Genomic DNA, 72,089 nt, shown 5'->3' with positions numbered 1-72,089 from the left:
GGATGTCATGTTAGGTTAGATTTCAATATGAACTGAAATCCCATCTTCATAGCATTAAATATCATTTATAAAGTTACTCAACACAAACTTAAATTCGGAGTTGAAAAAGTAATCATAAAAGAAAACAATATAAATTGTGCTAATTGCCATTTTTATATGCTACTACATACATTTTTTAATTATCACATTCCTAGTATTGTTTTAATAAAATAACTTAGCAGAGCAACACAAAAGGGTAGAAAAATCAAAAGTTCACAAAAATCTCTTATTTCTTTTTCCACAGAAATCTCTTTTTACATGGATATACATGATTATTCTAAGTGCTTTTTCACTTTAATCTTTCTCAAATATCAAAGAAAATAAGAAAAAGAAAAGTAATAAAAAAAACATGGAAAAAGTATAGCACCACACTTCCAAATGGGAGGAGCACACTGCGCGAATTCCCACAAAATAAAAGGGAAAAAAAGCAACAACAAAAAATAACGAATTACTGACTGAAAGTAACCGTTGCCATATGTCACCTTACCGTTGCAAAATCTATTCGTGGGACCGGACTGAGTTGCCCCGGGTCAAGAAACGGGTTGGATGAGCGAGCCAATTCGGCGGCGCCGGTGTTAACGACCACCGTGAGCCACTTCCCTTCAATCTCCCTCTTTTTGGCCATTCCCTTGACCTTAGTCTTTTGAACCAAATCCCAGAATCCATTGTTCCTTTTCCTATTCACGAACAAAAGAACCAACTTCTCCTGAGTCTCCTCCAATCTCCCTAAATATCCCACCAACTCGTTCAACTCACCCACATCAAGATCATCCATTCTCTCCCCAAGTTCTTCCACGCGCAACAAAATCTCAACCTGCACGCTCCTATAATCCTCGCCCACCAGCCGTACCACCTCGTACACCAACTCGTTCCTCTGCAGGTGCAGCGAATCAGGCACGTGGCTTATTTGTTCGACGAAACCCACCAGCGCCTCCACCTTGTACAACAAATCCGCATCCGACGCGTTCGAAAGGATAATCTTTTTGCTTTCTTGGGATTCGCGAGAGGCGTTGAGGTAATACCCCAAGACTCTGGAAACCGTGAGGCTCTGTTCCAGCACGCCGGCGTACCACCGCACCCACGAACTCAGCTCCACCGATTCCACGTCCGACTCGTCGCGAAAGTTCGAGAGGTTAAGAAAGTTGTGGCCGCCGTAGGAAGGGTAACACGAGAGTTGGTCCTTCAACGTGAAGGGTCCCTTCACCACGACGTTGTGTAGCGTGAAGAGGCACTTGAGCGCCACCGTGGCGCTGCGCGTGTTGTGCAGGCGGTCCATGAGCGCGTCGATGCAGGCGCGCGGGTTGCGGTTGGAGCCCTGCCCCACCGTGAGTACGGCGGCGATGGTTTCTTCGGAGGGAGGAGCCGTGAGGGCGTGCGTGGTGGCGCGGAGAACGTGAACCCGGACGGAGGAGGCGTGGCGCTTCGGGGATAGGACCGCGGCGATGACGGAGGCTTTGTCTTTGAGGTTTTGGGTCAAATTTTTGAACCGCTTTTGCTGCGTCATTTGGATTATGAATGTTACGAAATATAGAGAAATAGAATCATATATATATATATATGAAGGGGTATGTTAGTGTTTTGGGTGTGCATTAGCTGAAAGAGAAATAATATTTTCACATACATAAGTTTTTTATATTTATTTTTATAATATGTATTGAATGAATGTAAATATATATTATCTTATCATTACTCTAATTGAATTTGAAATAGTCAGAGCCACTTTCAGTCGCATTGCATACGGTTCAATAATTAAATTTTATTTATTGATTGAAAAAGACAGTGATGTGTTGTCTTTTTTGTAATTAAATATGATGTTGTTGGGCAACGAGGGATGTGTACATGACATCTCTAATTTCATTATTTCTTCCTTTCCTTCTCTTGATATAACGCGGTTAAGGAACCTGCCATCGATTTTTTTCAACTTTATTATCCCCTGTTCATGATTATAAGTATGCAGAGATTTTTGTTCATTTATTTTTTAATTTCATCATTTAACAAAATTACTCACATTGCTGGCTCAGATATATTATTCTTTGCTTTCTTTTGACTTTTATTCATTCAATTATTATCTTGTTATTTCCTTACAATTTCCTCTTTGAGTTGGTTGTTCAGAAACTTTCTTCTAGTAATAAACATTTCCATTCCAATGGCTTTTAGAACAACCTATTTCTTGAAAACAAAGACTTACTTATGTAGTCCAAACATTGCTCTATAAAGCTCCAAATGCTTGTCTAAGTGAAGATGAGGGAGCACCGTGGGTTGCAGCAGAAGAACTATCGCATAGCCAAGAACAAGTTCAGCAAAAAATCAGGGTTAAATTAAATAAGCTATAAACCTACTCTTGAAACTTCACATCCATGGTAGCTGCAGGAACACATTTAAGGGGTGTTGGAAGCAATTGCCTTACATAAGATATTTTGGAATAGTGTATAGAGTCGTTAGCGTGCTTCTGGATTGGGCTGGCCATAGGATTTCTTTTTACACCCTCGTACCTTTCTTCTGCATCCACTTCTCATTTTATCTTTCTAATTGTGTAATAAAAACACTTTTACGTGTAGGTTAAGCTTTAGCCTATCAAATTAAGGCGTTAAAAAGGACCGATGAATTAAAAACTACTACCCAACTCAAGCCTATTTTACCGTCTCTACATCTAGTCTTCGGAATTCTATAATCTATAAATTATTTTACAAGAAAGAGCTTTAAAAAATATGATGGAAAAATAAATGTTATGCTTAGTACATTAGTTAAACAATATGATGCAAAAATCTAAATATGAAAAATAATTTTTAACATTTGACAAAACTAATGTATAAGGTCCTATGAAACACACTTTATTACTGAAATTAAAATCTCTCGCGATTAGTAATTAGATTTGCATTTAATGTGCTTACTTGTGATTAATTAATGTGAAGTGTGAGAAGTTATATAAATGGAATAATGTGAAAAAGAAGGCGTAGTCGTGTACGTAATTTCCTTACCCTCCTTGCCTAAAGAACGCACTTCACATGTTATACATACATACGGCGTGACAATTAGGCTCCCAACAAATTAAGCATCAAACAATTTAAATCATCAACAACCACCACAACCAACTTTCTTCCAACACTTATAAAATGGAAATATGTAAGATAAAATTAAATAATACATGGCTTTATAAAAAAAATTATGTAAGAAATAAAATTTAATATTTGATTGTTTGTAAAATAAACACATGTGAGAAATAAAAACAAAATATTTTCAAAACATGTTTTAATAATCTAATTGATTTTGTAAACTATAAAAGATATATAAAAAATAAATGTCGAATAATACAACGAATTCCCCCAATTTTTTTTCTTTTATTTCTTTGCTAAATTATTATTTTCCTCTGTCTCCTTTACCAATTAAGGGATTAATAATGAAACTCAGTCTTAATCCCAAGATAAGATCTCACATATATTTTCATCTACTTCCCCTAAAAAAAATCATAATATCATTGAAGAACACTATCCACAAAACCTTTCACATATCCTAAGGGAGATGATTTTCAAAAACATACAAAAATGTGAAGAGTTGTACGAGGATGGATGTGGATATTGAAAACTTTTGATAATTACAAAACTGATTATTTTTCATTACATCTTTAAAAATATTATTTCTTTATAACTATGAAAGGAATTAAATTTATTAACAAAACAAAATCCATCAATAATAAAAAATTTATCAATAAAGTAAATTACCAAAAATCTATCAATGAAATTATTATCAACAAAAATTGAAGATAAATAAAAATACGACAGTAATTATTAACAAATTAAATTTATCAGTAATTCTTCATCGTTAATATTTATTGGTAGTTATTGATTAATTTGTTTTACATTTGGAACCAATCCCAAAACAAGAGTAACTGAGCAATCAAAGAAGAAATAATGAAAAGTTTGTATGCTAAAGACATAAAAACACACAGAACATAAATGAATTTCCTTGAAAGTTAACAATCAAAGGCAACATGTCCAGCATAAGTTTCCAAAGCACCAATGATCATGTCAGAGGAACACAACTTCCATACTAAGCCAGTGATAAAACCCAACATTCTGTGAATAAATCTCCTAACAGTTTTTTTAATCGAAACCACTTCGTCAGGCATAGTGTTCTGTTTCAATATGTAATCTAGACAATTTAACCATAACAATTAAGGAATGACCTAATCTCCATTCCAAACCTCCACTACTTTGGCTTTAAAGTTTGATTACAATTTTCAAATTCTACAACGTGATAGCAATAGACTTCTCAAAACATCATGTTAGTCCAAATTTTTTAAACAAATATCCAATACATATTCAAATGATCTGTAACCACATGCAACTAACCTTTTGTAAGGGTAGGACTAAGGACCTTTAGACTCTTCCTGTTAAAGGCTATAGTCCTAAGACATAATAGGATGACGGATATTGGAAACCAGATACTCTAATCCGTATACCTAGTACCGACATCCCATTACTCAAAGCTCTTGGATGATGTACGGAAATGAAGCTTGTTGTTGGGTCTGGTACAGGTAATTGGGCCAATGAGTTTCTTAGGAGGTGTTACTCTCTCCACCACCACACCTTACTTCCTGTACCTTCCAATTCCTCTTTTGCCCTTCAATAATATTTAAACGGATATCAACATCCGTAGACGGACATGGACCTCCGTTAAAGGACAAACGGATCTCAACAGATGTCGATCTCCGTCCACGAATGTTGACATCCGTCGTCCATTTATTTATCATTTTATAAACACACTTTGGATGACTAGGAAATATTTTGTTGGGTGCTAGAGATATGGGTTTAAGGTACAGTACTGGTCCACAAAAGCATCAAGCAGTAATGACAAGTGCGAATCAAACAGTTTTCTATAGGTGCTGCATTGATGCATATCACGATACTCTCTATGCTTATTCCAACTGTCAATTCTACAGAGAATGTAACATCAATGCCACAGTTGATTTCATCTTTGGCAATTTTGCAGTTGTGATCCAAAACCGTAATATTAGGCCAAAGTTACCAATGACAGCGCGATCTTCCTCAGATGGCAGCGCGGTAGTCGGGGAAACAAATGATGCTCCACTTGAAACTGCAGGTCACCGTGAAACCAGTCCATCCAAGCAGAACAGCTAACATCAAGAGTATCATTCACTCTGCTCTCACACCATGGACCATCCCACAACCTACATTTCCTCCTCCGAACTCCGCAAACACAACTTGCGCAACGACGGGTGGATCTCAATCCATGGCAAAATCTATGACGTCTCCTCCTGGCTCCACCGCCATCCCGATGGCGCCCTCCCGCTTCTCACCATTGTCAGCACAAACGCCACTAACGCCTTCCTCGCCTTCCACCCGCCCTCCGCCGCCCTTCTCCCTGCATTCTCCACTGGCCTCCTCCTCTCTGACTACGACATCTTTGTCGCCTCCTCCGACTTCGGAAGCTCCACTCCAAGCTCTCCGAACTCAACCTCTTCGAACACAAGGGCCACACCACCCTCATCTTGCTCTCCCTCATCCTCAGCCTCCTCCCTCTATGCGTCTGCGGTGTCGTCTTCTGCGTCATTCACTGCATCTGTGAAGGTGGGTGACGGAAATGGAAAAGAGAAGAAATGGGAGGTGGTGGGTGTGAGGGTGAGTGAGGAAAATGGAAAAGAAAAGGAGGGGAGGGGAGGGGAGGTGGTGGGTGACAGAAATGGAAAAGAGAAAGAGAAGAGAGAGGGGGGTGTGGTGTGTGCTGGAATGAGGGTATAGAATTAGGATTTTTAATTAAAAATATAAAAAGTTAATTTAAGGATAATTTTGGAAAAAAAGTAAATTGAGGAGGTGCTGGAAGAAGGCAGTGATGATGGAGGGAGCATCTTTCTTTCTTAGGTGATAGGTCCACAAAGGTGTGGCCCATATATTTGAACCCTTGGTTAATTAAGTCAAAATATTATAAATATGACATGATAATTTATTTTAACTTTTTGCATTAATTGAGATTTAACTTCAGAGTTATTAACTGACTTAAATATTGAAGAATCTTTTTAGAAGATTTTTCCTTTGCTAATAGTGTTTGAAGTGTTGGAGGGAGTATACTGAATACTAGAAACTTATATCAAAAGGTGTCAAAGAGGGTGTACAAGAGAAATATTTACAAGATATTTTCGATCTTGATAAAACATATTTCATTGCTAAAATAAAAACACCTTTAAATTTAAGTTAGAGAGAATTATCAAGAAAATTTCAAGCTAAGCAAATTATAATATTTACTAAAGTTTGTATTAATTTGTTATTTAACAACTCGTGTACATCAAAGTCAACTTTATTAACGAGAGAAAATAAAATCATTAGTTAAACTCAATTTGAGTTGTTTGAGAAAATTAATAACAAAAGTGATACAAGTAATATTTTTTTTTCAAATACAAAACTTTACTTGAGAAAGAATAGGACAAAATTATGTTAATTTGTTATGAACAGAGAAGTACGAGAATATTGTGAGACATTTTTCAAGTCATTGTTAAAAATACATTATTCTTGTGTTTATAATAACTTATATATGATTATATATATAGCGATAAACTTTAAAATCAAATTAATGTTGGTCTGTATAAATAAGTTGTGTAAGGTACTTGACATATATAAACAAGAAGAATTTTCCTTTAGAACATATAAAACTCGTGGAAAGTCAAGTATATTTCTTGAGTTTTTATATTTATTTTATAAAATATAACAATATTTAAACTTATTGCATAGCACAATGTTATAGTCAGAATTTATGATAAAAGTGATGACTTGATCAATTCAAAGATTCTGTTTTTATATAATTATTTTTTCCTTCTAATATAATAATATGTATATGGCAAGGTTCATTCTCAATTCTGACTTCCTGTTAATCATAGTATAAAACATTTTCACTAGATAGGGATTTAATTGTTAAAATTTAAGTAACGTAATTGTCATGTTACTTTTTTATTTATTTAATAAACTATTGGTTAAATTAATTATATATATAATAATACCCTTATAACGATTGCTTTGTACACTGAGCTGAATTTATTGGTATAAAGACGAAAACCATCGCTTTATATGCACTTATTTAAAGATTTCATGTTGTTTTGAACATTATTTCATAAAGCAATAGGTGTAGTTTAAAAAAAATTAAAATTAACTTTGCGTTCAAGAATATAAAACATTAAAGTTGAGGACGATTTAAATATTAGCAAAAAAGAAAACAAAGGGTTATAAATGATACGTGTGTGTAATTATTTCTACTTTGTTAACTAAAGAGGAACTTACATGTGAAGCCAACAGTAGACCTTTTGAATGCTATTAATATTTTCCAATTAATTGTAAATAAAGCAATTACAAAATCTACAAGTTATAAAATTATATTAGTAATCAACCACATATCAAAAGAGACACTGAAAATAATTAGGAAAAAACTACCATTCACTCACTTTTTCCTTTTACTTATTTTTTCAACTCTATTTTTTTATATTTAATTTTTATCGCATCAATGATCACGTTTATTACTTTATCCTTTTTTTGTTTTTGTTTTTCAATCCGATAGCTACCTTTTCTTTTTCTATTTGCCACTTCTAAAAAAAAATGGTATACTTTAGAAAATAAAAGCGTACTTGTAATTGTTAATCACAAAATAACGATCAAAACTTGTGATAACATTCTACGTTTATTTAACATAATTTAAAATTAATTATTATTTCAATGGTTATTTTTCATTTAAGAGTGGTTTGAAACAATTGAAAATTTTATATTATTTTGATAATTAACTACCTTTATGATGAATTATAGAAGTAGTTTTTTTCTTCCACACATAATTTTAAGATAATTAATTTTCTTTGAATATAAAAGATCGGTTTTTACATAAAAGAATATGAAACAGGTAAAGAAAAAAAAAACTATGTGTGATATTTTATAAATGTTCGGAATTAAAAGCAACTCTTTAATCACAAATTTAAGTTATTATTCCCAGCCACACAGTAAATATTTTATTTTGTCGGAAAATGTAATTGTCTTTATCATTATGAGTTAAGCTATAGAGAACAATGAAATGGTAAGTTAATAATAAAATGATGAGCTGAAAGTCTTAAAAACAATAAGCAAAACTCACTAAAGTTTATCATCTTTAATAATTATAGTAAAAAAGAGAGTATAAAGTATTCAACATTAATTCTTCCTAATATATTCCAAGTAGTTATATATGCACACAAAAAGATATCCATATTAGAAACGACTGCAATAAAGCAAATGATAATTAATGAAAAGATTTGGATTCACTTAATTTGTTATTTGATAAAACTACATTTAAGTTGATTAAAAAAAATATTAAAAATAAAATATTAAAAATAAAAGTTCAAAATTCGTGGAAAATTCATTATAAACTGCAGAAGATAAGCATCCATAAAAGAAAGTATTTGTTTGAGAAATCTGTATTTGTTTCCCCAGAAAACAAAAAATTCCAAACTCCACGACCATAAAAATGAACAAATACTGTTACATACATGCACACAGTGTATATATGTGTAATGTAAAAGAAACAATTCCATTGGAAAGCAAACACCAATGGTGGTTGGTAAATTCGTAAATGGCAAAAGTAAAGAGTAATGATATCATCATCATCATCATATCATCTTCTACTAATCTTTCTTTAACCTTCATCCACCGAACTAACAAACCAAACATTTAATTCTCAGTATCCTTTCTGGTCTCCGAGAAAAGCCGATCCGAAGAACGTTCGCCGACATCTTCCTTAATGGAGTCCTTTGCCGGAGGGCTCTGAAAAAACCACCGTCTGTCGTGTCCCCGCCCGTGAGGGCTGCTGCTGCCCCCCATGCCTCTTGTCACGTGAGGACTAAGACTGTGACCAACGCTTCTGGTCCTGTAACCCCTCCTCCCACTGTTCTCGCGCGTGAATCCCGGGCTCAAGCCGCAACTCTTGGTGCGACTCAGCGTCGTAGAAGTCATCAGCTGGTTCCGCACTTCCTCGGGCAAACGCAGAGTGAACCTCTCGCAATTCTCTCCCGGTTGAACCAGCGAGTGACCCGTCGAGTGAGATCGCGGAATCAAGCTGGCGATGCTGAAACCCGTTGACCTTGACCGCGGTGAACGGTTGCGATTAATGAAATCATTGGGCTTGGGAGAAACCGTGGGTTCGGGTTGGACCGGGGAGTTTAAAACGGGTTGAACCGGATCCGGGATTGGGATGGAAACAAAGGAGGGGTCGTCGGGTTTGGGGACAAGGTTGGCACGACAGACGGGACAAGTGGAGTGATTGGCGAGCCACGCGTCGATGCACTCTGGGTGGAACACGTGGCTGCACTTGGGTATCAAACGCAGCGTTTCCGCCTCCTCGAACTCGTTCAGGCACACGGCGCATTCCAGCGTGGCGCGTCCTATCTTGAGGCTCTTCACGGTGGAGTAGACGAAGGTGGGGAAGGTCTCGATGATTTCGCGGTCAAGACCACGTGGCCGACGCGTGATCGAGATGGACAGGTCGAACCTCCCTCGCATACTTCGCTCCGCGCACCGGCGCGTGTACACGGAGAGGAACCCGAGGAAGAAGAACACCGCCACCAGAATCACCAGAACGATGGCCATGGACTTGTCGAACTTCAGCTTGGATAAGCGGTCCAGCGGCGGCGGTGGCGTGTGCTCGTTGGGAAGCTGCGCGGTGGCCGGTGGCGGAAAGTGCGTGAGGAGAATAAAATAACAGTAAAAAAGGAAAAGGTCATGGTGGAAGGTGGTGAGTGGCAGAGTGATCATGAGAGTTTGAATTTGAGTGTTTGGTTTGAAGATTTTGGTCCTAATTAATAGTAGCTACCATTCATGGCCGCTGATTCCTCCTCTGATCAGTTTTCTTCTGTTGAGTTTTGAGCCTCCGAGTAATTAATGCTTTGGTGGTTGACGTTGCAGAAAGAAGGTGCCCAAAACGGTACCGTAAGAGTTTGGATTATGGTGGCCAAGAAAAATTAGGAGTCTACGTAGACTTTGCGACTACATAAAGTTTTCAGAACAGGATAAAGCTTTTATTTTAAAATTTCTATTCAACAATTGTTAATTGATTTTTTCAAACATTCTTGATAACGTATATTTTTTTTCTTTATTTAAGAATGTCCTCCTTTCGTCACCTGTCCTATCCTTCCGACCATTCAAAACATCCATGGATGATTTCAGATTTTACCTTTGGGAACAGCAAGAGCAAGTCTGATGGGGTGAAAAAAAAGTATTAATAAAAAACATTTGGATAAAGAAATATAAAATAATAAGTAGATAAAAAATAGGTTAAAATAATAGTAATAGAGACAAAAATATCAAATTTGTGTGTAATTGATGTAGCAGGGAATGGAGCCAAAATACTCTGTATATAATGATTTACTGAGTCTTTATAAATTCATATCATAAGGTAATGGATGTATATTTGGTAAGCTCAAATTCAATTATTTCATAATTTATAGTGTATTTTCTTCTATTTTAATACATTTATTAATTATTCTTAATTTCTTTTTATCTTGTGCTACTTTTAATTTTTTTACGTACTTTAAATTAAAAACAAATAAATATTGCAAATTAAAGTAATAAACATTTAATTATTAATGTTCTGTGGAAACTAATAAAAATGTAAAAAATTCAATGTAGCAATTTAAACAAAGATAAAAGAATTTAAACTTTTAAAATATAAATAAAATTTAATTTAATTAATATTCATTAAAAAATGTATTTAAATAAATGACTTTTAAAATAAAAAGGACATAATAAAAAATAATATAATTACTGAAAACTATAATAAAAATAATTACATTTAAAAATTCTAAAACTCTAATTACATCTAAAAAATTATTTAAAAAAAAATAGGTCCATTTGAATTTAGAACACCACAATAAATAATTAGATACATGCAAAACAAATGAATGAAAGGAAGGATCTAAATTAAGTAAAAGATGCCGGAATAAATACTTGAATCCATTGTCGAATACCAAATGGGAGAGAGCCAATGATTTTAGATCTTCTTCAATAACATTAATTTTATCTAATCACTTTTGTTTCAGCTCCAAATGAAAAAAAAAAGAAACTACACACAGTATTATTAATATATAAAGATTTGTTTCTGTTTTTATTCCTACATTATTTAATAATCGAAATTAAGTGTAATTTAAATATTTATTTCTCTTTTTATTTTCTCAGTTGCTTGTTAAATGTAAAACAAAACAAAATTTTAAAATAAATAATACATTAAATATATATGATCATTTTCATTAAACTTTCCATTAAACTCTAATAATATACTAATATTAAATAATTTTCATTAAACTTTCCAACTTTCAAATTCTACACACTAACTATAGACCACTTTAAATTTACTTTACTCAAACACTTAAGTCACTACAAAAGAAATTTAACATGTTAGAAATTTTTGTTATAACATGTTTTTTTTTATTGTTCTTCGATTTTATTAAAACAAGATATTTATATTTATTTATTAACGCATCTCACTTTATGTTGTTTTGATCAAATATTATGACAAAATTCTATAATTTAGTTTCGAATATTGATATTATAACACAATTTTACATTTATTTAACAAAAAATATAATACAAGAGTAAAATAATAATAAAAGTATAAATTTTTATATTTTTAAAAAAAAATTAAAGAAAGATAATATCAAATAAATGTAAAAAATTTTGATTTTTTAATTTTCACTCAAATTTCAAACACTTTAAGCAGTGAAAAGTTGACACTTTTGTGCTTGTTAGTTAAAAATTAAAATTAAAAGGTATATTTTCTTGAACTAAACCTGCCTCAAATATTTACAACTCTGAGTTGATAAAGTTAGCCCAATAAAAAAATTATAAATTCTCTAACATTTCTAATTAAGATTTGTTTTTTCTTGCAAAAGTATATATAATACGAGTCCAGTTTTGTTTGGTTTAGTGGTATTTGAAACTTGTAGGAAAGTTGATATTAAATAATCATTCAAAACACGTAAAACAAAATGAACGGCAAATCCTATTTATTGAAACGACCAAATTCAACTCTACAAATAAAAATTAGGATCGAAACAGACTTAGGATTTGAAATAAAATTCAATGAGACATCACGGAAATGATGAAAAATAAAACATTGGCAGGTAAAAATATTTTTGGAGTTGTTGAACAAAAACCAATGATTGAGCATTAATTGGTTTTGGTTTAATCTTTTTCGACATCCCTATTTATGTACGAATGTCTCAATTGGGTCATCGTTTTCTAAAGTGTATCAAAATGGTCCTTAATTTTGAAAATTGATATCAATTGAGTCATTTCCGTTAAGTTGGCTGGACGGCATTAAAAAAATTGATGAGTGGATGCTGAGATGACGAACGAACGCTCGTCCACCAGCGAACGAACGCTCGTCCATCAGCGAACGAACGCTCGTCGACCACCGAACGAACGGTCGTCCAGTGTGGAACGAACGGTCGTCCAGCAGTAAGAGGTCGACGAGCGTTCGTTCTCTGGTGGACGAGCGTTCGTTCGTTGGTGGACGAGCGTTCGTTCGTCATCTCAGCATCCACTCATCAATTTTTTTAACGCCGTCCAGCCAACTTAACGAAAAGGACTCAATTGATATCAATTTTCAAAATTAGGGACCATTTTGATACACTTTAAAAAACGAGGACGCAATTGAGACATTTGTACATAAATAGGGATGTCGAAAAGGATTAAACCATTGGTTTTCAACCCATTGAGGAACAAAATAATGAAATTAACAAATTTCTGGGAAAGAAAAACAATCAAACCACTCCAAGAAATCAATTAATAAAATTTATCCCATTTCTATTTAGTTATTTTTAACCTGTTTGTAAGTGTGATTCATATAATTTAAAATTAATTTTTGACTAATATAATTGATAACAAAAGTAAAAACAAAAAACAAAACAATGTCATATATTAAAACCGACAGATTAATGTTAAAAAAGCTGGTAGAAGAAAAAAGAATTCCACTATTTAGTAGGTAAGAGTGTTCATTAAAATAATGTAAAGAACATTATATTTATAAAAGGTTATTCTAACTTAGAAGTAAGGAGGGACGTATATAATAATTAACACTGAACTTATGAAAAGCGTAAATACTGCAAATTAAAAAATGATGAAAGAAAGAGATCTTAAAAAATATATATATATATATAAAGGTCTGAAAAAAGTTGAAAGAAGGGCAAACTGACTTTGTTATTTTGAAAATTTCAATACATTTACGGATGATTTTGTGTGAGGAGGATTTAAAAGTTTTAAAAAAAAGTTATACATGCATCTCATTACAATTAGTGCTTAAATGTTATTAAGGGAAATGTTTATTTGATTAATTCTAGCCATGTTGTAAACTTTCTGATCTTCGTTTTGACATATTATGACCAGAAATAGTTAATAGTTTAAAGAAAATTAATGTTGACAAAAAATAAAGAGTTCGAAATCCACATAAGTTTTGATGGTAAAATTGTTCAAATTATTAAGTTTTTTTTTATTGTTAGATGTTAGTTGTTTATTTTTTAATGAAAAAGTTAAACTCACAATCTTTTTATTTTTTTTAAAATTTTTATATTTGACCAATTTTACAAGTCCTTTACTATAAGATAATATACAAATTATACTCAAATTAATTATTTACATACCAAGATCAACCTATATTTTCTTGTGTCATAAGAAAACTAGTGATAGAAAAAGAACAAAAGGTCGACAAAGAAAAGAATGAAATCAAACTTGAAGAAATTTAGAAGTCCAGTAATTAATAATTCGGAAAATTTAATATATGATATAGATTGCCAACTCTAATATAAGAAATGATTTAACATACTTTGTTAGCTCAAACTAAATATTGATAAGGGTGCATTTATAGTACAGTAGATAAGTTTTAGAAGTTTACGTGTACACATAAACACCTCAAATCTAACATAAATTTGTTTTTGAATTTAACAATCAATCAATGCATAACATATGTAAAGGAAATATAACAAGTAACTTGTTATATTATTATTTTATTAAGATTTCTTTCTTTTTTTTTTAAAGACAAATTATTATTGTAGATGTAAAAATAAGTGTTTCTAAAATATACAGGATGACTTCCTGTTAAATCAATTAAAGTAACAATTTGAATTTTTTTTTTATAAAAAGTCAATGTGTTATCATCATATGTTTGAGTTAATATTTATATATATGATTTGTTAACTTAAGTAACCTCTTAAAGCATACTAAAATTTAGTTGACAAAAATATTCTGATATATATTATGAATTTTAAGTGTTAAGTTAAAGGTGTTAGAAAAATTTATGATTTTTTTTTATTTTTTTTAATTAAAAATAAAAATTATTAAAATACTCTTGTGTTTGAAGTATATCTTTTTTAATATACAAGGATATTTTTGCTAACTAAATTTTGATATATAAATTAGCAAACCCTTTTATATATATATATATATATATATATATAATATCATCCATTTTTAGATTGATATTCTTTATAATTTTGTCTAAATAGGTTGAAAAAGAAATCCATATTTAAACATTTTTTAGATTTCAATTCCCAAATAATATATAATTATTAAATATAATGGATCAGAATTTATTTTTCCTAGAAAAGTAGTAGAAAGATAGAAATTAGCTTTGAAAGAATGGAAAGAAAAATGTTAGGCGTAGTAACTAGAAGTAGTTATCTACTACACTAACTTTTAAAGTTATCCAATTGCTATAAAATGGATGTTTTGATAAGGTGGATACTCCAAAAATTTAGGAGTCACCCAATGATGTTGGAGATTTGAAACAATATGATTTTAAGACGGTTCTGCTATGAGATAAATTTATAAACGAAAAAGGTGATGAAACACTGAAAGAGGTCATAATCTGCTCTTCTTCTTTTTTCCCAAGTTATCCAATCCAAGAAAATGAATAACAATTGAAGCTAGTTTTTCTGTCTTTTTCAGTCGTCATCTTCAACTGATTCAACACTTTTAATTTTATTTCTAACCATTCAAAACTCTATTAACTTTTTAATATCCATAAGTGCCTTCTTCAACCACGTAAGCTCCTTCCAATTATTTCTCTTCTCAATCTTCTCCAACCATGCCACCAAATAAAACTAAAATATTCATCATAGTTTGAATCTTATTTTTTATCTTTGTTTCGATAGAGACATTTTTAGGTTGGTGGTTAACTCTTTAGCTCAAAATTAAAATTTATTTATATAAATTGAAGTTTGGATTTATATATATATATAATATAATGTAAATTGGTCTTGTTTGTATTTGATGTAGAATTTTCAATAATTGAAATCGACCTATTTTATATATTAATTTGTATATATTTTATAAGAATTCATCTTAGATATTGACACAACTACGCTTGGTAATATATTTGCATATATTTCTTCCAACGACTTTTACTAACAGAAATCTGCAAATTTAAAATAAAAGAGATGAGATCGGTGAGCAAATGTAATTCTTTGAGCGAGTTTACGAGTTAATAATGCATAAAATGCTTATTCAATTTAAAAAACTACTTTTAGGTATACCATCTGATGGATCCAATAGCTCCACCCTTTTGCAAAAGTAAAACAGATCTTTTTCGTTATGCACCTCCAAATTTTCCATCTGCACCGCTTAACTTTTAAAATATCCCTTCTACCCTTAACCTTTCTATTTTATTTCAAGCTTGATTTAGAGTTAGATTAGGCTTTTACTACTCGCACCCCTATTGATTAATACCCGCACATCATACTAATAATACATAAGGCCTAGTTTAGCAAGTCAACTCAAGGCCCAGTAAAAGCACAAACAAAATAAAAATGAGGGTGTTGCTCCACCACCACACCTTTCTCCCTCCACCTCTCATTTACTATTTTGTCCCTAAGTAAAATTTTAATTTTGGGGTTATTATTTTTTAATTTTACCCATTCATAACCTATTTCACTAATAACTTATTCTAGTCTCTCGTACATGACTAAAAATAATTTTCTTTCATTTTAACATTATATTTCTTCCTCTCTTTTTTTCGTCGCTGTGAGATACTACAAGTTGCAAAGGAAGGTGGTGGTGGAAAAAATTATCAAGCAGTCTTCCTCTCGTGGTGCAGTGTCGCTCTCGTGGTGCAGTGTCGCTCTCGTGGTGCAGTGTGTGTTGCTTCCTCCAGGTGCGTATTCAAATAAACCTTCAAATAAAACCCTAAAATAAAAAAATGTAACCTTTAAATGGAGGTGACATCCTTCAACGGATGTCAACATCCGTTTAAGGTAAAACGGATGGCGACGTCCGTTTTTCCTTAAACGAATGTTGACATTCGTTGAAGGATGTCACTTCCAATTACGTTTTTTATTTTAGGATTTGTTTTATTAGTTTATTCTTTATTTTGGAAATATTTTAATAATTTAATTTAAATGTTTTGATTTATTATTTTTGAATATATTTTTAATGTATTTTAATAATGTAAGGAAAATGAAGAAGAAAGAAACGGAGGAGGAGAAGTGAAAAGGAGAAGACAAATGGGATTACAGAGTAAAACGGAAGACAAATTGTTAAATGAAAATGAGAGATGGAAAGATTGGGTGCAGGGGTAAAGTAAGAGAACTAGGTTTGAAATAAATTAAAATAGTAAAAGTAAAAATTTGGTTTAATTGCTTCCTTTGTCCCTAGTTTGGTTGAATTGTGTCAAATTCATCCTCATTTTTAAAAAAGTTTCATTGTCATCCTCACGTGGTGTAAAAGTTTCATTGTCGTCCTCACGTGGTGTAAAAGTGTCAATTGAATCCAAACATAGAAAAAATTTGTGTCAAAGTAGTCATTTTTCCTATATATCTGTGTCTTCCTTTCATACAATCAAGTACAGATATTCATTTTACCTTATCCAATTTAAGGCTTTTCATAGCTCCAGAGAAGTGACATATGAAAGGAAGACACAGAGATATAGGAAAAATGACTACTTTGACACAAATTTTTTCTATGTTTGGATTCAATTGACACTTTTATACCACGTGAGGACGACAATGAAACTTTTTTAAAAATGAGGATGAATTTGACACAATTCAACCAAACTGGGGACAAAGGAAGCAATTAAACCTAAAAATTTTTAATCTGAGGATATAATTGAAATTAAAAAAAATTGGGGAGGTGAAGGGAGAAATGTGTGGTGGTGGAGAGACTAACACCCCTAAAAATGAAAGCACAATTATGAGCAAATAATAAACATACTAATGACCGCCTAGAATAAAGTCACGAACATTGTTATTTACACTTCTTAATTTTATTAATACATTTTTTATTTTTTTCCCTGAAACACTCTTTTTTTATTTTTTTTAAATGAATTAAACTTTTAACACATTGTAAAAGTTACTTTCTGAAGGTGTCAAAGTTTTAATACATACTTAAAGTTTTCACACAATTTGGAAATAATTTCTGAAAATCAATATTTAAAAGAAACTCTAAAAAAAGAATAACAAAATTTCAAATTAAACGAATTACTGAGATATATTGATTTTTCTTTTCAAAATATACCCATTTTAAAATGAAATTTTCAATTTTAATTTTTAAGATAGACATTTTATTCAGTAAGTTGAGAATTCGGTTTATAAAAGATTAAATTTAGACTAAACTTTAACTTCCTGATGATCAAATAATATATGATTTTTCAGTTTTATGTTTTTTCTAATTTTTTTCAAAATGGGAAGGAAAATTCATAAAAATAAAAGTAAAAAGTGTAATTTAAAATTTCGATCTTTGAATAATAGCATAAATATTAGAACAAAGTGGTTTAAATTAAATAAATATTGATGTGGGATGTGTAAGTAAATATAAATTATTGTTAGTTTAATTATTTCTACGAAGGAGGAGAGTGAAAAAATAAAAAATATTGAGATTAATTTTACTTTTTATTCAGGAGAAGGAAAAAATTAAAAATAATCAGAGTATAGTACTTTTAATTCTCAAACTAGTACCATATATGCCCACCTTTATTTCATGATAATTAAAAGATAAAAACTAAATTTTCTAATAATTATTAAAATAAAAAATATTATAATTTAAAAAAAAAATCTCCGAAAAATAATTATAACAAATTTAAGAGATAAAATAATCAATAAAATAGATTATATTGATATAAACAAAATTAACAGTAAAATGATAAAAAAACGATTATCAAATAATTATTAAATGCAATCCCCTTTATAGTTATAGATAAATTAAATTTTAAATAATTTTCATTAAATATTTAAGCTCTCCTGATTAAATTAAACTTCTTAAAAAGTTTGGTCTATTTTTTTAAGTAAAGGAAGCTAATTACATTATTTTAAGTTATATATATTTGAAAATATAGAATTGTATGGTGAATCAACTAGATGATTGAATTGTATGTTAAGTATGACTTGTTTGGTTAAACTCATAAATTACATGCCTTTAGTTATATGATTGACTTTGATAAAATGACAATTTTTTTGAAATATTTCATTTGTGAATATGTTGGTTTGAATTTGATTTTATGTGTTTAAGAAAGTTATAATATAAATATTTGATTAAGTGGTACGAATTTTCATATTTAAAACGGTTTTAAACTAATTCACTAAGAAAATGTACTATTTTGATCAATTGAACATATATAAGCTTTATTAAAAAGTACAAAATATAGGTCTGATATTTGGTATAGTGTTGAGCGGTGCCATGGTGATGTTAAGTGAGTATTATTAATCGTCATCTTTTGTGAGAAATCTAGCACTTGGTGTCACCTCTAAGTGCTAATGTGTATGTTTGAATTGTCTTCTTTGGTTTCTTGAGATAGAATGCAATTTATACCTTATGCATGTCTAAGAGTATTATGGTGTTTATTCATGTATGATATTGAGATGGATGAGTATTGTATATGTGTTTAGCATAATTCAATGAATCTTGTGTTTATGGTTGCATTTCATCAGGTATGTAGTGATATCTAGTATCAATATTGAAAGTTATCATATCACTCTAATAACTATTCAATCTTAAGTAAAGAAGAGACGGGTATGTAATGAGAGGAGTAGGATGTTCTATTCTAGGAGTTTTACTTTGACCAAAGATGTTAACGAACTAACCTTGTGTATGGTAGGGTGAAACTCATTGACAATGACTTTGTAGAGCAGTAGAGACCACCACAAGTGCATAACTCGTGAGAATCTCATATCAATACATGTATTTAGATCATTAAGTTTAATGAGTCTTTATTTGTGATATGATTATTGTTATAAATGAGTTATCTGTGGTAACATCTCTATGCATGTCTTATGATTTTCTTTTGCGCATTAGGTTACAATTTTCTACTATGTTGTTTTGTTTGTTTGTTCTCTTTATTTGCAATGATCACTTTAATAATGTGAGGAGATAATGATATCGCAATTGATGCAGATGATGGTGTTGTAATTAGACCTGTCAAATAAGCCCCCATCATAGGGATTGGCCCTAGCCCACATGGGTTGGGGTCAAAAAAGCCCACAGGGCCAAAAAAGCCTTTTATTAAAAAAACCCACAGGGCTAAATACCCTCAAAGCCCTATGGGTTAAGGCTAGCCCATGGGCCTTTCTTTTTACCAAATTTTTAAAAAGAAACACATCACCTTAATCATTGTTCCATTTACTTTTTATGCCTCATTGGATGTGATGTATAAATACTGATTGTTGAGTTAACAGTTTATTACTAAAATAGTATACAACACTTTCTTTTAAATATTTAATAAAAAAATCATATGTTGCTCATTTATCAATTTTGTGATTTAAAAGAATCAGAAAAAAGAAAAAAAAAAGGAGATAAATGTTGATTAAATGAATTGTCAAAAAAATAAGGCCAAACATTTATAAAACTTGTGACTTGAAGGATATATATCTCTATCTATTACTATCTCAATCAAAAATCAAAAATATATATATTTGTTTGAGTTTTTTTTTGAAAAAAAATTAAAAAGATCATTATTATCATAATTATAAAAATGAATATAAATAATTTTTATTAATTTTATAAATAATTTTTTGTTATAAATAATTATTTTAGTTTATCAAAATAGTAGGTTTTAAAAATAATTAAATAAATAATAACGTTTAATTTATAAAATATTACCAACAAAATGAAATTAATAAGATAATTATTTTAATTAAAATATACCTTTAATAAGATAATCTAATTTTAATTTATAAAAAACAAGTATTTTTACTTCTTTATTTTATAGGTATTTATATATATATATATATATATATATATATATATATATATATATATATATAATAAAAGTATTCACATTAGTCAAAGAAAAGACCATTAATATAACAGGTTGTATGAGTAGTTTAGAAATAAGTAAAAATGTAAGAATAAACTGAAAAATATTAATGAAAATTTGATAGATATTAAATGAATTGTTTATAATTAATTAACATATTTATGTACTTGACTGGTTGTTTAAAAGATTAAAATTTAAATTTCCAATATTACATTTTTTATATCAACAAGTTTAATTCACATTAAACCTCATTTTTTATCTTTCTAATGCGGTTATTTGACCAATTTGATTCATAAATATTTAATATAATATACATACATATATATATATATATATATATATATATATATATATATATATATAAAAGGGAGAATAAAATTACAATAAATTATGCATATATAAATTATATTGTTTCTAAAATTTAACTAAAGTTTTGTAGTGGGGCTAAACCCACTTTAACCCTAACCCACTTGAGAGAGAGTTTTGGGGATTGAGGCTTTTTTCTGACCCCTACTTGAGAGACTTCTTAAAATAGGGATTTTTCAATAATGAGTTGGAGCTAGCCGTGGGGGCCGTGGGTTAAATTGACACCTCTAAGTATAATATAAATCTAAGATAATCTCTTATATTTTTAAAAACTTTACTTAGTTTTGATTTTGATAGGATAATATTAGCTCTTAATTATATAAGATTATTATATATATATATATATATATCTTTTGTTATTATAGTTATACATTGAATAAGTTTAATAGAAGTATATATACTTTAAATTATTTGTTTTTAAATATTGATTATGTAATGATCTTGTAATAATTATATATTAAAATGTTACAAAATTAATTTATTTAATTTAAATAAATTTCTTATGATATTTATGAATCGAAATTGTAAGTTATATATATATATATATATATATATATATATATATATATATTATAGTTTTATTTTAAAAAGTGAAAATAAAAACTGAAAAAGAATTTCATCTTTGAGAAGTTAAATTCGAAGTTATTTTTAACAGCAGAGACCACTGTATAAAACTGGTAGCCGAATATAGTAAAAGATAGATCTTAATAACTAAAGGTGAAAAAGGGTCTATTTTAGAAAAAAATGCAAGATATGTCACTTGTGTCGGTAAAGTCACTTAATTGATTGAGAAACAAAATTTGCCCAGCAAGAAGGGCATGAAAGTGACTACATTGTTTATGACTACAATATGCAGACAAAACTAAAACTGATTTTTTTTTTAAATAATGCAGTGAATAAAACAAATTAAATTCATTTCTTATGTATGTAAAATAGTCAAGTAATTCCTCCACTGCTTATTTTCGATAAAACATTTACTTTATTAATCATACTATTTTTCTAAAAAAGTATTTTATAATTGTTTGAATTTAAAGGAAATGTAAAATTTGAATTATCTATATATTATATAATTATTTTAACTTTTAAATTTAAATTATTGACAGTGATGTGGTTTATTTTTAAAAAATATTATCAATAATTATTTAAAACACATGGGTATCAATAATTGAAAGTTTAAAATAAGAAAAAAAATTAATTTTATATGAAAATTAGAAAGCATTTAAATATACTAAAAATATTCCGAAATTTGTATAATACTAAAAGTCATTAGTGAATAATACGTAAAATTTAAAAAACACTTAAGTGGGCAAAAGAGCTGTCTTATCACCGCTTGGCAGAGTGACACACGCAACTTAATTTGTTTGGTTTTTGATTTGTTTTTTGCAAAAAGTTAATTATTATTAACGGCTGGAAAATATTTGAAAATTTTTAATCCAAGTTGTAATGAATGGGTTGCTTTCAATGTCAATGACAGAAGAAAGTCCAAAATGACAGAACAAATTGATGAAAGTGTCGAAGAAAGTTAAAAGGAGGCATAGTTGGTGTTATGATAGATATGATTGGTAGGTCCGATTTGAATTGAAGTTGTTTTAACTCGATTAAAAGTTCATTGCATTTGCTGTGAGAATGTCTTGGAACATCACCGTCGCGTGACATCCAACATGTTCAACTGACGTTTCCATTTTCCCATTTTTAGTTATCTCTTTCACTAACTTACACCCATTATTCTCCATACTTTTCTCCCTTTCTTTCATTTAAATTTACTAAATTTCTTGTGAAAATAAAATTGGTATATGGACTATATGGAATATATTAACCAATTTCACAGTCGGATACCCCCTAAGAGATGAACTGATCGGTTGATACAATGTTTAATGATAAATTAATAGAATAATTATCATTAATAGATGGTTAACAAATATATTAACAAATATTAATAGTCAATTAATATATTTGATTCTTTAGAAACATATCTGATTTTTAAGTATCAAGTCTTTTGTGTAAGTCAATCGCAGATTAATTTGAAGAACTTTCTTGAATAAATTTGGACGATCAAGATATGAAGTAAACTAAAACAAAACGATCTACTCTCAATCCCATATAAGCGAAACAGTGTATATTTTATTTTAACCATTAAAATTGAATAAAAATAGTCTTTTTATTTCCAATTTTTTATTTTACTTTTAAATAATGTTTTAGATTGATATTTGAGTTAAAATGTATCAAACAGTAATAATATTTTAAATGTCAACTTAAATCATGTTTAACAAGTTAACAAAATTTAACACAATAATCAAATAGAATGATTATATTGAGAACTAAACTATATTAACAAATTAATTTAACGTAAAAAATTTAAAAACTAAAAGTATAGTTAATTTTTAATTTTGTGACTAGATATTTAGGTTTAAAATGTTACTTTTGTTTTAAAAAGATGTTTTAAAACTTTAATATCATTTTTAACTTAAAACTTTAAAGTTATAGTTTTTAAAGATAAACATTTTAATGGTGACTACTTTTTCATATAACCGTTTTACAATAAAATTTGCTTTTTTAAAATGATTTTTTTTATAAAAATAAACTTTAAAATTTTAAAAAATTTCATTCACTTTATATCATATTTGTTTGTTGAGCCATCATAACCTCCAATGATTCGTCACAATTATGGACTACGATATTACTATTAAGTTTTTTAGAAAATTCAACATTGATAAATTCTGAACAAATTCATATAAATGAACAAATTCATATATAAGAAAACAAAATACCATTTTCAACTTAAAACTTTAAAACTATAAATTTATGAGTCATTATACTTATATATGGTTCATCATTTTTTATCTTATTTATTTTTAATCAATATAAAACTTTCAACTAACTTGAATTCTTAACATAAAAACTCCATTTTAACATGAATGTTATTCTTAATTAAGCTGTAAAATAAAATTACCATTGAAACCTTATCTTCATTATTCATTTCAAAAGGAAAATAAATATAATTAAAACCATTTGATTACCTATTTTTTAGTCCATTAATAGGAAATGATTTAAAACAATGAAGATTAAATTTTTAACATATATATAAATTAAAATTTTAACTATCTTTTTTTTCTTTTACAAAATTTATCATCTTTCTAAATTATTTTTTCTCATTTTCTCTATACTTTCCATAAATTTTTGAGATAATTTTTCATCTTTCCTTCAATAAAAATCACCATTTAAAAAAATTAATAATTTATCAAAATTTAAATTTGTTATATGTTATTTCAGAGTATATATTTTTTTCTTCTCAAATATCTAGATTTGTCTTTTTTTTCTTTGATTCCATGTGTGAGTTGTTGTGTTTGGATATAAAATATGAGTTAAATAGATTAATTTGTGTTAGTCTAAGTTTTTTGTGATAAGTTTTGTATGTGAATAAATTTGCGAGGAAACAAGTCAAATATTTTTTAACTTGGTTTTCTTTTTTCTTTTATCATTTCTATTGTACTGAATAAAGGTACATGGAATTAATAAATTCACTTCTTTTTTTTATATTTTTTGCTATTATATATTAATGTATACGAATGACTCAATTACCTTTCTTCTGTGTTACATATTATATTGCATATTCTTGTCGATCAGACAATAATAATAATAATAGAAATAATACTTTTAACATATATAAATTTGACATTATTTTTTTTGTAAAATTTATGACACCCTACCATTACTCTAAAATAACGCCTTGGACTATAAAACCAATTTTCAAAAGATGTTTTTCATTTTTAAAACGGCAAGTTAAACTTGTTAAATACAACAAAGCTTTCAGGGTGTGTATATATATGTTTAGGTAGTCTTTTTCAGATTGTCGTCAAAGAGAAAATAAATGAAATTAGTTGTAACATAAATAAAGTTATAGCTAAAAAACGATGTAGTGAAAATTATGAAATTGGCTTGTTATAGCTATGTTTGAAATTAGGTGTGCCCTAGGGAAAGAGGGTGGAAATTGGTTGCTTCTGAAAACTTTTTGTCATAGATAGTTCTCATCCATAATTAGAAGCTCCCAGGCTTCGTGAATCTACTTTTTAACTTTACACTGTTGCATCTCAAAAACTTTCAAACAAAAAAGTAATCAACCAACTGTTCTTTAAATATATTTTCAAAATTAATTAAAATTTATGAAATAATAAACAAAACATTTTAAACAATTTCTTATTAGTTTTAATAAATTTTAACAATTAACAAAAGGATGTATTAATAAATATGTTACGGACCTTTCCTGTTTTAATCTGTATAAACGAATGAAATTAATATAATTATATGTATATATAACAAATAGTTTATCACAAACAATAATTACTTTGAGTATTAGAAAAAGATTGATGTTTACCGTTTAAAGTTTTTTATATTTTTTATGAAAAAAAGTTATTGTACAGATAAATTAACTAATTTATTTTTTATTAATAGATAATATAAATGGTTTAATATTTTGTTTATATGTATTTATTTAGATTCATGAATTCTATAGTTTGTTTATGTATAGTAAAGTATAAATTTTATTATGAGTTTAGTATTATCTTTCATTTCTTTTACTCTTTTATTTTATTTATTTTTTAATAATTTTTATGTAATAATAAATTATTTGTGAGCTTTGAAATGTTAGCATTATGAGAAAGTTCACATGACCTTATTTAAAATGTTTTATTACAAATAAATACAAAGACAAATAAATACAAAAACTTTCTCAATTGTTTGAATTTAACAAAAACAAAAATCTTTTAATTATGATCGTTTCGGTTTAAGGTCAACTTTTTTTTTCCAACACCAAATATAGTTTAAGATTTTTCTTTTACTTCACGTTTATACTGGTCAAACAGAAGAACTATGTACATAAGTACTATGATGTCAAAATAAATAAAAATTCCAAAATATTAAAAATAAATGCGTAATTAATATAATCTATTTATTACAATACTTCCAAAATGGTAATAGTTTTACTTAATTTTTAAGTTAATCATTCTTAATATTAATCTTTACTTTAATCCGGTTACTTTAATCATTCTTGGATTCGAGATTATTATTATTTGATCTTTTGTTGACCAGATATACAATTATATAACTTAATTTTAACATTTAATTTATGATAGAAAAAATAGAAATGTAAGCTAAATGGTTGTTGGTGAAGCAATCCTATCTTGTCTCCGGAGTAGTGGACTGAATTCGTTAGCATTTTCCATCAAACGGATGACAGAACTACTTATTTTGTCAAACCTTTTTGACATCTTAACTTTTATGTCTAATTGTGTCTCATGCATTATTGCTTTTTAAAACTTAAAGGAAAACGATGAAGAAAAATGTTGAAAGCATACTGTTTTGGTTTTTGTTTCCCTGCAGAGGGAGAAGTTGCACGAAGTTAAAGTTGTGGTGGCCATGAACAGAGAAAGACGAGATATTTACGAAATTGACCTTGAAGACGTAGAAGAGAAGTTATGATGATAAGCAAAAGGGAGGTTGTGGTTACGGACACGTGGAAATAATTTCATTATATAAAGAAAAAGTAAAGCACGGTGTAAAGATAAAACATTCATTAACTTAAGTTTTTGGATAAATGGATAAAAAGTGATGTTAATTCTTTATATCGTTGGATTTACATGCCATTATATCGTTGAACTTAGATTCATTGATGTTTGTACGAATGAAATGAACCCATGATCAATCGGAGACTGTGCATGGCATGACATTGAGCATAGGTTAGGGTAGCATAGAGAAAGGTGATAAGAGAATCTGTGCAGCAAAGACCAGCATGTAAAACAATTCGCTGGTTCCCAGAATTTTAGGTTGGTTTCTTAAAGTAGTCAACAACCCTGAAACACAACAGGGCTTTTAGCTCATTAATCAATACCATTTTTCTCACCGAATCACTCTGCTTAACATACTATATTACACAAATTGGACTAAATTATTTCTTCCTTCTTCTGCCTCTGTGACGCGGCTGGAGTTTCTCCTACCGTGTTTCGTGCTCCAACCACATGCAAATATCACACATCTTCACTTTTTAATTCAACACTAATCTGGATTATCTCCTTGTTTCCATTTGCCACTCAGACTTTTAGATGCTGCGTCTCTTCCAAAAATGACAAAATCATTGTACTTCTCATCAAATCGCACCAAGTCTCTGACCTTTTTTCATCTTTTTACAACTTATTACATTAATCTTTGTATATCTGTGGGGCTATATATGTGTTTTACAGTTACTCTATACATATCTATATTCTTCTCTCTCTATATATATATATACACACAATCTTTAATATATAAAACTATTACAGGTTACTGTATATACACCTGGGTACATATATCTCCCGTATACAGTTTGTTTCGAACACATAAATTCATATTTGAACTTTCCTTCCAATTTAATTTGTTTTTTTAGACTTCTTACCAAGCTCACCCACGACATCGTATATCACTCGTAACAACCAAGCTCATTCATAACTTCACAACTATGATACAGATCTGTTTCTCTTTTTACTACATAATTTCACAATGAGAGTGAGTCTCACAGAAAAGGTAACTTACATGGGCCATGATGATGATGAGAAGAAATAAAACAGTGAATTGATTCTAGTGAGATGGATGGTAAAGAAGATTATTTTAATGGAGTCAATAAAACTTTGTTCAAATAGTGTTATCATCTCAATTATATATAGTCTAGTATATTTTTCAAAACAAAAAAATTGGTACTCTCAGTATTATTGAAAGTTTTGATTAAAAAGATAAAGCAAGCTTTTACAAAATAAAAAAATAAGTTGTTATAAACTATTATATACTTATTTATTTATTAAAATTGGTAACTCTAAAAATTAAGGTATGACTACTTAAAAGCAAACGATATGCGTACCAAGAAATTCTTTTTTTTTTTTTTTACATTTTACAAGCAAAGGAAAAAATTTAATTCTTTTTTTGTAAGACTTTATATTAATGATTGATGTTTAAGTTTGGGTTAATTTTTCAAGAAAAGAAAATTAACAACGGTAATTAAAGTAGATGATTTGTAATGTATTGTTTTATTGAAGTATGTATGCTTTTTTAGTGTTTGGATAATTTATATTCAAATACTTTTTTATTTTTCAATTTTAAAATACAATTAATGATAGAATAAAAATATGAACCCAAATAGGATTTTCTTTCATATATTGTTGTAAATATTTTTTCACAGATATTAATGTGAATATTAATTTTGAATATAATATATTTTTATAAATATTCATTTGTATAATTTATTTTACTTTTACGTTTTTTGTTTAAAATTGAAATATTGTTTTAAAGGTTTTACATTTGATATTAAAAGAACGTGATGCCATAAGTTAAAGAGAAAGAGAATTCAGAAGTTGAAGAAAAACAAATAGAATATAAGAAGTGAGATAGGATAAATTTTTGTAACAGAAAATAAATATAAATTAAATGATATTGTATAATTATAATGATTTTACATAAAGAGATTGTTCAATTACATATTCTATTAAATAAAAAATATTTTATTTATAATGAATTGTGAAATAATTATGAAATATCCAGATTTTTTCACGGAGGTTTTTTGATATTGTGTTAGATTAAACCTTAAGAATACACTGATGTTGATCCTTTAAAAATATTTTTAATATATTTTAAAACAGTAAAATCAGTGTCTATTTAATTTTAAAACATAGCAGGGAAATAAAGAAAAAGCAACAGAAAATCTAAATTTTACATATTTTTCACATATAGGTAAAAGTATCTTATTAAAAAGTGAAAATAATTACGAAATTATGGTATCTGTTGTAGGTATTAATAAAAATAAACAAGATGAGAACTGTATAACTCAGAAAGACCTCTTACATGTTAATAAGAATTTGAATTAGAAAGTCCTATTAGTTGAATATATACAACAAAACCAGTTGAATAAAATTACAGAAATTTAATTTAACATTTAAGTAACTCTGTTTATAATCAACCTATATGCTATCTAAAGAAATTCAATCCTCTTTTCTTTTTTTATCAGTTTAAAATTTAATTTTCAGCGTCGAAACAACAAGAAGTAAATACTACTATTTGAATAACATGTTATTTGCGAAAATTGTGTTGAAATCATACTATTTTAAACCAAAATTCTCAGTTAGTTATTGCTAAGTAATGTTGGATAACATAGTTTCTTTGTTTTGAATAGTGCTATTTATAAAGAGAAATAGAAGATAAAAAATAAAATAACATATATAGAATAAATGTAAAAATTATTAGATATCAAAATATGATTGTCTGAACTGTGGATGTTTAGTTCTTACTCTCTTAAGATTAAGTAAATAACAGACGTCTTAATACTTTTTTTAAGGAAAATGAGATAAATAAATTATATATTTATCAATTTTATCTAACTTCAAAAATACTCCCGTACAGTAGGCATACTCGTATAAAGATATACACACGTGCGCAAATAATATTGCTAGACTTAGGCATTTCTTTATCATATGAGATCGAAATACCGAACGAATCATTGCATGTGATGTGATTTGTAATTTCAAAGTGAACACACATTTTCATTAACAATAGCTTATACGATCTTTAAAATGGATTTGCAACACCTAACATTTCCCTTAAAAATACGCGTATGTATACGTAGAGGGCCAGAAAAAATAATCCCGTTATGCAGTGGTATTGTTTTTCTCACGAGCATTCACGAGAGAGGATCGTGGAAATAGTTATTTATGAGGGTATTGTTGTACGATCCTAACATAGTTTTGAAGGAAGTTAATTATACGGTAAAGTATAATTTAGAAAGAGGCATGTTGGTTTAAACTAATGGCAGAATAATGCATGATTTACGAGTATGATTTTGAACTAATGAAAATAGGTGGCACGAGTACGGACAATAATTCCGTGAACAGGTAGCGAATTAAGAAATGAATTATAATAGTATTTAGTGATGCAGTAGTTGTAGATGTAGCATAAAACTATGCCTATATATTCTAGCATCCACGTATCTTAATGAGCCAAATTGTTCTATGGTTAAGCAGTCATCGAAACACGTAATCCACATTTTTTTTTCTGATAATTCAAAGGAATGCCAGTTGGGTTTTGATTTTTATTTATTAGATTAATCATTTTATACTCCAATATATCAGATGTTGGCATGGGAACTATAATAAAAAAATGATGGAATATTATAATGATAATAAATAAATAAATAAATAAATAAATATTATTGTGTTACCCACATTCTGCAGAAGGGAGACCCAAGAAAACAAAGGGAAGAAAGCTTACAGTTATGTGGTCAAATGGTTAATTAATGGTTTTTGAACCTGCCAAACATGTATGTGGCAGAAATGAAATAAAATGGGTGTTAATTATATGTAAGGTTAAAGTTATAAACAAATAATCAGAAATAAAATAAAATAAAAAATTATCCAGACAAACATCTTCAATTCTAAAGAGTCAAATTTTCTCAGAAAATAACTAATAATAAGTGATGACAAATAAGTAATAGAGTTTTCAATCCGACAAATCCTAGAAGATTATTAATAAGTTATAACAAATAGGTACCTCCCATTGTGTGATATTAGTGGTTAGTCTACACTGATAAAAAAACTGTAAGAAGTCCATAAATAATTAAATATATTATTGGTGAATTCGAGTATATAACATTATTATGTGTTTTATCAAATATATATTTTTACAATTAATTACAGTCTCCAATATTACCCAATTTAAGGCTCACAAATACCATTTTAACAAAACCAGTTTATAAGTCTCATTCATCTCACAGACGAATGCACAGAATCAACAATTTCACAGTTTTATTCTATCATACATGATTTATCAAAGTGTCAAATATGCAAAAGAAACTAGAAATCAGTACAAGTCCATCCAAACATAAATTCAAACTTAAATTCAACAATAATCACTAAACAAGCATATCATAAATATAAAAGTTTAGTTTAACAAGCATATCATAAACATAAAAGTTTAGTTTCCCTCACCTGATTGAACAAATCAAGATAGTTTTAAGATGACAATCACACCTCCAAACTCACAAATATCTTATTTATACATAAAAATATCACAAATATGATTATATTATATATCATTATGATTAGTAAAAACTAGACTAAAATTCCACATGTAACCAATAGAAGGTCACGTACAGTTAGGATTCAACAACAAAAAAAACATAATTTCAATTTATACAAATGAAAAAACTGATTGGAGAGAAATCTTCTACAGAGACCAAATTTTTGACACAAGTGTAAAATTTCAAAATAAATAACTTTAAACAAATGTTTAGGTTTCCATTATTTTTATTTTGGCTTCGGTTATCCAAAAAGTTAAATAAAAAATATCACTGTGACGTCCCAAAATATATAGAAAAAGCATACATATAATCAATACGTCATAATGCATAATATAGGAAAACAGTCAAAAATAATTAAGGATTACAGTCATCCTCAAAATAACTTCAAAAATTAAACTTCAATTCTAAAAAGATCTAAACTGTAAACTTAAAGAGAAACAGAAAATAAAAAAAGTTCTAAAAATAGTACAGAAATAAAATATTTTAAAGTAATGAAATTCGTTTAATAATTCTATTTTATACTTTAATATTAAAATAATCAAATTTTATTATTTTAAATATATTGGTAATCTTTACAAATATAAACTAACAACATTTCATATTCAGTTTTTGCCTGTTTACCCGTCTTTACTGTTTTGAATTTAATCTAATGATACTTGAAGTTTTAACTTTAGTGGATACAATAATAATAATAATAATATAAAATAATTTGATGAGTTTAACAAAAGAGGTAATAATTTTTGTTGATAGTTTTTGCTTATAAGAAAAGAGAAATGTGGTGTAAAGAAGTCTGACATAGCATGGTTTTGTTACGTGCAGGTTGGGACGTCTAAATCCTGAGAATGGAACTTTACATATTTACTGTGTAAAGATGAAATATTAATATATAGAATGGTGAAAAAAAGGGCACAGTATGGTTGGAAAAGGAAAGAGAGAAGAGAATGGTGTGTGTTGTGGATGGAAGATGATTACAGAATGGCCCTTTCTGTTGTGTGGTCACATGGATTCCTCTGAACTCTGGACCTTGTCCTATTCCTCACCTACTCTCTTTCTTCTCTTCTCTTTATGCTTCTTTCTCCCAATCTTTTCCTATTCTTTCTCTTTTTCATGTCCCAATACCCGACCACATTATTACCAAATCAAACTACACACAATTTTATACTCTACTCCTTTTTTTTTAATTCTAAAACTTATCGGACAAAATTAAGTAAAACTCTTCTATGTAACTCCACAACTCCAAAAGGACCACTTTCTCCCTCTGTTTCACCAAATCTGTCCATGTCCACCGAGGAGATGACCGTCCTTGCCTCTTTGCAACAACCATTTTTTCTTGTTTCGCAGATGTCTTTTGATTATTGGATTGGATTGTATAATCATACATTCAAGCACCGGCTAGCTACCATATGCTTTCATTTTTTTTTCACGTACTTGCAAATTTAATAATATGGAACTGCGGATAAGACCACGTTATTCACGAAAGAGATTGAAGTTTTATATTCTCTATGATATTCTAACGCAATTTCCCTCGCAGAAATTAGAGGAAACCAAAAATTATATATATAGCGCAAGTGAATGACACAAGACAGCATAAAATGTTTGAAAAAACATAGCACATTTCGATACAGATCTGACACAGGGGAAGCATTTTAATAAGTTTGTGAGGTGGTTATTGTTATTATAATTATGACGTAGTTATTAATAATACATGGGCATTATGATTGGAAATAAAGGATTAAAGAAAGCGCGAAGAGAATCTGTGCGTGTGTGTAGCTAATTGAGTTTACGCGATCAAGGAAGTGGTCTAGAACAGCAATGAAACCTCACGTGCAGGGTGCTGTAGCTTTTTGTTTCTTTGAATAATCATGTGAAAAGGTAACAAGCTTTCTCGGTAATGCGTTGATAAAAGGGGGAGTTTGTTTGGTCCATTGGTAACGTAGTGTTTCTTCTTCTTCTTCCACCTCAACTTTCTTCTTCTTCTTCTTCTCTCCATATCTCTTTTCCTCTTTCCACTCTCAACCTTCTCTCTCTCTCTCTATATATATATATATATCATCTCCCACAAAAAAAGTACTGTGTTCGTGACTTCGTGCTCCATTGCTAGCTACAGGGAGAAGTTTTGTGAGAAAAGCTCACAAATAATGGCGCTAGAGGCTGTGGTATTTCCGCAAGATCCGTTTCCGTACGCTTGCAAGGATTATTTTTACTCCTTAGTAGGAGCAGCACCCGATTACGGTTTTCAAGCGGCGGAAGAAGAGAAACTCCTCTTAGGAATCATCAACAACAACATAGAAGACAACCTATACACAACCTGGGATTCTTCTTCTACCTCGGTCTTGCAAAATGTGAAGGAACAATGGGATTCTCACTCCTCCCCCGAAGCCTGCACTGTTGATGAATCCATGATCCCACCTCTTTCTTCCACAGCTGAAGCCACCGCCACAACCACGACTCGGCGGAAACGGCGCCGTACGAAGAGCGCGAAGAACAAAGAGGAAATCGAAAACCAGAGGATGACCCACATTGCAGTTGAACGGAACCGCAGAAAGCAGATGAACGAGTACTTAGCCGTACTCCGATCCTTGATGCCCTCCTCTTACGTTCAGAGGGTAAGTTGATTTGTTATTGCGACAATGATGATTAGTTAGTTAAGAATGGCCTAACCGTGTGGTTACTTAAACAGGGTGACCAAGCGTCTATCATCGGAGGCGCCATTAACTTCGTGAAGGAGTTGGAGCAGGTTTTGCAGTCAATGGAGGGTGAAAAGAGACGGAAGCAGGGTGAAGAAGAGAATGTTGGGTTGAATGGGTGGACGACACCCTTTGCCGAGTTCTTCACGTTTCCTCAGTACACGACACGTGGCAATCAGAAGCAGGAACAGAAACAGTGGGCCGTAGCAGACATTGAAGTCACCATGGTCGATAGTCATGCCAATCTAAAGATTCTCGCGAAGAAACAACCCTCCCATCTCATGAAGATCGTTCTCGGCCTTCAAACTCTCAGACTCACCATTCTCCACCTCAATGTCACCACTCTCCACCACATGGTCCTTTACTCCATCAGCGTTAAGGTTCTTCCTCAACCAACACCCTTTTTCTTTTTTTTTCTTTCTTCCATTTCTTATTCTTCCGTGTTTGGATTTATGGAGCAGGTAGAGGAGGGTTGCGAGCTGAACACGGTGGATGAAATTGCGGCGGCGGTGAATCAACTGTTAGGCACAATCCAAGAAGTTGCATTCAGCTGAATTAAACTTAATTAATTTTGTTTTAATTGATTTAAAAATATTCTGTATCCTTCTCCTGTTGGAGTAATTTGGGATATAAGTGATTGTGTCCGTTGCAACGTGAGAGGGGGTTAACAACGTTGTTCTATCCTCTCTTTTTTTCTTTTCTTTTTTTAATGTAGTTGAAATGCGTAAGGCTGTATCTACATCCCACTGCCTAACAAGTTTCGCTGAAATACAAGTTCATTTCAATAAGCTGGGAGTTACTGTGCACCAATCCTTTTTTTTTCTCTTTCTTTACTTTCTTTCATAAAATTAATATAAAGGAGAAAAGTAAATTCAAAATGGAAACGTTTAGCTACGAAAATAAAGAAAAACACCTAAAAACAATTAACAATATTTTTAATTTTCCTTTTTTCATTTTTTCTTCGCGCATTTTTCTGCTACCAACAATAGGTAGAGACAAACATATCCCCAACGTGTAAAAGTAGTAGTTTTTTTCGCTTGGATTTTCTTATCCATTCTTTTTTCAAAGATTTTTTATCCTTTATATTTATTTTAATTTTACTGTCTATTTTTTTTCTTTACTTTCATTTCATTGACGCACCTGATAATAGAGCGTGAAACAAACATCATTGTTTATCAGAATATCTATTTTTACGTGTGGCTCTACCGAAGATCATGGACTATCCAATGATAAAGCAGGTTAAAAATGAATTTTATTTTTTGTGCGACTCATAATTTTTATATTTTTTTCTTTCACTCAGAGTTAATCATTCATCAATTCCCATTAAGTAACGTAATAATTAGTGATATCAAAAGTGATCTCATTCTAAATATATCAGTTCTCAAATCTAACTTCATATATCTTTATCAAATTCTTTAATTACCCAAAGTCGCTTTATCCGAAATATATATGTATTCTGGTTCAAATTGTCTAAATGTCACTCTCCATATTTCATACTTTATATGTTTCTCCATATTATTGAATGTCTTTTCACAGCTCATCAAAGTAAGTGTTGCTTGTGTTGCAAGAATGAATTGACTTTAATATCAATGAAAAGAAAAAAAAACTGTTAAACGCATGTGAAATAAATAATTTGCACAATTAAAAGATAATAAGGTAAACTTTCAGTAAAACATAATGGTTTTAAAAAAAACATTTTTTTTTCAAAAAAATATATATTATTAAACTTATAAAGGGCTTCAAGTGCTCTTAAATATGTTGGACAAACCACGTCAATAAAAATAGCAAATTGTGTGGGTAGATTGAATAGAGAAAAAGTTGCATATATATATGAATAGAAAACATTTATATATAAATAGATGAATATTTTAAGTACCCTTTTTTATAACAAATTTAATAAATGGCCAATGAGGTAACACATTTATCTTTGAAAGCCAATTTAGATACGGTCAATCTTTGTGTACATGTTTCTTAAAGCATATTTTGGTGATGTCTACATGTGTTACCAATTAACAAGTGTCATGTATATTCACTTTAGACGCGATTCCATTTATTATTTTATTTTTAATTATTAATTATTGTACAAAATGACCCAATTGCAATTATAAATAATTTCATGTAGGACAGATTATCAATGTTTTGGAGATATGATTGCATATGATGGCACCTACAAACAACTGTTATAATTACAATGAAATCCTTCTATATAATAATTCATAATTAAAAATTTAATCGATAAAATTATGTATAAAGTGAGCACATACATTATTGTATTTGCTTCATAGTGAGAGATAAGGAAAACATCCAAACATATATGCGTTTTTGAGAAACATGGCTAAACTTTATTTCTATTCAAGTTAAATTTATAGAATATTCTTATATTCTATTATTCTTTTTCTCTTGATCTAATAAATAAATTAATTAATTAAAGAAGGTAAGTGCAATAACTTGACTTTCTTACATATAAAAATGATAATTTACACATAGATACTCATTAAAATAGTTTAGAATGGAATGTTTAAATATTTTATAAAAAATATTAAAATCAAATATTTTCTTTGTATTAAAATTATTATTACTCAAATAATAAAACGAGTTCTTGATAATAAACATGTCAACTATATATCCCCACTATCTCTTCAAAATTAAGCTAATGTTTTGGGATTTACAAAAAAAAATCTTTAAGTCTTTGTTTTAAAATTAATTGCATTTTCTAAATGAATTAATTTGATTTATTCTTTTGTACCACCTTAAATATTAAACTTTTTATTTCCTTTCCCAGTAATTAAGTCTTTGCATAGCTAAATTTACTCCAAATTACTTTAAATCGAGAGGATCAAATAAGGTTGCTCGGATTTCTCTCCACTTTCCATGACAAGAATAAAATAATATTTTGTAACTTCATTAAGTTCAATAGATGACAATTTTCTTAATCTTTAATCACTAGTTTTATTTTCTGAACAAATAGAATATGTTTCGGTTGAAAAGGTATGAGGATCGGTCGTCATTTCTTGTTCTGCTATGTTATGCTATGCTCCGATCGTCCAATTTTTTTCAAGAATATTTACCGGGATTGTGTGGCAGTCAAGTCCATTAATTAACCATTAATACAGTATAATTTTAGATAATCAAACTCAATAATCAATTATTAATAAAGCGTAAGACAAATCTGACTCACTAATACCCACTAATATAATTGTTAACTATCCATAAATGACCGTTACACTATTAATTAGTCTTTAGTTATCTAAAGTGACTGCCTCGGCTACCCTGTAAGTTGATTCTCATTCTAACTCATATTTATATAATAAATAATAAAAACTGTAAGTAAATATTTTTCTAAAAAAATTTAGTTATATTTTTATTATTTATTTATAAAAAATAGTACCTCCTTTCTATATCCTTTAATGTTAATAATTGATGTTTTAAAATTGAATTAATATTTTCTCACTCCAATGATACACCTATTTAATATATTACTTCTGGTAATGCAGACGTAAAGCATCAAGATATTAAATTAAAACCTGTTAATCTAAATAATAATATTTTACATCTCCTAAATATGGTTTAATGTACGTGACATCAACCTTAAACATCTAAAATTGTGAATGATGTCATAATCAATATGCTATATACCTACCTAGAAATGTGTTGTGTGCTATTAATTTCAAATTAAAAGAAAAATAAAGCTTAATTTTTTTTCTTTCAATTCCTTTGCTAACTAATCTTAAATACCATTTAATTAGTTTTTTTTTTAAATTATCGATTTAGTTTATTTACAGGATTAAAAGTAAACCAGAAAACATTTAATAATAGAAAAATCAGACATTAATAAATGAATAACATGAAGAGGGAAAAGACTTTCCTAGCGTTTTAAAATAAAGTGTTGCATAAGAAATCGACGTTTATTTGGAGGAATAAAAAACATATTTAAGGACTTAAAAAAGTTATTTAAATGTGTGATAATGAGTTTTTTTGTTTTTTTATGCTAATTAAACTATTTTTTTAATTTAATTATCTAAATCACAGCCATGATTCGCCTACTGGTTTCAAGACAAAAGTCTAAATCATAGACATCTTTGATTATTCCCCCGGTGTAATTTCGAGTTAAAAGTATACGATGATGACATAAAGAAGGTGTAAAGAAAATTCTGGTCACAATTAAAATCCTCTTCATTCATCTTTCTTTATTTTATCCTATGTCGAAATATTTTTATTGTTTTTCCTATGAGCTTTTATTTTTTTTTTCTTCTTATATGAACCTATATATATATAGTATACTTTCAATATTGTATTTCTAACGCTGTGTTTGTTTGAAGGGAAATGACTGTTCACGGTGATTGGCGAGAATGGATTTCAAAAACGAGCGTTGTTCTCTTGCGATTATTTGCTACGATTTGGGACGATGGAACAGTGCTGATTTGCAAGATAGCACGGTTGAACTTATCTCGTCAATTTGTAAGGATTTGTTCTGATTTAATACACAAAGACTCATATGCCCTGTACGGATATGAAGATGACCAAACGTGGAAGCAGCGGGGTTAAAGAAGTGATAACCGGCTACAGCAGAGTGTAACCGGTTACAGAATAATGAGGTTTTGGTGGCACACGCGTAACCGGTTACGCAGTAACCGGTTACAGACTATATATTTTTCAGTTTTTTTATAATTATTTTAATATTATAATTTAAAAACATCTACATCTTAATAAAATTAGGTATATTATATTTTCTAATTTATTGAAAATAAGTTGATTATTTAATTTTTATAATTTTTAAACATTAATTTTATAAATTATTCATAATTTTTTTTCTTTATAAACATTTTTACAATTAAATATAACATTTATAAATAACATTTTATATTACTTTTATAACTATGGGCATTTTGGTAATATTTAATTTATACCAATTAAACTAATTTTTAAAATCTATCACATCAATCAAATCCTACACTAATTCTCACAAACTTTACTTCCAAATCCACTCTTAATTATCCACAAATCCATTCAAAAAAACAACAAAAAAATTACCTTCAAATCCATTCAAATCATCTCTTCCAAATCACTCTAAACGAACAAAGCCTAAGTCAGTAATTAAAATCAACTTTTGATTTTGATAGAATTTATTTTAAAAAAAAAGTTACTAAAAAACATAATATCAATGATAGAAGAATCATATTTAGTCTCATACTTGGATGCGAATCTCATTTTAAAAAACTAGTTTCGTGAGTTAAATTTAAAGTATACTTCTTAACAAAAACTCTACCTATGTATATATGTTATAAAATATTTAATTTAATTTAATTTTACAAAACTCAATTTATGAAATAAAATTTAACCTATTTATATATTATAAATAATTTTATTTTTAGTCGAAATAAAACTTTGAATATGAAATATTTGTAAAATGAGGTATTATTATTATTAGCAAAGAGAAGAAAAGTTAAGATGATGAGATCCTTTATTAGCTAACCAAGCCAAAATTTCCTGATGCAAAATGCTGGGATAAGTTGGTGAGTTACGGAAGCAGTTGGTCTCGTGCATTTTACTCGGAAAAGGACAAGAAGGAAAATGGAAACGAAATAAGATTCAGATCTATATTGGGTTATTATAAATTTATAAACAATCAAGTACCTGCAAAACCATCACAACCAGTTGAAAAACCTTCAAACTTTACTCATTCATTAAATGATCAATCGCAATTATAAATACACCTTCCTATTTGTCTTTCACGTGTCAATATTCTTTAAACATCTTTTCCCATTCTCTGCTTCACAATCATGCCATCCTTTCCAATTCTTAAAAACAGAATAATAATAATAATAATAATAATATTCATCTTTTCCTTCTTCTTCTTCTTCTGGTGAAAGTAATAGGACATGTCCCATTATCATTCTCTTGCTTTTCAGTTTAGTACCATCCAACCTAAAGTTTTCCCATTATAAAACTAGTAACACACTAACTATGAACAATCATTAAGATTGTTTTAGTGAAATCTATCATTAATTATCTATTTCAAATGCATTACCAAAACTTACCACTTTCATACATGTCACCTCATTTGGGTAGACACGAATCAATTGTTCCAACAAAACCTTTACGCTTTTAACTTTCTTTGTGGTTCCTACCTTCAATTCGTCATCGACTTTCCTCGCTCCACGCACATACACCCAAATAGATAAGTTCATACCTTTACTCTGTCTATGTCATATATCACGAATCAGGACGTGTTTTTTTCACAAACATCTTTAAGGCAAAAAACTACACGTCACTGCACCTCTCCTTTTGCTTCCGACTTTCTACCAAATTTTACAGACCAATTCATTATCCCTCCCTCGCTCGTTAAATTAATACAAGAATGCTAAATATATCAGTTCTTAAGGTTGAAAATTCAATTACGAGTCTAAGTTTTAAATTAAAAAATAAAATATAAAAATGAAAGATTTATTAACCCATTGTCATAAGATTTTGGATAAAAAGTGGTGTTGTGTCTGACTGATGAATCTTCTCGTCGATAGATCTAACGGTGATATCAGAATCGACGGTTCATCTTGATGATCGATTCAGACGAGTATAATGATCTATATATCGAAAATTTTCAATTCAACTGGAGGGTATACGTCAATTTCGAGAAATTATTTTTTTGGATCGTTTTCTTTCATTTTCAGAGTGATATACAATGTGCTGCTATGTGGCCATAGATACATAAAGCTAGAAGTAGAAGACTGTGGATTATGTAATGCTATTGTGACATGCAGAGAATGTGCTGCTGCGGACAATTTGTGTAGACAAATGATGGTCAACATTGGGAAGAGGATGATCCATACACATTTATATTTATATTTTTTTGATTGTGGTTAATCTTGTTATGTGTATTGTCTTTACGTTCTTGATTCGTATGCTTTGTGCAGGAGAAACCACACGTGTCAAATGGTGATGTTTATAGGGAAATTAAAAATCTTTCACATCCAAGTCATGAATGATCCATTATATTTTGTTGTCACTTTAGGGAAAAAGGAAAGAGCTATAAAGGTAGAGCTAGCTTGCCTTAAGAAGCTATCCAAAAGCCATACAAATACTTTCTTGTCTCATTAATTATCCATTCCATTTCAATAATACACCACACTTTTTCCTAATTCTACCTTTATGCGCAACCTTATCAATGCTCTACACTGTTAATGCTTTTCTATTCTAATTTCCCCACTTGTATCTTAACATATTACAATTTTAAAACTAATGTAACTGTATTTGAGCATAATAGTTTTATATTAGTGTTTATTTTCTACCAATATTTTAACTTTTGATCATTTTTTTATAAAAAAATTATAGTTAAATTTTGTCATCAATCAAGTTTTTATAAAAAATCATGATTAAACATGTTTTTGTCACTTTAAGTGAAAATTAAAATTAATCTTTCTCAAAACTTTAATCCAATTCAGTCATCAATTTTAAAAATGTATGAATTTAATTTTTTAATCAAAATTTATTAAAATTATTTTATGTTTTAAATGTACGATAATATTTCAGTTATTTATTATAATGGTTAACACATATTTTCAATTGAAAAATAGTCTAAAATCTCAAAAGTATTAAATTCACTCAATTTTAAATACGAGAGACTAAATTACTTCAAAAATTTTGAAGATGGATTAATTTTAATTTTTATTAAAATTTAAGATAGCACAAATATATTTAACTCAAAAAAATTAAAACGCAATCATGTAAGTTTACATTAATTAAATATAAGAGAAAAACTCATAATTCTATTGATTTAAATTTTAGGTTAAAGATGATGTGAACTATTTATAGAAAATCACTTTAGAAAACTCATTTTCTATTAGATTGTTAAATATGTTTTATAGAAAAAAAAATAATGAAATGAAAATGAAAATTGATTAAAGGTGTAGCTAGGTGTGAAAAACTGTGCTTGTTGGGACTGCAAGATTCTTTATGATGAAGATGGAGGTGAGGTAAGGACAGATTTGTGACTTAACATGAAAGAAGTTTCCCAAAAGAAATGATGGAGATTTCAAATGATTGAGATTTTGAAAAAGGAGAAGAACCTCCAGGGAATTAGCATAGTACCATATCTCCAACTTTGATTCTGCTCCTATCTTACTCAATCACACAAAGTAATTTCTTTTCACACTACAAAATTTTCAAACCGATAAACTCTAACATCCAATATACTCCAAAATTCCTATCTCTTATAACATTTTTTAACATTAACTTTATCTCTCTAGAAACTTCTTATAAAGGTGCATACTAAGAAATAAAAACTTCCTTTTTTTACATACCAACAGGATCTTACTTTTCTTTAAATAAACTACAATTCAATATCAAACTGCAGTAAATATTAGGTTTTCTGGAGCAGATACACAAATAAATTTATTGGACTTCTATACTCGACTTAATGAACATATATATATATATATATATATATATATATATATATTAATTGATCCTAACCATGTTTTTAAACATCATTTTAAAAAATAATGGAAATATCCATATCCTAAAATAAATAATAATGTAAAAAAACTTATTTATAAGTTCATAGTATTATTCTAGAAAACAATTGTCCTTGCATAAAACAATTTTTGTAAATGTGTTTCACAAATGAATATAATTGATGAATGTTTTGTAGTCTAGATGGAGTTCATTTAAAGAGCTTGATTTTTTTAATAGGAGAAGGATTTGAAATATCACCCAAAATCACACAAATTGAATACAATAATTTTGATCACTTGTAATATCTTAATGAAAAACATTTATTTTTAATGATTCAAATAAAAATCATATACTATAATGTTATTTATTGAGAGATAAAACCATAACAATTTTAATTTTTTTTCAATAAATTCTTTTGAAAAATAATCAAAATATTTTTACAAAATTATAATCAAGGTATTTTTATAAATTTTACGAATTTTAATTTTTTTAAGTGTTGAAAGACCCACAACGACTAGAGATAAAGCCAAATTATAATATATATAAGTGAGGTGCAAACCTCACCTTACAAGCCGGTTTTGTGGGGTTGAGTTAGGCTTAAAACCCACCTTTTAATATGGTATCAGAGCCATGATTAGAGCCTATCCTAGCGAGTTCTAAGTGGGCATTCTATTATCCTATTCTACTCGCTATCGGGTCGTTATTGGACCACCTAATTTCTACTATCACGCACGAGATGTCTATATCTCGGCGTGAAGGGGGTGTGTTGAAAGTCCCACATTAACTAGAGATAAGGCCAAAATATAATATATAAGTGAGGTGCAAACCTCACCTTACAAGTTGACTTTGTGGGGTTGAGTTAGACTTAAACCCACCTTCTAATATGGTATCAGAACTAACTATCGGCGTTATCGGACCACCTACTTAAGTTATATTGAATGTGGAAGTTGTAAAATAGGAGAAAATAATAATTGAAAATGCTTATACATAAACTTTAGTTATAAATTTTAGGTATCAGAAGTACTACCAACTAAAAACACTATAAAAATCGAAAACGAAAATAATAAAAGCTTCAAATTTGTTTTTTTCAATTTATATTTTGAAGGTCCAAGTTTGAACACCTTTACAAGCCCGTTATTTTGTAGGCTTTACTTCGTTATAAGGATCTTTCAGATGACTTTGCTTCATGTACCTCCATAATTACTATCCTCCACCTAGAATTTTTGAATTGGCCATTCTAACTTCATGGTATATTTAAATGCTGACTTCCTCATTAACCAACAATCTTCTAGAACAGGCTTCTAATAACAAGAATTTTGGAACAAGCATTTTAGACTGAACTTTATCGAAGAAGGCTTCCTAAACCAGTTTTATAAAATAAGATTTTCGGGACAAATTTTATAAACGAGGCTTTTTGGATAAGAAATGAAATATTTTTAACAATAAATTTTAAAATTTTTTTTTTTCAAAACACATGCATAACACTGCATAAACATCAACCTTTCCTTTTTGGATTCCACATAAAAGGGATTCAGCAATATGTAAATATGTAAAGGGCATAAAATTAAAAGGACACATAATTTCTACTAAACCCTAATATATTACTCTCCCTCCTTTTTCTCCTTTTCTTTTTCTCTCTCATTATCCTTATTTACATATAGATCGACATAATTCATTATTAATAATAAAATTTTGTTGATAATTCCATTATATTGATGGATTATTAATAATTAAAATTTTGTTAGTAAAATGATAGTTGGTAATTATTGATGATCGCAAATTTATCGATAATTATCAGTATATTCTGATTGTTAGTAAAAGTTGTCATTGTCCTTCTTCTCCTTATTGTCGGTAAAATCTTTCTCTTTTTTTTTCTCTCTTTTTCATTTTCTGATTGCAACACTTCCATCATTGCCACCATCACTGTTACATTAATCGCCATTCACTTTGGCTCATCTTCTTCTTTCTCCTTTTCATCTTCCTCCTTTAACTCTCTTCTAACTCTAACAACCACCATCGTCACACCTCTATGTCACTATCACACTCTTGCATGACTATCGAGTCATTGTCATCATCATCGTTGTGCCTTTTTTGTCGCCATTGGCCTCAGCCTCTTCTCCCTTTTCATTTTTCTCTTATTTTTGTTTCCTACTCTTATTTTTCTCATTCATCTCCCATTAATATATAAACAAAACCCATTAAAGTGGGTGAGAAATCATAGTTAATATTTATCGAAGAAATTCATTGATGGACTAAATCGTCAAATACATTGTCGATTGAAGTATCCATCAATATACAATTTTTAATTTATTGATGAATCTAATCAACAGATTTTATTAATGGATTCAATGTTGTCAAGAATTTTTGTCAATAATTTAAATTCAAAAATATGCTGGTAACTTGAATTTATCGAGAAATTTATTTTTGTCGATAATTGAAAAAAATTCTTATAGTCATTAAGGAATAAAGTATTAAATATAAATAAATGAAAGAAATGTTGAAATAAGAAAGTCGTAAGGAAACTTGTTTGAAGGATTTTCATGTGAGTTGCATGAGGGATTGACTTTATACTTTATGTTGGTTGAGTTTATCTTTGACCGGTGTTATATCTATTCAGTGAATCTTCTTAAAAGATTTATAATAATATTAGAGTAAGATAGTTCATTTTGGTGACAGATTTAAAATAAGGGTTAAATATGTTTTTAGTCCCTAAATTATCAAACGATTTTGGATTTCGTTCCTCTTTGAAAGGTTTGTTCATTTTCATCTTCTTAGTTTTGAAACTTTTAATTTTAATCCTTAAAATGGAACAACGTTAAGTTTTTCTTTTTATGTAGCAAATGACGAGTCACATCACTTTTCTTTTTTTTAACCGCTACTGCTGAGAATTCGACACCGTTATCAAAAATCACTTCAACTAAATTTGTGTCTACCATTATCAAGCCTCTGCCAACCTAAACTCAACCCCCCAAACAAAAACACACAAGAAGCTTTAGAAAAACCAAAACACAAACAAAGCTTTCATTCAAAATAATGACTTCGAAAAAATTGAACATGTTGAAGAGAAATCGAAAAGCTTACCTCGTATCAAGCATAGCAAAGTGGTGGCATTATGCCACCTTTGTGTTTGTATAATACCTGAATAAAACAAAAAACCGAAACAAAACCAGAAGCATAAGTGTTTGTTTCCTCCGGAACAAAAAATCTTCAGCAACCAAAGCCAATAAATTTGTCAACTTTTTTTCTTCCTTGAAAACAACGAAACCTAGGAGAGATGTTCCCATAAAATACCGCAAACACCAAAGCTTATCGAGATTTTCCCAATCATCGATTCAAAGCCACTGCAGAAAACCCCAAAGACCTAGAACCAATCAACGAAAAGGGCGACACTAATTTTCAGTAAACAAAAGATAAAAAACAAAAAAGAAAGGTTTTTGCAAAGTGAGAATGTTTCATAGGAAACCCAATTGGCAATTGCCATGGCAGAGGAGCGGAGGGAGTCGCTGGGGGTGGAGATGAAGGAGGTGAAGGTGGGGGTAGAGATGAACGAGAGTGAAGGTGGAGGTGACGATGGAGTTACATGAGGATAAAAAAAGAAGAAAAGGAATGTGGTACATAGTAACGAGAGAAAGTGCCATGATACGTTGTTCCCGTTTGTAACATCAAATAAAACTTATGTTTAATGTTTCAATATGTCTTTGTTTTCGTCCAGAATCTCAAATAGGACCCTTTTTTTTTTTGCGTTTCAATTGGATCCTTATTTTTGTAAAATTGAATTAAATAGGACCTTTCCGTTAAATTGACGAGACGACGTTAAGTGTTGTATCATCTGGTATGCTGACTGTGTTATTTTTAACACACGTGTCATTAGCAACGTGGTGGAACTGTGGTACCATCAAAACCATATCAGGATGTTGTTCTATCTTCTGACGGACAGTTTGCGCTTTCCGGCTCCTGGGACGGCGAGCTCCGCCTCTGGGACCTTGCAGCCGGCACCTCCGCGCGCCGTTTTGTTGGACACACCAAGGACGTCCTCTCTTTGGCGTTCTCCATTGACAAACGTCAGATCGTGTCGGCCTCGCGTGACCGCACAATCAAACTGTGGAATACCCTTGGTGAATGCAAGTACACCATTCAAGACAGTGATGCTCATTCTGATTGGGTTAGCTGTGTGCGTTTCAGCCCTAGCACTCTTCAGCCGACTATTGTGTCTGCATCTTGGGACCGCACTGTTAAGGTGTGGAACCTCACGAACTGCAAGCTGAGAAATACCCTTGCTGGACACAGTGGGTATGTGAACACTGTTGCTGTTTCTCCCGATGGTTCTCTGTGTGCCAGTGGTGGAAAACATGGAGTTATTTTGCTGTGGGATTTGGATGAGGGTAAGCGTCTCTACTCTCTCGATGCTGTGGGATTTCGCTGCCGTTTCTGCTGGGGCTGCTCTGGGGAGCGGCGGGAGGCGGAGAAAGGGGGGTGGGATGGTATTGGGGGAAGAATTTGAAAGGTTGAGAGGGTTCGATTTTAGGGACAAGGATTTTTGGAGGCTATGCGGTTTGCGGAATTAGGGTTGGGTCATCAGTCCGCGAAAAAGGAAGGGTTGAGAGGGGAATGACTGTAGACTGGTGTCGGAAAACATGGGGTCCAAGGAGGAGACGTCGCCGGAATTGCAGAGAGAACGGGGTTCTTTAATTGAATTGCCAACTTTGCCCTAATTGAACTTCCCCTATTTTAATTTAATTTTTAATTCAAAATTTAAAATAATAGAATTTATCCACGTAATTACACGTGTGTTAAAAACAACACTGTCAGCATACCAGGTTATACAACACTTAACGCTGTTTCATCAATTTAACGGAAAGGTCCTATTTAATTCAATTTTATAAAATTAAGGACCCAATTGAAACGCAAAAAAAAAGAAAGGGTCCTATTTGAGATTCCGGACGAAAATAGGGACCTATTGAAAAATTAAACCTAAAACTTAACACCGTTCAATTTTAAAGACTAAAAAAAAGAGTTTCAAAACAAAGAGGGTGAAAATAAGCAAACCTTTCGAAGAGAGATGAAATCCAAAATCGTTTAATAGTTTAAGGACTAAAAACATATTTAACCCTTAAAATAATAATGAAATGTGATTGAGATATATCAATAGGAAGAGAAACTCACACTTAGAAATATAGAAATATGAAAGAATTAAAAACTAATATGTAAGATTTTTTATTAGACATTGTGTCAAAATCATATTTAAGTATATCTTATTAGTGTTTAGTCTTTCTAATTATTTATTGTGTTCTAACTATGTCAAGACAATAATTACTTAGATACCAAAATAACTTAAACAAAAATAAAAAACCAAATGAAAGTGGTTTTATTTTATTTCTTTAATAATATCTCAAATAATGTATTTAAAATAATCACGAAGGAAACTATTATCCGAAAATTAATTATGATTAAGTCATGTATCACAAGTATGAGTGTGAAAGTTTTGTATTTAAAATTTTAGCGAAACTCCATATTCAATATTTGACAACATTTTAAAATTGTTTATATATATTTTATATTAAATGAATGATACATTTATATGATTTAAACTTATATTATTTTAATTTGCTATAATTTCTTTCCTAAAAAATCACAGATGTCAAATGTACTTAAAAATTGTATAAAAAAAAATTAAAATAACTTCATTGATAAAATTAGGAAAACTAATATTTAGATTATAAGATGGGAATTTTGACACTAAAACTAATTGAAGTAAAATAATTTAATTGTTTATAACAAAATAATAATTTGAGATGCAATTATTTTTAGTAAGATAATTTAAAATATATATATATATATATATATATATATATATATATATATATATATATATATATTATTTTAAATATATTTTAGTTGCAAATTAGTTTTGAACTATTTTATGTATGAATACTCTTTATGAAATAAACTAAATGTTTTTTTACAAAGACAAAATTTACCTTATAATAGTTATTATGAATGATAGAACCTATAAAATTTAAATATGATTGTAATAAGTGTATAATTTGATATCAGAATAAAGTAATTCTTTTCTCATTGACACATTTATTAACTATTTTATTTACGTTGTGTTTCGGTAAATTAGTTGAGGCCGAGATACGAGCGTAATGAATCTCCCCCGCTCCTTCCAGTGATACTGTTGTCGTCGCATCTCCTTCTTGTATAAAGCTCTTTGAAGGAAAATGGGTTGGGTACCTGCAAAGGCACTCCGACGCTCAAGTTAGAAAAGGGTGGATCGAACCTCTATCAGTTCAAAAAGAAGAAGATCAGTATTCTCTTTCTTAATTTCTCTCTAGGGGAAAAACGTACCTTTCTTCCTTCAGTCTTTTCATATTTATCCTAGTAATGAAAATAAACCGTTTACCTTAAAATCCGGTTGGTTGAGAATCTAACTTTCTGGAAAATACAACCGTTAAGTCGTACTTGATAATGGGTCAGTTGACTCCGTGGTTGGCGGCGTTATAACCGGACACATCCAACCGCTTGCTTCTTAACTTCTTAGGATTAAAGTGTCAGTTTTGACTAAAATTGACCGATCGCCCTTTAGTTTAATCATTGGACGATCGTCAAAAAACGATCGCTTACGATGGTTGATGGTAAGGGCGACGACATGCCACATAGGATAAAATTGACCGAGCGCCCTTTAGTTCAATCATTAGACGCTCGTTAGACAACGATCGCTTATGATGATTGATGTCAAGGGCGATGACGAGCCACATGAGATATCTCTAAACGATCGTTCCTCTTAATAAGTAGACGATCGTTTAGAGTCGTCCGTAAACTGCTTATCTTCAGTAGTCGAGTCGTCCGTAAACTGGTTATCTTCAGTGGTCGTCTGTGTTATTAGTCGATCGGCTCAGGTAATATACCATACACGTTGTTTCTCCAAAACTTTAAAATTGCTGTATATCTATGATAAGAATTTATAAGATTTAAATTCTATATATTTTTAATTTATTTTATAAAAAAATTAAAAAAAACAATTATTTTTTACATTTAATACTACAATAATAGTTTCATGGTTTTTTATGAACATAAAAAAAATATAAACCATTTTTTTTATTATGACATGATTATAATAATTTTTTTTTCTAATAATTAAATATATCAATATTTAATTAAATTTTTCTAGTTTATTTTTTAATTTTAGATTTTTTTTCCTAGATAGGTAATAAAATAATAGATTCATCTCTTAAAAATAATAAAAACAAGTTACTTAGAAAAGATAAAAACAACACGAAATCCATTTCTTCACCTACTATGAAACATGATATTAATGATCATGCTCTTTATTTTGATCACGGTTAATGATCAAACATGATATTAATTTGTACTCTCTTTCATCAAGATTCAATAGTAATGGTAAGTACATATTTTTTTTTTACTATTTTGCTTTTAAAATTGTAAAAAATCATTTTAACTTATTAAAATATATAATAATAATGACTATAAATGATAATTTAAATTTCTACAAATAATTATGAAAATTAAATTCTTATTTATTTAGCGTTATAAATGATAAATAAGAAAAATGCATATATATAAAAAAATTAAATAAAATTGTAAAATATTTATTTAAAATTTATAAACGTAGTTCTAATTTTATTTCTTTTAAATAATCATTATTTTAAATTAAATTAACTATATTTTTATTCTTTAAATAGTGTTAAATTAAATTTATTTATTTTCTTAATAAAAAAAATATTTTATTATTTTAATATTTTAAATCACTATTTATTTAAATTTAGTTATTAAATAATAATATTTAAATCTTTTAATTTTTTTGTAATTCTTATTATAATATTAATTAAGTAAATTTTTAATTCTATTTATCATCCTAGCGGGTAATTTATATAATATTATTGTGTAATTAAATTAATTAGCCTAACTTATTTTTGCTTTTTTAAATCTTATGCAATGTTTTTAAAATAGATTAAATAATTTATAAATAAATTTTATATTAATTAATATTTAAGTGATGTGATTTAAATTTTTCATATTAAAATAAATTTAAATATGATTCCTCAATATATTTATATAAATATATTAACAATATTGTTTAAATATTTTTTTATTGAATATAGGTATAAACTACATTAGTCCGTGAAGACTAAGTATTTACGGATTTTGAAAGAGGAAAAAGGCAATTTTGAAATTTGAATTACAAATTTTGAACCACTCTCAGTTCCTATAATGATGTGTAGTCTATGGTGACATAATAAATCCTACTGTTATTAATGGTGACATAATTCGGTACAATAATTTAATATATTTAGATACTCAAAAAAGTTAAGTATGCCAAGTGGGTGTTATTATTTAGAGAATAATATAATAAAATTAATTAACCTTTAAAATTAATAGTGATGTTAACATCAAATCCATCCATTTCCTATCATTTAAAAAATAATTTAGGTATAAATCGTGACATAACTTGAATATAATTTATTTTTTTTATAGATTTATGATCATATAAAAAATTATAATTACTATAATATCATATAAACATTTATAAAAAAAAATTATAACGACCATATTTTTCTCTATAGTATATTTAAAATTAATTGAGTAAAATATGTAAATTATTAATATATATTTACCAACCCAATTAGGTTAAACTAAACCAATATCAAATGGATTCAATTTTGAATTAACTATAAAAAAAATTTAAAACTGAAAGGTAATCAATCAATAATCACATTATAATTCATTTTATCTTAAATTCCGTCGTGTGAAACCAATAAATCATAACATAAATTTAAGTAGGCAAATACCAATTATTAGGACTAGGTATAAATAACTAAACTATACTAAATTATCGGTAACTATAATTTTAATAAACTAAAAAAACTGAACTACTTATACTATATATATAAACTGTATTGTTTAAAGTTCAGATATAAAAAACTGAATTTATACCAATTAACTAATAACCATGATTATCCGAGTAAGTCAATTTTATATAATTCCTTACTTTTCCGTTTAAATTTTCCACACAGCTTTTGCGGAAAATATTTTATTTTAGGTTTTAAATATTGTTTTTTTTTTCTTTAAGATTAATTGTATACTTTTAGACTTTATACCAATTATATAAAATATTATTACAGAAATCATTTATGAGAGATTAATGTAATTTAAAGAATAAATTATTGGAAGTTTGTTTTATTTAAAAAGTTTACTCTTAAACCTCCGAAAAATACATTAGATTTATTTCAAACCTTATTATATAAATAAAATTAAATAAATTTATAATATTTTCTATAAACAAATAATTAAAATTAACATATAATTCTAATAAATTTTATTTATTCATGTTTTTCCTTTATGTTTTTATTCTTTTCCCTAATTTTCTTTCTTCAACGCCTAACTCCCAAAGAAAAATATATATTTAGTTTAATGATAAATTATTCTTACAAAATATAAAATGTATTTAACCTTTTAAATTATATTTTTCACACAATCTTTCATTTTCTTTTATATCATAAATTATAAAGATAAATTAGATATATAATTTAGTTTAACCATAAAACTAATTTTTTAAATAATTTGAATATATATATATATATATATATATATATAATGCTTTTATTTTTAACTATGACACCATATAATACAAGATATTCAAAATATTTATGGTCAAGAATAATTTCATGTCAATTTTTATTTTTTAATAAAATAAAAATAATAATTATGGGATTAAATAATGAATAATGATTAAATAATCAATATTGAACAATTTATGTTATCATGTTAAAAACCTAAATCAAATACTAGATGAAAATTAGATTATGAGGTAAGTAATAATTCAAAATTATAATTATAAGATTAAATAAAATATGCAAAATATGTATAATAAAATATTATATCTTTTTATACATTTGTATACGTAATATAATTTTTAATTTATACATAATTTATAGATAATAATTAAAGGTAGTTATTTAATCACAAAAAAAATGTCAACCGGATCAGTTACAACAGAAAAAATACATGTGTTGACATAGTCTTTATTAATAACGAGTGTTCACGGTTCAGTTTATAAAGTTAATTGAAAAGTTATCTTTCTCTGAACTGAATTAAAAAAATGGTATAATTTAGTTTTTAGTATAAAGTTTAGTTTTTATAGTATAAAAAAAATATTGATAAACTAAAGTTAAGTACAATTACAATAATTATGCCTAAACTTATCAATTATATAACTCGGAGATATAAATTTACATCAAACACTCAATTTACGTCATACATCTATAATACCTCTAATAACTTATATAAATTTACATATGTGTATGATCGACATAAATTTACTATTTGAAAGGAAGATTAAGTTGTAGAGGTTCTAAGACATTAAAATCGAAGTTTATAATTCGTTTAAATATCTTTGAATTTGGATAAGTTAATCTTCTCCCAAGTAACTCAATCTTATCTTAAATTTGACTTCTCAAATCACATTTTTCCAACTTTATATAAAAAAAAGTCATTCATTTAGTATGTAATATAGAAAATTGAAATATGTAAAAAAAAATACTCATTTCATTGTAACTTCTTTTATTGGTTAAAGAGATTAACCATTGTGAGAATTGATATTCCGTTATGATATGGTATACAAAAATGAGGACACTCATGCAAAGTTCTCCAAAAAAATAAAATAAAATAATCATATCATAAATAAAATTGCAAATTTTAGTAAAGAAGCATCAATGACGAAACCAATAAGATAAAAGTATTTCCCTCAAATGTCCATCACTAAAAAAAGACTTTATAAAACCAAACTACCGTCATTTTGCCATAAGAGATGAAACCTAAGTTGCATCTCTTATAATTCGATAATTTTTATAATTTTAATTAAACTTAAATATTAAAATCAAATTTAAATTATATAAATGCTATACGGATACTTTTATATATTGAGACTGAATTAAATATAAAGAAATGATACATGATAGTGATACTAACACATGATCCTGACATTGACTTGTGACACTATTGTTGTCATGTGATACAAGACTGTTTACATGTATATAAATTTTTTTAATTAAAAAAATAAAAAAAATATGTGACATACACTACCATTAACTATTTAAATATTATTACTAGATAGGATTAAATTGAAAAAATTACTAAAAATTAAAGCTTTATTAACTTTAAAAAATCACATTAAATAAATCCGAGCATAATAAAGACCAAATTAATATTTAAATCTTTTAATTAATTTTAAAATAATTTCCTTTTAATACAGAGACTACTCTCATAACAACATGTTAGTTGCGGACATTCAAGTAGGATTGAGCCTAACAAAATAACTCTAATGACAAAATATAAGACTAGAAAAGTTAGACTTGAATAATTTTAAATTCTTGAAAACTTTTGGACAAAATTTAAAATAAAAAAACTCAATTGAAAATTTCTAAACTTTTGAGAGACGTAAAACTTAATTAAAATTTTAAAATACATAATAATAAATAGTTTTAGTTAAATAAAAAAAATGTTTTTTAAAGGAAGAATGAATGGAAAAAGGAAGTCGTGTGTAGGGAAAGGGGAATGCAAATAACAGGAGCAATTAAAAGAATAAAATAACAGAGTAGTGGACCACCGAAAAAGTTGCGTATGCTAACGGCTAGCGCATTCAAATTAAACGGAAGATATACATAGAATCAATTTTGATTTGGTTTTCCAACCAAAATCAGGGTTTAAGTCTTCACATAATGTACTCATTCACACTATAAAGGGTAACCAATTCGTTCCTTTTTCTCTAATCCTTCCAATCCAAACACGAATTCTAAATTTTTTCTTTGGTTGAAGTCGATCAATTGCGCCAATGGATCTGTCTCCACATGTGGACGATTGCATTAAACAAACCATCGACCATTCCTTAGGGATTCCCATACCGGCGGAAACCCTAGAGGCCAAGCTTCGAGCTTCTCAAGACTCGCAGTGGCGTCTCCGCGAATGTCTGCGTTCAGTTAAACCCCAATTGGAGCGTAAAGACCGCCTCATCAACTGCTTCAAGGTTTCGCGGCTCTTCTTGGTTTTCTTTTGAATATTTCTCTTGTCATTTTCTTTTTTTGAAAATTTGATGATGTGAATTCTGGGTTTTTTTGAGCAGTCTGAAGCGAGTATGAACGCGCAAGCCCTGAAGAAATTCGTGGAGGAGAATCATAGACTGGCACTGGAGTGTGATAAGTTGGTTGCCCAACGCTGTCGGTTGGAGAATGAGTGCGCGCTGTATGATAAGGACAGGGAAGCGTTGATGGAATTCGGGAACGATGCTGATGAACGGGCACGGGAGGCGCAATCCCAGGTTCTCGATTTGCAACAAGATTTGCTCTTTATGCATAATGAAGTGCAGAAATATAAGCAGAATCATGAATTGGTAACCATTTTTCTCGCACCCTCTTTTGACAGTGTAAATATATGCCTTTGCTTCTAAGTTCTAACATAATTAGTGGGTTGTAAATTTGATGTGGAAAATATTGGAATTTTAATTAGGGGGTTTGAAGGGGTTTTAGTATAATGGTAAAGGCTTCATTTTTATTCATTTTAACGGCTGAGAGAGTAAAGAGGTCCATTTGCGTTTTTGGGAGTAGACGAATCACTGATCGTATTTTTGTATGTGCTGCTAGGATGGAATTTGAAAGTAATTCAGCCACCATAAGTTGGAGTTGCTGATATGATGTGTTTTTGTTTCAAATCAGTAGCTGCGTTGACATTAGCATGAAATGAGTTATCTTAGTAATGGTTTGTTTTTGGTTTCCATTGGTTGCCTAAGGAATTGAGATTATTTGGTATAATGTATGCATTATACTGAATGTATGGAATTGAGATTATTTGGTTGCCTAAGGAATTGAGATTATTTGTTATAATGCATTATGGTTCTGTTAACTCATCATATATGATTGACTTTTGTCAGCTGTTAAACTGACAACGTTTATATTAATGTTGTTTTACTACTGGCAAGTGATATTCCTTTTCACCTATATCTATATCAGTGAACTCCTTACAATACCACTAAGAGTTTTTTGGACCCTGCAAACACTCATGAAAGAAGAAAATATGAAGGAAAAATAAAATAAGTTTTACCTCAGCTAAAATTACCTTATCCATTATCTTATATTAGCTTCTCCAAAGGCTCATTTTTAACTTATGCCTAAGTTAACTTTAATTATAAAATAACTTATTTTTAATCTTTTTTCGTACGAGTGTTTATGGAGAAGTTCGTTCAAACATATAGAACATTATGTTCTTTTCCATACTTCCATTTCCCTCCTATCCTTTTTCATTTAATTGCTTTTTCCGTGAAGGTTAAGTCTTCTGCTTGTCCGCCTGAAGAAACTAATTTACTCGGTTCTGTTTTGGCATCACTTATTACTAGAGATGACGATTTTACATATGCATTTTTCCAAGCAAACAGTGAGAACGAGTCCTGTAAGAAGTTGCTGAATGTGTGGAAGGGGTGAGTCTGCAACCTCTCCTCATTCTCTTCTCTTGTTTCCTTCTCAGTTTTTTCAATTCATTTTTAGTAGGCTAATTTTTTTATTTTGGATTTGGTAGCTTGAGTCCATCTACTCTGAGTATTTTGTCACTTGTTGCCAAAGTGAAGTCACTTGAGAAGGACAAGGAGCATCTGAGAACTAACCTTCACAAAGCGGAGGAGGAGGTAAACATAAATTGGTCCCAATTTGTTGGACCATTTACTTTTGTTTTGGATGATTTGATTATTGATAAATATCCAACTTTGCATGGTCTGCCTAGGTCAAAGTACTGTTTAATGAAAATAATGTATTGGAAAAGGAGAATAAAAGGTTACTGATGCTATACAAGGAAAGGAACCATCTTGATTCTGCTGAGAAACAAACCAACAGTCCATCAGCCAAGGTGAGTTATTTTTATAATTCAAAAGAAAAATCAAGTGCTGTATTTATAGCATATGTGCATTGGCGGTTCAAGGATACCTCTCTAAGTTGCTTAATATTTATATTTATTTGGCTTATGCAGTCTAACAAGAGAAAGTCTGTCAGTCCCAGGACAAATAGCCCAATGAGGAAGTTTGATTTGGACGATCAAGATTTAGCTAGACAGCCTTTGTCTCCCTTACGACATAACTCCCCGGACTGCAGGATGCGTAAGAAGTAACGTCATATACTATTAGGATTTGGTTTGACGTTGAAGACTGGAAACTGTCAAACACACATCCCTTAAGCTTAATGCACAGTGAGTTTATATGATGTATAAAGTAACAACAGTGTTTCTGATTTAGCAACTCTTATTTTAGTTTACATTTTATTACAAGCACAATTACTAACGAAATTTCATTTGCACTGTCATATAAAAAACTACTGATTTATATATACTGATCGATATATTGTGTGTTTGGAACATGCGAATTTGAATTGAATGTATTTTCTTTAATAAGCTAATAATTGCAAATGTCCAATAAAGGTCCAGTTTAAGTCAATCGTTTTCTAGATTTCCTATTCTGTAATTAATTTTATTTAAGGTACTCAAGAAGTTCATTATCACATTCTTCATTTTTCTCATTGGAATTTTTTTAAAATGTGTTCTTAATCAAACAGTAGTGCGCACACAAAACCCAATCGAACTTGTTCAAAATTGAATCGAACTATTTTGAGAAAAGAAAAAACTTGAATGAAGCTTGTTTATGAAGTCGATTTGGTTTGAATTCTTGAAGTCTCATATCCATAAGTAGACGAAAAATAAAATGTCCATTTTTGTGAAAAAAATGTACTTCATTTCACTTTATAAAAAATGTTCCCTTAGTTGATTCGATATTACGAAGTATTTCAAAAGTGTAAACTATGCAATAGTCCTGTTGTATGGGTAGTCCGAGGTTTGTCACTGAATTCTGAAATATTCCTCACATAGTCGCTAACACAAATTAATAGCAAGCATGATGAGGAAGATATTACTCAAATTTTTAATTAATTTCAAGTTGAAGAATGAAACATTTTTTAACTCCTTTTGTCTAAAACTAATTAAAATTCAGTTTGTGTAAAGGTTAACTTGTTAATTTAATTGTAAATAGTTAAACTTTTATTATCTAATTAAATGTATTAATTACTCAATAAAAAATAGTTCCATAAAATAAAACATGATTTGACTTTTTCTTTTAAAAAATTTCAATTGATAAGAATATATTTTAGATTGTATTCTTAGCTTAAAATAGTAATACATTTTGTTTTAGGAGGTAGGCTCGAGATCAATGGTCCAATATAAAAATAAGTTATCTAGGATTTAAAAATTATCTTGAAGTCTAAGTGTTCTTGTAATCGTTCGTCCAACCTATTTGGAAGGTATATCTACATAAGATACCTTGATACTAAAGCCAAATTTAACGTTTGACGGATCAAATATTAATGATGTAGTGAATGCATGTCAAATATTAAGGTTAATTGTCTTGACCACCGACTAATCGATTTGATTCTTACACGGTGAACCTAAGTGACGACTAATTATTTAATATTTGATTCACTGGACAATTATACAGAAAATAAAATTGATACGAAGAATTAAAAAAAATATGAAGTGAGAGAGAAAGATGAAAAATGAACATATGAACATATGACACGGACATATCATAAGTCAAGTACTTTACCCTAGCCGAATTTAGAAGTATAACCATATGTAAAAATAAAAGAAAATATAAAAAATATTTAAACATCAAAGTGTAAAGTACATAAAACTATAGTTTAAATTTTAATTAAGTTTAACTAATTCGAAAAAAAACAAATAAAAATTGAGTTAACTAATTCAGTTTAAATTTAAAATAACTTGCAGGAATTTATTTAAAAAGTCATTATATTATTATTATTTTTAGTCTGAGCTCGTAATCTAATATATGAATAAATAGAAAAAAAAATAGTCATATGTAAATTATAATTGAGAGGTTTAGTTTTAAAATATTTAACTTCTCTTCCAATTCATCCCTTTTTATTATTATTTTTTTTTGGGAAATATATTTTTAGTCATTAAAGTATTACGTAAAATTAGAAATAATTTGTAGTCAAAATTTTTGATGTTATTTGATTCATGTATTTTCAAAAACATTAGTTTGGTCCTTATTTTTCAAAGATATTGGAAGGAAAAGCTTTGAGGCGAATCTGAGGGCCCTCCAAGCTAACAAACCAAATCCCATTTTCTTTTTTTACTTTCTTATTCGTTTTGTTTTTCTTTCGATAGATAATGACTTTGTTTGGAGTGAGAGCTGGAGATGCAATATGCAAGGGTCACAAATTGTTCAAGAAATCTTCAGTTTTTGAAGTTGTGATGTGAGTGAGTTTAATGATGCATTGAAATGTTGTTTGTCACACGTGTAAATATTTCTGATGCTGCATTGAAATGTTGTTTGTCACGTAAATAAAATTTAATGTTAAAAAATAAGTACCAAAATCAATGCTTTTGAAAAATACATGAACCAAACATTATTACAGTTTCAACCAAGTACCATTTTCAATTTTACATAATATTTCAAGAACCAAAAATATATTTATTCATTTTTTTTATTGATGAGGCCTATACATGTAAGTTGGTAGAAAAAATGGTTAAAATATTCTTTTGGTTTTAGATTCGGTTGATTTTATTCAATTTGTCTTTTTTTATTCAACTAAGTTTTAATTTTATTAAAATGATTTAATTAGGTCATTAAGTTAAATTTGTATAAATTGCTTTGAGAAAATGATGAATTGACAATATGTAATAAATGTGTAAGTTTTTATATTGATGTCGAATTTTAGGATAGAGGTAGCAAGTTTGTCCTTTTTAAGGATATTACCCTAATCAAACATGTTGTCTCTCCATCTTGTGTATTTTCTCCCCCTTTCTTGTTTTTTCACGTTAGTATCAATTGCCTTCATCTTGCACATGTAATGTTTGGGAATGTAAAACCATAACATTTCCTCTCTTGGTGGTGGTTCTAAGGGATTGGGTGTAACACCTTTTTGTAATTATGGAGATGTTGCAATTTTGAGAACGATTAGGACTATTAAGAATGGTAGAAAAAAATTGGACTTGTCCTAATTACAAAGTTAGATTCATGGATTTTATTTTTTGTTTAGTTTTTCTTAAAAGTTGTCGCTAACTTGCCAATAAATTCGGTTTGTGTTATGGTTGTTTTGAAGAAGAGAGTGGCAATGGAGATTTGATTGAGTGCAGTTATTTCAAATGGTGCAATGAATATGGTAATGGTGAAAGATATGCTACTCTCATGAGACAAAGGGGAAAATATACAATCTAGATAAATCTCTTAAGGTTTTAAAAAAAATGTAATAAGTGTGTTCAAAGGTGTAGGATTTTATTATGTGATGTTAAGGTTGTAGCCTTTTGTTATGTAATGTTATAACATTAGTGAAAAGTTTGACTTTTGTATAGAAACAACACTTTGATAAAGATATCCAATTTGGTATAGAAATAGAAAATCTGAAATATTATGCAAATACATTGATAAAAACAAGATTATACTTCATAATTACATCATAAAACCCTTGGTTAATTATGGAAATACACTCATAAATAGATGTTTTAAACAAAATAAGTTGCAAAATACATAATAAAGTTCCAAATTATATCTTCAAATGTGATTTCAAAAGTGCAACGTTAAAACTTAGATAATTGAAGATATTCATGGAATCCTAACACGTCCTTTCCTATTTTCTCAATTTCTGCCTCGTTCTGGGTTTGCCTTGTGATGTGTGAATTGGTTCTAAAACAGTGACAATTAATTTGATGGTTGAGATGGATTAGAAGATTATCTTGCTTGCGGTGGTGGTTGGAATGTTTCAAAAAACTGAGTTGCTTTACTGATACTCCATTTCCAATAATTGCATTCCTTATTTTGTTCTTTTTTATTCCTTTTGTAATATGCTATGAACTTTGGGCTTATGGAATCTTGATGTGAACTTATCTTCAATCTATTCATTATTCATCTCTTCATCATGTAAATTCAAATATACTCCATCATGATTATTATAGGCTTAGTCTTTGAACTAACAATGACACGGTTAAAAAGCTCATTCATGTTATTACTAGTGTGTCACACATAGTTGTTGGGATAAATCTTAATCTTGACCAATACCTATTGCAATTACAATAAAAGATTACAAATAGTCTAATAAATAATAACATTAATATTAAGTTCAATGAGGTGTTTAGTTTTGGATACACGTATGGGGAATTGCTGTGAGGTGTTTGAATGACTCATCATTAATTAATATTTTTAATGTTCCTCATCTCTCTCCCATGATTTTGTGGATGTGTGTTTGTTGTTGTCTTCCACATCAAACAATTTAGACTTTCTCATGGAAATTTCCTAAAATTTGCATATATGTGACCTAGATGGTCCACCAATGTCTTATTCAACAATTCCAACTTCAACTTCCACATTTTCCTCTCATGATTTATCTTCCAATACATTATTTACATCACAATCAATATTGACATCGACTAGTCCTTCAATATTTTTAACACGTTCATCTACTACCCCATCCCTTAACTAGGAAGAATCCTCCTTATCACTCAAAGCTCGACCTTCAGACTTAATCGAACTCTCAACCTCAAACTCAGCTTGACCCCCACCCTCAGTCTCTACTTCAAACATAGTTTGACCCTCACCCCAATCTCCATCTCATACTTATTCTGACAGTCACCCTCCACCCATCCTTACCATGACAGTAACCCCCACGTCATCATCATCATGACAATCATCCTCATCCTGCATCGTCTAAGCCTCAATCTCCACCTCATCCTCATCTTGACAATCACCCCTATCTTTTGTCTCAATCTTAGCATCCATCTCTTTCCAATCCCTACAATCACCTTAATTCTTAATCTCAGCCTCCATCACATTCTCATGATCACACCCACCCTCAATGTTAGCCTCATTCCCACTGTCACATCACTGTTGTAGCCACTATGTATAGAGGCATCATCCTCGTCAAGAAAATATTTCAATAAATTGTCTACTACCCAAGGTTCAGAAACTATGTATCATAAAGAAGTGAATTTCACCATTTTTCCTGGCAATGTTCACCATATGAATTGCACCATTGTCATCAGACAACATATGTAACTTTTCTTCGAGCATATAACTCCTTTCTAGAATACCTGAATTCCTTAAGTGCAACATAACCCATATCCTTAAGTATGCCTAATACATCAAAATAACTTTATGTATCTGGGTCACATGACCATGTATTTGTTTATCCACTATATTTCACTATCTTATTATTTACAAACTCCTCACCATGATAGACTACTTAAATGGGAAGACCACAACCTACACATTTTCATATGATGAGACAATAAATCTTTATCCACCCAAAAAATTACGTAAAAATTATGCAATCAAAACAATCATACAACAAATATGACAATAAAACAATATATTTATCCAAACACATATTACAATAGTAAAATAATAAAATGACCCAAATCAAAAACTCACAATCTAACAACAACAATTGAAACTCACATTTAATACTCAATGCCTTCCATAACCAGAAGAAGAACACTTCACAAAACTACTACAACTAAAAACATAATCTTATAGTTCGAATATAGTTATCTCAAATCAATCCGAACTCTCGCAATTTAGATATGCAAATAACGTGCATTTCATTCACATTTTACTCTAACAATCATAAAAAAAATCATATAAAAAATAAATAATAACACATATGTCAAAATTGTTAAATATACACTATTTTTTATCATTATTTTAAACATCACTAACCATTATAAAACCATTAACAATTAGGACCTAGAATCAATTTTTCAAAAACTATGACTTAATTAAAAAAAAAGAAACCAAATTAAATAAAATAAAAAAATTGAGATAAAAAGAATATTTTAGCCAAAAAAAATTTATAGGCAAAAGAAAAAAAAGGGCAAAAGAAACAACGCAAAGATAACGGTGTCGTTTTATACCGAAGATGTTCTTATCCATTTCCGACACTTGCCACACACCAAAGCTGTGTGGTGATATTGAAAATGAAAAGAATAGCTATGTGAATGGCATTGTTTGGCATTGTTGAGCAATGGCGCTTCTACGTGTTGCGTGCTTAACTTCTGCAAATCAGTTATCGGCTCAAACCTATTCTCATTCCATCGCTCTCTCTTCCCTTTCCCAATCCATCAACTTCCCCAAACGCTCTTCCTTTCACCTTCCACCCTTATCCCTTACCACACCCAAACAAACCCCTATTTTCACTCTCACATGCGTTTCCACTTCCCAACAACAACCCCCGCCAGTAACCGAAGAAGAATTTTCTCGCACAAGGTTGCTCGCTCAGAACGTCCCATGGACAAGCACCCCAGAGGATATTCGTTCTTTGTTTGAAAAACATGGGAAAGTCCTCGAAGTCGAGGTTTGCTTTTTCTTTCCTCCTCTTCTATACTGCTTTGTTTGTTTAAGGTTTTTTCTTTTTTCCTGAAACTGTGTCCGTTGTTGCGGTTAAGCTTTCTATGTATAAGAAAAACAGAAACCGGGGTTTGGCCTTTGTCGAAATGGGTTCTCCAGAAGAGGCTCTTGAAGCTCTCAATAAACTCGAATCGTATGTAAGCCTAAAACACTCTACACTACTTCTGTTGTTACGACTACAAGCACACATTTTTTTCATAAATAATGTTTGTTTGTTTTTTCTGTTATGAATGGTGATTAGGAGTTTGAGGGCCGTGTAATGAAAGTCAATTATGCTCGGCCGAAAAAGGAGAAATCCCCGCCTCCGGTGAAACCAAAATCTGGCGTCACGTTTAACTTGTTTGTTGGTAACTTGTCCTATGAAGCCAAGTCCAAGGATCTTAAGGAGTTTTTTGATTCCGGAACTAGTAAAGTTGTTAGAGCTGAGGTTGTATTTCTTGACAATCCTAGAAAGCCGTCAGGTTATGGATTTGTGTCATTCAAGTCCAAGAAAGAAGCTGAGGCTGCTCTTGCTGAGTTCCAAGGAAAGGTAACTCCGGGTTTCTTCTTTGTTTGGATTTGGATTATTGAGTATGGGGAATGTCATTCTCGCAAGTTTTTATCGACAATGTCTTGGACCTTGTTTGTTTACTTTTTTTTTTATCATTTGTTTTGCCCTTAACATGAGCACACTTGAAAATGTTTGTCTCCCCAGTTATTTTTGTTTTCTCAAAAGTTTGTTCCTCGAACACTCGAAGAAAACAAGAGATGACGAGGAAAGATCTAATAGTTAATTTTTTTGTAACACTTGATATGGTAACAGTTTTCAGAAGTTAATACATTTTTTATGAGAAATTAAGTGTTGATTAGTATTGATATGTTTTAGAGAACGGTTTTTAAAACATTATAGTGAGAAGGGGATCAAACAAGCCTTTGGTGTTTGGAGCACTGTTTTTGGTTAGTGACGCAGGGAAAATTGTTCTTCTCCAGGATTTTATGGGAAGGGCAATCAGGGTGGATCGGGGTCGTCGATTTGTTCAGAAACCAGGGGATGGGAATTCAAAGTCTGTCGTAGATGCTCCTTCTGAGTTGAGTGTGAATAGGGCAGAAGCTCAAGAGCCAGCAGAGGAGACTCCAAACTCTGAAGATACTCCTGAGTTGAGTGTGAATGGGGCAGAAGCTGACAAAGCTGATTGATATCAAATTTTCCCTGATGCATACTAATGTTGTTGATGTTGTATGTCCTTGCTTCATAGATTTTGATATCGTTGCTGCTGACAATCCAAAGTCTGAGTGGTTTACATTAACCTCTTTTATAGGTTTGAAGTTTTGCAAACCAGAGGCACGAGATGCAAGGAATGAATAGTAGCAAGTGCAATCATTTCTGTGATTCATGAATGAATAATTACTGGAAATGAATGATAGCATCTCCATGGAGTCAACAAATCCTTATTGTGTAATTTAACAATTGTTGGCATGCTAATATATCTTAAGAAAGCAAGTGACATATGTATATTAGTGACGTTGTTTGCATCTTCACTGGTTTTTAGTTGCTTCACAATGATGTGGATGTGATCCAATGTATTCTTTCTTTATCTTCAATATGTTCAATAGCATAAGAATATTGGTTTGAAATCTATCGGAAGGACGCAAAATTAAACCATTCAAACTAGAACCGAAGCTTGACCATGAAATGTATGTAATAGAACAATACTACCCATTTCTATCAATAACACTTGAGGCATGTTTTGTGAATTCTTTTAGAGTAGACAGTTATTTGGTTTTACTTTGACAGTGTTGCTACAAGACATAATAAGACCTATCTTATAATCTGTGAATGCTGCTTGAAGGTTGGCTTGAATCACAGCCCAAAGTCAGATTATTGCTACTGGGTCTACTTATGTTTTCAACAAAAAGGGATTGTTGACAGTGCATCTAAATCTCTCGTAATGTTCTAAATTCTGCAATATCATCAGAAATCATACATTGAATCACTTTACGTTTTGGGTGATTTGAGTCTGAGATGCAGCGATTCACAATGCCTGCTAAAATCATATTTGAAGCTGAATTGCACCTTGAATAATTTGAATTGCAAGAAACACACCCTGAATTGCCCTAGTGGTACTTTTGAATTGTTTTAGTACTCGCTGCCATATTTTGTACTTTTTGGGACTGTGCAGCCGAATTGTGCTGTCACTGTTTTTTTTTCCTTTGAAATTTATTCTTCAATTTTTAATGTTAGCTATATAGTAACTTGCTTGGCTTTAAAATGCTAAAGTTTATGTCTCTAATGTTTCATCTTAAGATAGATACAGTCAAATCAGAGTTTACAAAATAAGTCTTCGATTCATGATACGAATCCTGATTTTATATTCATGGTAAGTAGTGACATACGTATTTAGGATTATACTGGGTAAATAGAATCGTGATATTTCATCTCTTTGAATCTCTAGGAGATATCCTTTATTGATAGTTTTAATGATCACGTCTGGATCCCGTAAGCTCTGAATATAGTGCTGTAGAGTGTTGTGAAACAAAACAAAAAAACATTATATATTTTTGTGTCATACATTCGTGCGTTGGTGTTTCATACAGAATAGCACTTCTGTCTACATTGCACACAACACGAGCCTTCTAGCCAAGGGGTTGATCTTTTGGAATTGAGTTGATTGGGGTTATTAGAACTTTGATGAATCACAAAAATTTAGCATTCGACAAGATTTGAATTTGATTCTTTATTAGTCATTCAATTTATTCATAATTCTCTTGTTCTCAATAGGAGAGAAATTGTCTTCATAATTTCTTTTCGCTTTAGAGCTACACATATACGTAAAAAAGGAAATCATTATACCGACAATTTTGCTCTTTTGTCTAATAATAGGTAAACAAATTTGTTTGGATGATGTTCCTCTACTTTTCTCATCTTGGGAATAATCTCTCATGTCTTCTTCAATATAGGTTCTGTTGCTGCAAAATGTACTTTAATATGATTTTTAAGATTTCTAGCTACAGTATTCATAATGAGTTCCTTTCTTGTATTTTATAAGCTTTAGTTAGTTATTATGTTATCCCCAAATCTTAACTAACATTATTTAACCTTTAGAATGTGTATCCTTAACCGATTGCAAGTATTACAAATAGATATTTCTTTAAATTTTGCCTTATACTTTTAATAATTTTATTGGATGTTTGTCTTAGTAATCAGTGATTTTTTCGATAAGTTAATGTTATTTGACATGAATGTTGGTATAGTCTTCTTTAGTAATTTTTTTTTATGTTTGCTTGCTATCTATCTCTCCTTTATATAATCTTGGTTGAGGTGTGGTATGAGATTGTTGGAAATTAGGGAGTCAACATAGTTGGATTTTTCTTCTCTATTTTTATGTCCAATCCATCCTTTTCTAACAATCTATATGTTCCATAATATGAGTATGTACTAATTCTTTAAAAAAAAATGGTAGAAATAAGATTGCTTTTGAATGAAATTAGAAAAAAAAACTACCATTTAATGGATGAAGAATCTAAATGCTGCATTATCTTTAGTAAATATCATAACAATGTTTTTAAGAATGGGGTGGTTTTGCATGAGTACAATATGAAATGCCACTTGAGTTGACGTGTTTAATATCATTTCTCGTACACAAGGAGACTTTAAAACATTTATTATTATAATGCAAAATTCTCGTTTTTTTAATTATTTTTACAATAAATTCTTGGTTAAATTATATCAAATAAGTCCCTTTATTTTTATGTTTGGTCTCTATTATTTTCCATTAATAATGTATTATTAACAAGGATATGTCATTTATCAATTTATAGTTTTTTCTAAAACTTTTTTAAATCTTCTTTTCTTTTTTAATTCTTTTTTAACTTTTTTTTTAATTTTTATTCTTATTTTTCTAAAAAAATAAAAAGTTTGTCATGTGTCAAGTTAGTGTCGTATCACGTAACAATGACATTATGATGTAGTGAGTGTAGTGTCACATGTCACCAAGTGTCATTATGTTAATTCCAATTTGGCTCCTAAATTTGCTAGGTTGTTTTAATTAAGCTTCATTTTTTTAAAAAAAATTGAACAAGTTCATCCCTCATGGCTTGCGCGGTGTGAGGGTGTAGCTGCAATGTACCATCATGTGCAAGTTTCACACATTGGTTAAATGGTTAATGTATCTCCAATTTAGGTTCGTGACAATAGGTACTATTTGTGGGCGGCTGGTTGGAGGAAGGATTGTGGGATGATATGACTTCTTTTACAGATTTTCAAATATCTCGAGGTTGCTTAGAGGATCAAAATCAGAAAAAGTCAACTTCTCTTAAATAATATTTAAATGTGTGGGTACAAAATCATACATTTATCTAGGTCTTTAATAATGTGTATGATATTCCTTTGTTCCAATTAACTTTTCCTTATATAAAGGAAGATATGGTCTTTGTGCGTATTTCTGAATAAGTTTATCTTGGTCTAGAGGAATATAAGAATTAATCGCATAGACGTATTTTGTTAACCAAAGGGGATAAATCGCTTACACATTTAGACTTTTGTAAAAAAATTGACGTGGCTTGGAAACATTTGGGCTAATGGAAGGTAATTCCACTTGGTAAAAGGTTTTATGATTTTTTTTTTCTTTAGAAAACATTCAAAGGTTTTGACTATTGGAACTTAGAGTCTATCTCCTGAAATTCTTTGTATATGGACAAAAGATTTTGTCTCAACTTCCATGAAACTCACCAAAACTCAATGTTGAGTTCACATTCATATGACCTTCATTTAGAGTATTGGTTGCCGAAAGCAATTTTCTTAATAGCATGTGAGATTGGTACACGTTTTATCTTTAAATGATTATATCAAGAATACGTCCTGAGATTTCTTTGCAGGTGTCTTGGTTGATGTTGATTTGTTATCTAATTTGTCTAATCAAATTTTGGTAAAAAGACTGAGATTTGCATTTAATGCTCATGTAGAATATAAGATATTGTCACTATTTTGTTCAAGTTGTAAAATGATGAGTCATAATATATCTAATTGTAGACCATTACAATAGGATGCCAATGTTATTTTTGGTGGGAAGAAAATAGTTTGCGTAAAAACATAACAACATTATCGTCCTAAGGTGGTTGATACACATGATGGGCTAAAGGCTCTTTAGCTTAAGTCGTGGAGCTTATGATAATGTCTGTGATGGAACCTATGATGGAACCTACGATGGAACCTGTGGAGGAACCTAGAGTGGAACCTGAGGTGGAGTTGTGGTAGAGTCTGTGGTTCAGTCTATGCAACTTGATGTGGTATAACCAGAGTTGAGATAATAATGGATAATCATGATAATATATATTTATGTTGTGAATGAATCTTCTCTTATTAAGGATCTAAAGGTGATGTGCCAATGGGATTTGGTTTGGTCAACATGTCTCCTTTAGAGGATGTCACTCCCATTATAAAAATTTGTAGGATTTGCATTAATTATTAAATTCAACTCATAGTAGTTCAATGACCATTCTTAATCATTTGATATCTTAGAACACTCGTTTTGTGGAGAATTGAAAATAGCTTCTATATGGACTAATATGTGATGTAGACATCAAAATCCAAGAACATATGTGAATCATTAAGACCAGGATCAAGATTCAATTCAAGGTCTTGGTGGACCCATAACCAAAGGAAGGCTTAGAAAGATCTAAGAAACATTGTATTGGATGAAGTATTAAAATAAAAATATTAACATTATGGTTGTAGTAATGATTTGAACCCACCAGTTACATATTATTTTGTATTTATAAATCTTTAGAAATTCATAATAATATACGTTTGCCAAATATAACTGTAAAGTTATCTCTCCTAGGACTTTTCCTACATCTTGCCATCTTATATCAAGAATTTTCTAATTTTTGTGACAATCATCTTTAGGCCTATCAAACATTAGTCTGTGGCACCTTTCCTTTATCCAAGTTATTTATCAAATATTAGTTTGGGTACCTATCAAACATTATTTGCATCTAAAAAGTAAAATTAATTTTATGTACATGAATTAAATTTTAAAAAGATACATTAAAAAAATATAAATTAATTTTTGTATTTTTTTAAATTGAGCTAAGCTGATCATTGACTGATATAAGAGGGGTTAAAATAATTTTCTTAACCCACACCTATAAGGATGTACACAGAAACTATAGAAGTGTAGAAAGAAATGGTTCCGTGTTGATTCTAACAACGACTAAGATGAGATAGACTGAATTGATTTTCATCTCATGTGAAATCTGAAGGTAGTACTCTATATACTAGCTAAGACTATACAACAAAATTATGGTTACATTTGGTGATAAAGTTCAGCTGAATATATAGCTGGAAAGTTCAAACCCTTTATAAAATGTTCCCTTGATATTAACTAAAACCACAATAAAAATAAAGTAGTTGGCCCTAGCGTAGGGGCCCCTACAACCTTAGCACCTTTATTCTACGTAATGGCCTCGTCACTAAGAGCTCAGAGTAAGACCCACCCATACAACCAGGCTTCACACTTTCCTTTTAGATTTTAAAATTGATAAGTGTTACTAATTTTAGTTCTTGCTTATACAATTTCAATAATTAAAAATGTAACCGTAGCCATTATGTAGTAATTTCAAAGCTTAAGTATACTGTTATCATGATTTAATTTAACGTGCTACTCAACTTTTTATTCAGTCATCGTGTTTGGTAAGCTGTTAGGATCAAGATTTCACATGTCACATTCTTTCCCAAACCTCATCTTTTGCCGCCACAAACAAATTCTTCTCTCGTTGCCACCTTCACCATAATTTCTTCACGCTAACTTGCTGTTTTTCAAATGTCAGATGCAGTTACGTGGTAGGAAATAAACCATAGTGAAAACGAAACACCACAATGTTTTTAAATATGGTACTACGGGAAACATACTCGGTAGCTGCTAATTCATTCGTTCTAGAAGGTGTGGTTTTATTTTATTAATTGTGCGTAAATCCCTTGAAAAGTATTAGCTTTATTTTCTTGTCCAATACCATCTACTGTCTTCATTCCTTAGAAGTGGCCATAAGCAACGCAATCATATCTTTCACAAAAAAAGTTGACGTGTAACACTTTATAATTATTAATGTTCCTTTTTTAGCATGCCGATATATCATTACTTATTGAGAATTTATTGATCGTAGCATGGCTAAAAGTTTCGTACGTTTGAAAACTTAATTTATCAAACAAATACTAGTTAAGACTTAGTAAGTTAGTAGTTTTATTATTGTGTAGGTTCTAAGGAAGTATTTGTTTTCAATCACTTTTATAATGATGGAGATTATTAAAGGACCATATCAGATATAGACAGGAGTTTCTGGGAAGCAAAACTAGTTAACTTCCCAAGTATTGGTCGGAATATAATATTACAAAACTGGAACATGAAATTTCCTTAAAAAAAACAAAAGAAAACAACAGTTGAAGAGAGTTTAAAATTGAGATACTTGCATTACATGTGCATGATTTACAACCGATCCTGTGAGAGTACTAGAGGTTTAGTCAAAAGGCATCATGATTGCAGCAGAATAATTGAACTCAACCACTATTTCGTATCTGATAATGAGAGTTGGAAAGAAGCCATAACACCATCTTTTGTGGATGTTAGGTATGAAGTGCAACTGAAGTCATATCCTGATGCAGAATGCGACAGCTGGCCCTAACTCTTAACAACTCCCATCACCTTCTCTTATAACAATATAAATCAAACCCATTTTCCAATTGCATCTTCAGAGCCTTCTCTGTACTCTACTTCCCTTCTTCCTCCCATTCTCTCACCAAATCATGGCTTCCTCCACTGCTTTGGTTTTCGGCTCACTCATAGCAATCACCATGGTTCTGCCAACCCTCGCAACCGTCCACACCGTCGGAGATTCTTCAGGTTGGGCAATTGGTTCTGATTATAGCTCATGGACCAGTGACAAAGCCTTCGCAGTGGGTGATAGTCTTGGTAAGAACTAGGAAACAATTCATGACTATACGATGATGTTGTTGTATAATTATATATAAAATATCAATTTTTAAGTTTGATTTGTGTGACAGTGTTCAACTATGGAGCTGGGCACACAGTGGATGAAGTTAAAGAGAGTGACTACAAATCATGCAGCGCAGGGAATTCAATTAGTACAGACAGTAGTGGCGCAACCACCATTGCCCTCAAGACTGCAGGCACTCATTACTTCATATGTTCTGTTCCCGGACATTGTTCTGGCGGCATGAAACTTGCCGTCACTGTCAAAGCAGGAAAAGACACTACTCCTTCAACTGGGAAGGCTCCACCTTCTGATGGTACGGCCACCACAGCCACGCCAGCCACCACCACCACGACCACCACAACCACTGCTGGTAGATCAAACTCGGCTTCAACAACTGGTGTGTTTTCAGTTGTTGCCATGTTGATTGTTTCAGGGATCTCTTTCTTTGGCTTGCGCATGGCGTGAGGAATTTGATCGCTGAGCCAGGACAGAGGCAGTGCTTTTAGAGTTTCTTCCACCCTATTTTATTACTATAATTATAATTATCACTCTGTTTTCTGGTTTCACTTATTCAGATTTACCTATGACTACTAATTCAAGTCTTTTGTAGTGTTAGTTGTCTAGGAAATTTCCCATGTTTGGTACTTTTTTAATATTTTTTGTTATATATTATTGGGCACTATTCCGTAAGATATTTTCTTTAAAATACTATTTTTTGTTCTAGTTTTGTTGAGTTTGTGGAATGTGGTTCTTTCTTCATTTAATATGATTTTAATTTTTGTGAATTTTAGTTGATTTGTTTTTTTTATAATGGTAATTAAAAAGTTTTAGAGTCATTAACTTTATACAAGAAATCACTTAACTTAATTACTTGATGTGGTTATTTTTTAAGACAAATGAATGTATTTCAATTAAGATCATATTTTATGGTTATGATTGTACTATATATATGTTTTTTTTACAGCAAAGACGTTTACGATCTCTTCTGTATGTTACGTTTTGGTTCAAGGTTCTTTTTAATTTAAAAATATTGTTTATATATTAAGTCAATATCATTTTACGGTATATTTTTTAATTTCTTTATTTTTATTTAGTTTTAGTTTTAATTTCATTCTAAAATTAAACAATTTTATCACTTTTCAATCAAATTTAATTTTTATATAAATATTATAATGATATTTTTGTAACATCCCATTTTAGTAATATAAAATCACTAAAATAAGAGCTACAAAGGAGATAACTTACAACAAACTTGAGATTTCAAAAGAAGAAAAATTTACACGTGAAAAGCAAAAGAGACTAACTATACTGTTGCTTCACCACCAACCCCTACAGTGAGAGAATTGGATAGATGTCTTTCCTAAGCTCACATCCATCAAGGTGATCATCGCAAAAGAGAAAACACAAACAAACAAAAACAAAAACAAGGGTAAGCTAAATTCAAAACATTACATCATATCAATTGAAATATCTTGCATAATAATCATAGAGATAACATAGATCAACTCAAACATCTTGGTGTAAAAAGACTTAGACCGATTGTCCGGACTTAGAATGAATGTCGAACTATGGCAGATTGTGCACTTGTGGTGACCTCTACTGCTTTGCAAAGCCATTGCCAATGAGTTTCACTCTACTACACTCACAAGGTTAGTCTATTCCACGCCTTGGATCATACTGGAAGCACCCAAGACTAAGACCTCCTGGTACTCTCACCACATGTGTCAATCTTCTCTACTTGAGAATGAATGACCATTAAAGTTTTAGGATAACC

General features: G+C 29.7%; 6 protein-coding genes and 1 pseudogene across 9 annotated transcripts; 5 read left to right on the top strand and 2 right to left on the bottom strand.

Moving 5' to 3' along the window:
- Positions 1-236: 236 nt before the first annotated feature.
- LOC124833162 (putative clathrin assembly protein At4g40080) lies at positions 237-1,571 on the bottom strand. Its single transcript, XM_047307564.2, has one exon. It carries the CDS (start codon positions 1,541-1,543, stop codon positions 518-520), a length of 1,026 nt encoding a protein of 341 aa, XP_047163520.2. The 5' UTR covers positions 1,544-1,571; the 3' UTR covers positions 237-517.
- A 6,935-nt stretch (positions 1,572-8,506) lies between these two features.
- On the bottom strand, positions 8,507-10,075 carry LOC124833163 (RING-H2 finger protein ATL11-like). Its single transcript, XM_047307565.2, has one exon. It carries the CDS (start codon positions 9,810-9,812, stop codon positions 8,733-8,735), a length of 1,080 nt encoding a protein of 359 aa, XP_047163521.1. The 5' UTR covers positions 9,813-10,075; the 3' UTR covers positions 8,507-8,732.
- A 22,299-nt stretch (positions 10,076-32,374) lies between these two features.
- LOC124833157 (transcription factor bHLH94-like) lies at positions 32,375-34,252 on the top strand. 2 transcript variants are annotated; one of them, XM_047307558.2, is made up of 3 exons: positions 32,409-33,351; positions 33,426-33,812; positions 33,894-34,248. In XM_047307558.2, exons 1-3 carry the CDS (start codon positions 32,884-32,886, stop codon positions 33,984-33,986), a joined length of 948 nt encoding a protein of 315 aa, XP_047163514.1. In that variant the 5' UTR covers positions 32,409-32,883; the 3' UTR covers positions 33,987-34,248. The 2 variants fall into 2 exon arrangements, with proteins under 2 accessions (XP_087963055.1, XP_047163514.1); XM_088106929.1 differs by having other exon boundaries at positions 32,375-33,351; positions 33,426-34,252.
- An 11,110-nt stretch (positions 34,253-45,362) lies between these two features.
- On the top strand, positions 45,363-46,384 carry LOC124833151 (small ribosomal subunit protein RACK1 pseudogene; annotated as a pseudogene).
- Positions 46,385-53,535: 7,151 nt separating this feature from the next.
- On the top strand, positions 53,536-56,297 carry LOC124833149 (uncharacterized). 2 transcript variants are annotated; one of them, XM_088107997.1, is made up of 7 exons: positions 53,536-53,645; positions 53,719-53,926; positions 54,023-54,289; positions 55,218-55,369; positions 55,468-55,573; positions 55,669-55,791; positions 55,912-56,297. In XM_088107997.1, the coding sequence occupies exons 2-7, from the start codon at positions 53,735-53,737 to the stop codon at positions 56,047-56,049; spliced, it is 978 nt and encodes a 325-aa protein (XP_087964123.1). In that variant the 5' UTR covers positions 53,536-53,645; positions 53,719-53,734; the 3' UTR covers positions 56,050-56,297. The 2 variants fall into 2 exon arrangements, with proteins under 2 accessions (XP_087964123.1, XP_047163504.1); XM_047307548.2 differs by having other exon boundaries at positions 53,587-53,926.
- A 5,596-nt stretch (positions 56,298-61,893) lies between these two features.
- On the top strand, positions 61,894-63,963 carry LOC124833155 (RNA-binding (RRM/RBD/RNP motifs) family protein). Of its 2 annotated transcripts, XM_047307555.2 has the most exons (5): positions 61,894-62,294; positions 62,386-62,484; positions 62,589-62,876; positions 63,317-63,563; positions 63,646-63,963. In XM_047307555.2, the coding sequence occupies exons 1-4, from the start codon at positions 61,965-61,967 to the stop codon at positions 63,521-63,523; spliced, it is 924 nt and encodes a 307-aa protein (XP_047163511.2). In that variant the 5' UTR covers positions 61,894-61,964; the 3' UTR covers positions 63,524-63,563; positions 63,646-63,963. The 2 variants fall into 2 exon arrangements, with proteins under 2 accessions (XP_047163511.2, XP_087963054.1); XM_088106928.1 differs by having other exon boundaries at positions 61,895-62,294; positions 63,317-63,963.
- A 6,093-nt stretch (positions 63,964-70,056) lies between these two features.
- LOC124833148 (Cupredoxin superfamily protein) lies at positions 70,057-71,005 on the top strand. Its single transcript, XM_047307547.2, has 2 exons — positions 70,057-70,290; positions 70,383-71,005. Exons 1-2 carry the CDS (start codon positions 70,125-70,127, stop codon positions 70,778-70,780), a joined length of 564 nt encoding a protein of 187 aa, XP_047163503.1. The 5' UTR covers positions 70,057-70,124; the 3' UTR covers positions 70,781-71,005.
- Positions 71,006-72,089: the final 1,084 nt, after the last annotated feature.

Source organism: Vigna umbellata, chromosome 2 (assembly GCF_029865625.1).
Source record: "Vigna umbellata cultivar VRB3 chromosome 2, Vumbellata_1.0, whole genome shotgun sequence".
Lineage (NCBI taxonomy): Eukaryota > Viridiplantae > Streptophyta > Magnoliopsida > Fabales > Fabaceae > Vigna > Vigna umbellata.
The sequence above is the reverse complement of the archived record's forward strand: the minus strand, read 5'-3'. Positions and strand labels throughout refer to the sequence as shown.

Coding starts and splice junctions, on each gene's coding strand:
- LOC124833149 (XM_088107997.1), top strand. CDS start 53,735: ATGGATCTGTCTCCACATGTGGACGATTGCATTAAACAAACCATCGAC. Junction 55,370..55,467: donor TTGCTGAATGTGTGGAAGGG/GTGAGTCTGCAA, acceptor TGGATTTGGTAG/CTTGAGTCCATCTACTCTGA. Junction 55,792..55,911: donor CCAACAGTCCATCAGCCAAG/GTGAGTTATTTT, acceptor TGGCTTATGCAG/TCTAACAAGAGAAAGTCTGT.
- LOC124833163 (XM_047307565.2), bottom strand. CDS start 9,812: ATGATCACTCTGCCACTCACCACCTTCCACCATGACCTTTTCCTTTTT.
- LOC124833162 (XM_047307564.2), bottom strand. CDS start 1,543: ATGACGCAGCAAAAGCGGTTCAAAAATTTGACCCAAAACCTCAAAGAC.
- LOC124833148 (XM_047307547.2), top strand. CDS start 70,125: ATGGCTTCCTCCACTGCTTTGGTTTTCGGCTCACTCATAGCAATCACC. Junction 70,291..70,382: donor CGCAGTGGGTGATAGTCTTG/GTAAGAACTAGG, acceptor TTTGTGTGACAG/TGTTCAACTATGGAGCTGGG.
- LOC124833157 (XM_088106929.1), top strand. CDS start 32,884: ATGGCGCTAGAGGCTGTGGTATTTCCGCAAGATCCGTTTCCGTACGCT. Junction 33,352..33,425: donor CCTCCTCTTACGTTCAGAGG/GTAAGTTGATTT, acceptor TTACTTAAACAG/GGTGACCAAGCGTCTATCAT.
- LOC124833155 (XM_047307555.2), top strand. CDS start 61,965: ATGGCGCTTCTACGTGTTGCGTGCTTAACTTCTGCAAATCAGTTATCG. Junction 62,295..62,385: donor GGAAAGTCCTCGAAGTCGAG/GTTTGCTTTTTC, acceptor GTTGCGGTTAAG/CTTTCTATGTATAAGAAAAA. Junction 62,485..62,588: donor TCAATAAACTCGAATCGTAT/GTAAGCCTAAAA, acceptor AATGGTGATTAG/GAGTTTGAGGGCCGTGTAAT.